General features: G+C 39.9%; 4 protein-coding genes across 4 annotated transcripts; 2 read left to right on the top strand and 2 right to left on the bottom strand.

Moving 5' to 3' along the window:
• Positions 1 to 20,768: 20,768 nt before the first annotated feature.
• LOC145062115 (EG45-like domain containing protein) lies at positions 20,769 to 21,687 on the bottom strand. Its single transcript, XM_079009749.1, has 3 exons — positions 21,377 to 21,687; positions 21,009 to 21,288; positions 20,769 to 20,923 (listed from the first exon to the last, which is right to left on the bottom strand). The coding sequence occupies exons 1-3, from the start codon at positions 21,483 to 21,485 to the stop codon at positions 20,917 to 20,919; spliced, it is 396 nt and encodes a 131-aa protein (XP_078865875.1). The 5' UTR covers positions 21,486 to 21,687; the 3' UTR covers positions 20,769 to 20,916.
• Positions 21,688 to 22,691: 1,004 nt separating this feature from the next.
• Positions 22,692 to 25,707, top strand: LOC145064113 (uncharacterized). The gene is made up of 4 exons (XM_079011626.1): positions 22,692 to 22,841; positions 24,290 to 24,366; positions 24,497 to 25,095; positions 25,229 to 25,707. Exons 1-4 carry the CDS (start codon positions 22,692 to 22,694, stop codon positions 25,705 to 25,707), a joined length of 1,305 nt encoding a protein of 434 aa, XP_078867752.1.
• Positions 25,708 to 26,007: 300 nt separating this feature from the next.
• Positions 26,008 to 27,021, top strand: LOC145064112 (uncharacterized). The gene is made up of 2 exons (XM_079011625.1): positions 26,008 to 26,526; positions 27,010 to 27,021. The coding sequence occupies exons 1-2, from the start codon at positions 26,008 to 26,010 to the stop codon at positions 27,019 to 27,021; spliced, it is 531 nt and encodes a 176-aa protein (XP_078867751.1).
• A 940-nt stretch (positions 27,022 to 27,961) lies between these two features.
• On the bottom strand, positions 27,962 to 28,400 carry LOC145064111 (EG45-like domain containing protein). The gene is made up of 2 exons (XM_079011624.1): positions 28,328 to 28,400; positions 27,962 to 28,242 (listed from the first exon to the last, which is right to left on the bottom strand). Exons 1-2 carry the CDS (start codon positions 28,398 to 28,400, stop codon positions 27,962 to 27,964), a joined length of 354 nt encoding a protein of 117 aa, XP_078867750.1.
• Between the last annotated feature and the right edge of the window lie 43,689 nt (positions 28,401 to 72,089).

The raw sequence follows: 72,089 nt of genomic DNA, 5'->3' as shown, positions 1-72,089 counted from the left end.
CAACACTAACACTGTAAGCACGAAGCTTAGTGAGTTCCCCAAAATACGACACATAAAACACATATTAGCCACTCGAGGCTATAACTCTATGGGTCCGTGCACCCAAACTCTGTGAACCCTCAGGTTCTAACTCTAGGAACCTTCCGGTTCCAACTCTGTAAACATGCACAGCATAAATCACATAGAAATAATGCAGTACAACACATAGCATACACATAACATACATACACTAACACATAGCTCTGATTACCTACTCAAGGTAAAGTATAGTGAGAAGAATCACCTCGCGTATCTCGGTATCTCACGAATCCTGGAAATCCCTCGTGCTCGATCCTTCGAGCTCTAATCCTCCTATAACATCACATGACTCTAATTAACACTTTTTATCTCTAAGGTTGACTATCCCTAAGAAGTCAACACAGGTGAACTCTGGTCAACGGTCAACGGTCAACTTTGACCGGACTCGGCGAGTGCACAAGGGCAACTCGGCGAGTCTAGACGTTTTCACCAACTCTCTAGGATTCCCTTTTTACACGTCGAGTGCTCCCCCTGACTCGACGAGTTCCACTTGGCAGAATCGCGGGGCCACCCCGACTCAACTCGCCGAGTTCCAAGAACAACTCGGCGAGTCCCAGTTCGACTCAGTCCACTGACCACCCTTCCTAACTCGCCCTGACTCACTGAGTCAACCCATGACTCGACTGGACCACTCACTGGCCGAGCTAAGGGCAATCTTCAAGCTACTCGCCGAGTCTGCTCATCGGACTCGGCGAGTCCATGCCATGCAATCACTCAAACTCGCTTCTAAGGTCAGATCTGTTCCATCAACTCATAGATCTGGCCTTCCTAGACTGATTCACCACGTAAAGCCCCTATCTTGGTGTACATACAACCTCTATATGGCCATATATGAAGAATTATCAACAAATACCACAACTCAAGGTCATAACCTCCATTGTTCTTCATAAAGCTTGATGAATGAGGCTCTCTGGACCTCTATGGATCCAGATCCAAAGCCTCATCACTAGCAAGGGACTATTTGGCCATCAAATCAACCCATGAAAGGCCACAAGAAACCCTAAATCCGATTTTACTCCACAAAACAGAAGATGAGCCGAAATCATACCTCTAGATCGATGATCTAAGCTTCAAATCCACAGTATAGCAACCTCCTTTGCTTCCTCTTGGCTAGAACCTCCCTCTCCTTTGCTAAACAACACACAAAGGTCAAGAAATGCTTCCTTTCTCTCTCAAAACGTTCAAGCACTCTAGGGTTTCTCTCTATGGACTGCTAAGTACAAATGACGGCAATAAGGCCCTTTAAATAGGTCCCAAACCCAAGAAATTAGGGTTTCATTAAACAGCGCGGACTCGCCGAGTCCATATCCTGGACTCGCCGAGTCCAGGCGAATCCCGCGTCCAAAATCTCGATCCTACTCGGCGAGTCTGAGCTCCAACTCGCCGAGTCCCCTCTCAAAAAACCAAAATCATAAACATAAAAGATACCTGGAAATCTGGGCTGTTACATATTCTTTTATATCCATGATTGAGGGGCAGATATCTCGGAAAAAGGAAAATCATTTATGACCTTTTAATTCAAAAGATTTGATGAATCAAGTCTTTATCTTGTTTCTGAAAAAGCTACACATATATTATCTTTAGAATATTTCCTGGTTTGACTAGTTCTTTTTGTTTTATTCTTATATTATTTATTATTTTGTCTTTTACATCATTCAATGAAGTGATGGTGCACTTCATAGTTCTAGACTCCAACTCAACTCTATGATACATAAGTTAAACCACTTCTTGTTGATGAGCTAACACCATTCATGATTCATGTTGATTCCACCTCAGCGTGACTGAACAATCCATTCTCTCCTTATTTTTTTCTCAATAAAACTTGACGACTCACTGTCATATACCACATACTGATAAAAGTTTTAAACTTTATGTTGATGGTTAGCCTATGTACCGTAGACTATCACACGCACCAACCCCTTCTTGCCCTTACATTGTTCTTTAAAGCTTTATGATTCAACATAATGTACCATATGCTGATGTGAGCTTGAAAAATTTGTGCTGATTGTTAAGCTAAAACACCACAACTTATCACAACATCAATCCATTCTCTCCATAAATTCTTCTTTAGAATTTTATGATTAAGCATACAAAGCCATATGCTGATGAGAATTCAAAAAATCTGTTCGATGGGTATATCATTCTCTGTGATATATTACACGCACCTACCCATTCACTCCCAATAAGTCTTCTATTAAGATGTTAATGGTTCACTCTATTAGCCATACAATTATAAAACTTCGACACTCTTTGCCGATGAGTACATTTCATTCCCAAATGTATTACATGCATCATTCCACTCTTTCCTTTTTTCTAAAAAAATGATTAATGAGTCAATGTATGAAACCACACGTTGATGAAATATTGCAATACTATGTCATTAAATGGTAGTTCAAACCTATACTATCAGGAGACATCACAAACACACTAGATTATGAGCTGTAACTCTGATGCGCTGATTTCTTCCGTTGAAGGCTTTGTCGATGATGCTATGTCATACTGATATAACTTCCTTATCTCAATGACAACTTTTGGATGACTATCAAAACTTGAATCATTATCTTGAAGCATGGGATTTTGTATGGTGGTCATTTCTCTACTAATGATTACGCAAGGGTAAAAATATCTTCTTATAAAGTAGGATAATTCTCTCTCTCCTAGGTTACTTTGCAATTCATTCAAGCAACTGATCTTCTCTTAAAAAAGAATATCTCAACCATCATCTTCCTTAAGTTTTCATCATGTAAAAGGTTGTGTACGAGTTTGCTCCTAACTCCAATGTTGGCAAAGGCCCCCATGCCCCTCATTCTCCAATTATCATTTAAACAAACTATGTGGCATTCTCTAATGTCATACCAAAATAGTTTGTGAACTCAGGAATTGAAGACTTCGTCAATAATGTCAAAAGTTTTACTCTTAAATACGCCTTATGTGACTTCCCAGGGCCATTCTACCCTAATCAATTATGTGAGTTCTACTATTCATGCTTTGTTAGTTCTAGTGCTCAAACCATTACCATAACCATTAGAGATGGTCAATCTAGGGTTACTATTGATGTGGAACCTTTTCGAACTGCTCTTCGTCTTCCTAGATCAAAAAACTATTCTGAAATTCCTTCGAAAGAAAAATGCAAGTCCATTAGTGAAAAATTAGGGTATAACTTTTTTCTGCGGAGAACCTCTCGTTATCCATTCAAATACACTCTTCGTTAGTGTTTTGGTGTAGGGTGGAAGTACCTATTAGGGGTAATTGGTAAATGCCTTGGACACAAAACTGGGAGCTTGGATTAATTGAATCTTTTTGAGCAAAGAATGGTGTATTCTATTGTGTGCAACAAAAGTTTTGCTCAACTCATTCTTGATCAGCTGATTGATTGTATCACTGGGAATAAGCTAGTGTATGTTCCCTATCCCCGTTGGCTTGGACTGATTTTGGCTCATGATGAAGGTTATATTGATAATCATGGGATCATCATTCCAATTCATACCCTCTCCTTAAAGATCATCAACACTGCTCCTTCTGATGATGATTTGCATATTACCTAGAGGATGGAAAAATGGATTGCAAATACCTACATTGTTGAATCCCATGACTTTGAAGAAGAGGAAGATGAGGATGACGATGAAGGAGACGCTGATGATGAAGAAGAAGTTGATGATGAAAAAGGCACGGAAGATGAAGATGATTCTCTTTTACTTCTTCATCCACTCCCTCTGGAGATGATATTGTATAGAGTTGATCAAAATTAGCTCAAATGGAAACTACTCATCCACTGATTCAAGGTGTGATTTCTCCAAGATCAGCGTCTCCTTTTCCTCGAGCTGCAAACTATTCCTCCTATGCCAACACCTATTCAGACTGTTTCTTTTTATCAAGGGGAATCATGCTCCAACTTTCAAACTAATGTTATCTCTCAACTTTATCTACTAGTGTAGATAACTCAATTACTGGGAGAAAGACTCGCTAGAGTAGAAAAGGATGTGGCTGATATGAAGCGTATCATGACCTTGGGTGATGATGATGATGATACTGCTATTTATGACACTCCAACAAATTCTCTAGGTGATAATCCTCCTCTACCTCCGCCCCATCATCAAATCCAACTCCACCTCCTCCTCCACCATCTCATCCCCATCCTTGCATTCATTCACCACCTCCTGGCTCTCCTCCCCAAACTGATGCTACCAAAAAAGGGAGAATAGTTAAGAAAGAAATGATCAGCAAATGGTGGTGATTGCATCAACTCCATCCCAACCAGAAATGGTTGAATTAGGAAGGGTTGATAATCAAAAGTCAGTCGTCATATCTGAGCAAGAGAAAAACATCCCAGACGCTGATGCAACAAAAGATGATCAACCTATCCCAGACGTTGGTGATCAATCTGAGACCGATGACTATGAAGGGTTTCTCGAATTGGGGTTAATGGCACAAACTGATGTTCCTTTGAGCGTTGTGTACCCTGATTAATATTTTGATGGGAGATTCCTCAAGGAACCCACAACTATATAGATTCTGATGACGAACAACTCAATCCTAGAAAGAGGAACACTTCCTTCTCAGAGGGAGCCAATGATGCTGAAGCTGGAAGCTCCTCTGCCGCTGGTGATCCTTCATCCCCTCATCCTTACAAGAAAAGCAAACTCACTATGTGATCAATGATTTAGCTTTAAATGGGATATAACTGTTGGGAAAGTTATAAAAATTATGATGGAGCATAATGCCACTGTTTGAGCTAGAAAAGAAGAACGTCGGTCAATTAAACTTGCTCAGACTCTTGCTTCCACTGATGAAAGTGATGATGTTCAAAGCACAAATGTTCAAAAGAATAATATTTATTTGTTCAACAATAATGTGCACAAACAACAAATGGTTTTTAAGCTGAATGACTGGATCAACAGAAAGAAGTTCGGAGTTGTTCTGGCTCATAGATCAAAACTTGATCCCATCATTAGGGTAAGGTGAAATAAACCAAAGAATGAGTTATTGAAGCTTCACTTTGTCAGGAAGAAGACTGAGTATGAATACATTGAGGTTGTGCTTGATTGTGAGCAAGTCAAATTTGGTTACAACAAGTGGATACAAATTTAGGAAATTATTAACAAACATAAAGGTATTCATGCTCATGAGGTGAAATTAGCAATTCAGTAGCTGCTTAACAAAGTCAAGAAGCTGAATGTTGCGCCATTAGCTAGTCCATCTACACCATCTACTTCAGGAAGAATAGACGCCCCCTAAAAGTCGAAGTATACTTAGTTTCATCTTCTGTATGGCACTCGCTACATCAACAATGAACTGCCAGTGGGTGTTGAACCAGTTCAACACATGTTCATTCAAGAACCAGAACATGGTATTTTCTCCCTTGATAGTCAAAATCATATGTGTTTTCAACGCACTGATGATCTTCCCTCTCCACCCACTGAGCATTTATTTCATCTTCACATGGAGGGACTACGTTATATAGAACTTGAAATAGGATACAATGTGCTGATTTCTCTTAAGATTAGCAAAAGAATGGAGGTTCTTCAAATTGATGAATTCAGGTAGGTAAAGCCGGAAATCTTGAAAGAAGCTGATAAATTCTATAGTCATTCTTTTGATGACTACTATGAAAAAGATTTGTTTTGAGATCACCATATAGGGTAAGATTGTACGGTCACACCTTATGATCTGATAAGTCAAACACTCTACACGCTGACCACCAGCGTCAACGCCAACATCAACACCAAAGCTAGTGCCTGAAGACGTTATCAGCGTCAGCGACTAGATAGTGATCCTAAGTAATCTTTGTATATTAGGTAAATGTGCAGATATGTATAGAATAAATAGCATATTCGATATCTTGGTGATAAGTATCAGTACTTAGTATAGATTAGATACAATCCCTTGATTGAAGGAATATACCGGTATAATTTAATATATATTGAACATTAGGGTGAAACCTTAATGTTAATGTCTTGGTGACCATTTTTGTGACAATCATTTTCCTGGTAAAAACAACCCCTTTCTTGGTGAAAGACATCTTTGTGATTAACTTGTGCTCTTTAATTTTTTTTCTCTTTAGTTTGGTTTAGTTAGATTTTTGTTTGTTAAATATACTTGAAGTGTATCTGATCGATACAAACCTTCGATCCTTTTATTTTGGGTTTTTTTTAACATGGAGAGAGAAGACGAAGAAAATTATATTTGGGCATTACATGAATTTAAGGAGGTTATCCGACAAGGTAATCGAACGTTTGTGATTATGTCGGAATGGAAATGGGCGTTAATGAGTGGATTATTTTTTCCTACGATAGTAGATCATTTATGCGTTTGCATATTGAAAAGAATGTATTGGTAATTTGAAAGAAGTATTTTGAGTGTGTCGATGAGTTTGATATTTTTATGTCTGGTTAGAATAATGTTGTATATTTGGGAAAAAATCAATCTTTAATGGAAATTAGGGTGGATTTGGTGTAATGTATAATGAGAAGAAAGATACATTTGAGTATATAAATAACACGCGGTTTCCTTGAAAAGAAAAGTGTGTTAGTACATGGATCGATGAGTACTTGCATTTTGGTACTCGATCATTATCAAGAGTGGAAGGTGCTCATGCCAACCTTAAACAATATTTTCAAGTTTCCACAAGAAAAGGGAAATTTTTTTTTGCTTGTAGTTACACATTAATTTAATGAGATTCAAATGAAACTCTCAAGTGGGAAACTTCAAGTTCCTCATGATTTCAATATGCCATTTTTCAAAAACCTTCATTATGATGTATATCACTTTGCTTTGAAGGAGATATAAAGGCAACATGATGTTGAAAAAGATGGTAATATTTACATTTGTTATTACCTTTATTATTGTTTATTAACATTTATTAATTATTTATTTACATGAGAATTCGGATTATTTGTGGGGGGAGTATAAGTCAAAGGCTGGATTGGCTTAGGAATTGACCTTCGCAAATTCAGACCTCTACGCTTAGAGAACGTATCCTTTTTTTATGTTTTTAGCTATTATAACTCCTTCCACCAGTCACTTTCGGACAATTATGGGTCTTCCATGTGCTCACAAGATAAAATCATTGCCAAGGACTACTTTTTCATTGGATTTAATTCATCCTCATTTTGAGGATTTACACACTATTTCTAAATTTACAAAATGATTTGCATGATAAAGGCGTAGACATACTCGATGAGTTGCTTATTGAATTACCCTTAATGTATCAAAGGTGACCCTTAAACGAGAACCACCATGCCTTTTGGTGACTACAAAACTTATGAACCGATCTGATGCCCTTTTTAGCCTGTGATTTAACTACCAAAATTAAATAAAACCCCCAAAATCAAAAAAGGAAAAGGAATAACTTCTAAGACACAAGATCCATCAAGATTCGAGCTAGTGAAATCATCACAAACATGCATGGATGGTGAAAACAACTTAATTGATATATATATATATATATATATATATATATATATATATATATATATATATATATATATATATATATATATATATATATATATATATATATATATATATATAGGAATGAGTTCTATGGAAAACAAATAACTAGGGCAACATCTACCAGAACCAATAATCAAAGGACACGTGTCCATTTCTTTCTTCACAAGTAATGTATTGTGGAAGTTACTGTGGAAGTGATGTGTCGTCATGTTTTCATTGGTTCAAATATGTGTTGCCCTAATCATGCATTTTCCATATAGCTCTTCCCTATATATATATATATATATATATATATATATATATATATATATATATATATATATATATATATCCATCATATATGTTTAATTTGGATGATCATTTTTAAGTCTGCCATAGTTCTTTTTATTTTCTATTTGGACGGTTGTTTAGTTTTATATTTTGGATGGTTGTTTGATAACATGTGTTGGTAAAATGTTTGGTGTTGTAAATAATTTTTTAATTTTAAAATTTATTATCAAGTGAAATGTATAAGCACTTGTACAGAAAACGGATGTTGATGTGGTTAAAATGATTATTTCATGTGAGTATCGAACCGCACCAAATAATATCACATCAAAAATACCCTTATTTAATGTTGAGATCATAAAAATGGACCAAAATAGCCAAAACCACACCAAAAAATAATACAATAACAATACTAATCACAGCAAAACGGGATGAAAATTGCACCAACAAACAAAAAGGGAAACTGTGCAAAAAATAGATTTTGTACTAGTGGATCATATTGTTGCCCAACACAATCTAATTTATAAACTTATGATCAATGGTCTTCATTGCATGTGAAATTGGGGAGATTGCATGAGCCCTTCCATTTTGATGGTGGGGGGTCAATTCCATTGTCTTTGAAGCTATTAGATCCTGGCTAGGCTGTAACATCCCAAATTCACGATAAAATTATAATTTTCAATTACGTAAAACCATTTTTCAATAAAAAAACCAAGTGATAAGAAACTAACTATCGAATACAAATATCACAAAATCAGTGTATTATAAATTCTCCAAAACATGTTACCAAATGATGTGTATGATCATGCCTTCTCCTTGCCCTGATCATCCGAAGTACCTGAAAAATAACACTTAAACTATAAGCCAAAGTGTAGTGAGTTTCCCCAAAATACCACCACACACAACAAATAAAAGTATGCATGTTGGGTCCAGAATCATCAGAATGTATTACCCCTAAGCACACAACATGAGTCTGGCTTGACTTTCAGGCCCACAACTCATGTATGGATTGCTCCTGATCTCACAACATAAGTCTGGCTTGCCTTCTTGGCCCACAACTTATGTCTGGCTTGCTTTTGGGTTTGTTGGGTTCCTCATAGAGTAGTAATGCCTCAACCCAACCGAACTATGTTAACATATGCAACAAATAAGATCACATAACTGTAAACAGATAATCATGCAGATCTAACATATCACTACAACATAGCAACATCATATACTAGGATACATAAACTAATGAGCTGGCATTGGATTCTTAAATCCATAAGTACAGTGAGGAAAAACTCACCTCACAGTCTAAAAAGATAGTTGAACGAATCACTATTCCAAATAATGCCTCTATTGATTACTTGTACATAAAATAGGGACTCAGGCTTCAATCTAGTACACAAAATACCCCAATTAACCTAAAGTCAAACTTGATCAAAGTCAACTATCAACGGTCAACGTCAAAGTCAACTCCAGATGCTCGCCACATTGTGGTCTTCCTTGGCCACGTCGTGGTCACAAATTGCCAAACAGATGGCTTTAGCCTAGTCGCCACGTCGTGGCAACCTAGACCATGCTGTGGGCATTGGGCTCCCGACAACTTAACAGATTAAGTTGATTTATTTGATACTAAGGGCTCTAAAGTCAAGATCTGGTCTATTCTAAGGTTGAAGTGGATAAAGTTTCCAAATTTACAGAACAACATAAAAACCCTTACTTTCCAGACATGCATGTCCAATGTATATCTTGGACTTTATTAGATCAAAATGAGGATTTTTGGCCAAAACTCCCATGCATGACACTAAAATTAGATATTACTCCAAATCCAAAACATCCAAGGCCCTAAATGGTCTGGAGATACATAAAGTAGCAAACTTTATGAGATCTCACTAGTCAACAATCAAAGACATGAAGATTTAGGGACAAAATTCAACATCTAACCACTTATCATGATAAAAATAGAATCTTGGACACTTACAAGGATTCAGAAGGTTGCTACAACAAAGGATGACGGCTTGCTTGTAGAGTATCAGCTCACTTCTTCTTTCTTTCTTCAATGGCTTCAAAAAGCACCAAAACAAGGTTTAAACAAAGGAGGAGGGGCTTAGGGTTGTCAAAATCTCAAAGAGGCTAATGGAGGCTGAGGGTGAGCAAACCCTAGCCTCCTGATTCCATTAAATAGGGAGCAAAATTCAGAAATAAGGTTTTGTCAATTGCCAGTTGCAAAGTCTTGGCCATATACTGCCACGTCGTGGCGGCCTTAAATGAAACCAAAATTTTTCTTGAAGCATCATGTTGTGGCACCTTTCCCAGCCCATCGAAACCTTAAAATGCTTAAAATATTGGAAACTGAATCACCTTGGGACCCAGAGGTTACAATTCTCCCCCACTTGATTCAGACTTCGTCCTCGATGTCTGACGTTGTGAATAACTCAGGGTAGTTCTCTCGCATCTCTGCCTTAGGTTTCCAAGTCCATTCAAAACCCTTCTATTGCATCCACTGAACCTTGACCAGTGGGACCACCTTTTTATGCAAGGTCTTAGAATTCCTATCTAGAATATCCACTGGTCTCTCAATATAGTTGAGGCGATCATCAACCTGAATATCGTCCAATGGAACCACTGTTGAATCATCAATTACACACTTCTGTAGCATCGAAACATGAAAGGTGTTATGAGTTTGTATGAGCACCTCCAGCAGATCCAACCGATAGACTACCTTGCCTACCCAGGCTAAAACTCCAAACGCCCAATATATCGGGGTCCTAACTTTCCCCTCTTCATGAATTGTGTTACACCGTTCCAGGGTAATACCTTTCGTAAAACCATGTCACCGACCTGAAACTCCAACTTGGATTGATGCCTATCAGCGTAGCTCCTTTGCTGACTTTGACCTGTCTACACCCTCTTCTGGATATGCTGAATATGCTCTTTTGTCTGAAGGACTACCTCGGTCTTTCCTATGACCCTTTGACCGACCTGTCCCTAACAGACTAGGGTACGAAACTTCCTCTCATAAAGAAGCTCAAATGGCAGCACACCGATACTAGAGTGATAGTTGATGTTATAAGAAAGCATAGGCAGAGGATAGTGAGTGTCCCAACTCCGACCAAAATCGATAACACAAGCTCTCAACATATCCTCGAGCATCTGAATGGTTGGCTTACTCTAGCACTCCATCTATGGATAATACCAATGCTAAAGTGAAATCTCGTACTAATTTCCTCATGGAACCTCTACCAATATCGAGAAGTGAACCGAACATCTTGGTTAGATACAATGGAAATCGGAACACCATACCAAGAGACAATGTCATGCACATATACAACGGCTAATATATAGGCCGAGGAGCTCTACCGAATAGATAGAAAGTGGGCACTCTTGGTTAAACGATCCACTATAACCCATATCACAACAAATTCCTTAGTCGCCTGAGGTAGCTCGGTGATGACTTCCATGGTGATATGTTCCCATTTCCACATGGGAACCTCCAAAGGTTGAAGCTTGTTGTGCGGCCTCTGATGCATGACGTTGACGATCCGACGGGTCAAGCACCTCTCAACATACCAAGCTATTTCCCTCTTCATGCACGATCATCAATATCTGAGTCTCAAATCATGATACATCATGGTGGCTCTAGGGTGTATCAAAAATATGGACCTATGCGCGTCATCCAATATAGTTTTGCTTGACCTTACCAAAGTGTGGTACCCAAACCCGACCGTACCAGGTCAACAATCCATCACTATTAGTAGTAAACCTGTAAATCTCACCCTTGATTCTCTCTTTCTTCTAGTTTTCCTTCTTAATGCCTTCGGCCCGAGCCTCCCTAATCAAATCCATAAGTAGTGAATTAATATAAATCCTCATACATACGCTTGCAATAGAAGAACAAGCCAACTTGCGGCTCAAAGCATCAGCTACTACATTCGCTTTCCCTAGGTGATAAAGAATCTCATAGTTATAATCCTTCATCATGTCAATCCATTTACGCTGCCTCATATTCAGGTTCGGATGATCCATGAGATACCTTAAACTCTTGTGATCCATGTAGATGGTACACCTGACCCCATAAAGATAATGTCGTAAAATATTAAGGTCAAACACCACCGCCCCCAACTCCAAATCATACGTTGGATATCGAACCTCATGTGGCGTCAGCTTCCTAGAAGCATACAGAATAACCCTCCCTCGCTGCATAAGTACCGCCCCTAAGCCAGTGATAGAAGCATCACAATACAAGAAAACGTCCTCTACACCTTCCTAGAGGGTTAGCACCAAGGCCTCACATAATTTACGTCTTAGTGTCTAGAATGTATCCTGCTACTCATACCCCCAATAAAAATCTACACCCTTCAATCATCATACTAGTGAATGGTACAACAGTCTTGGAGAAATCCTTAATGAAACTCCGAGAAAACCCTGGTAAACCCAAGAAAACCCTGCTCTCTGAAGGAGACTTTGGGACTTCCCACTGCATGAATGCCTCAATCTTTGCTGGGTTGACCAAAATCCCATTATGGTTAACGAGGTGTCCCAATAACTGGACCTCCCGTAACCAATACTCACACTTCAAGAACTTGGCATAAAGCCTCTCCCATCTCAAGCTCCTAGAGGCTCTCGAAGGTGCTCCTGATGTTGCTCCATGGTTTTGGAATAGAACAGGATATCATCAATGAAAAAAATGACTGAACGATCAATCATCGACTTGCAAACCCGATTCATCAATTCCATTAATGTTATCGGTGGATTGGTGAGCCCAAACGGATCACCACGAACTCGTAATGGTCATAATGAGTTCCGAACACTTTCTTCTTTACGTCCTCCTCTGTAACTCTCATCTGATGATACTCTGACCTCAAATCTATCTTGGAGAATGAAGATACACCCTGAAACTAATCGAAGAGGTCATTAGTCTATAGAAGTGGGTAATGGTTCTTCACCGTCAATTTGTTTAACTCCCGACAATCAATACACATGCAGTGAGATACTTCCTTCTTCTTCACAAACAAGATTGACGTTCCCAAAGGCGAACTGCTCGGTCGGATAAATTTCTTGCCCAACAACTCCTGAAGCTAAGAGGACAACTCCTGCATTTTTAGTGGTGCTAAACAATACGGTGTGTTAGCAATTGGCGCTGCACCAAGGATCAGATCGATCCTAAACTCCACTTGCCTCACGGGAGGCACGCCGGGTAACTCCTCTGGGAATACATCTAGGAATTCTCTAACTATAGACACATCTGAAATCGAAACCCCCTTCTCTACCCAAATGTCAACCACATACACGAGATAACCCATACACCCATGTTGCAGATATTGCCGAGCCCTGGAAGTAGAACAAAAGGATGATCCAACCCTTGTACCCTTTCCATAAATAATCATTTCTCCTTACTCGGGGTTTGAACTACCACCCGCCGACCCTCACAGTCAATCCACACATCAAAATTGATCAACTCGTCCATCCTTACTATCAGACACACATCCCCTATATTGATAGGGATCAAATCGATCGGGTAAGATACCCCAAAAAACACCAAGGCACATTCTCGAAAAACGCTCGATGCAGAAACCCCATGCACGTTGGCGATGAAAACTCGCAACGGGCACTCCAACTCTCTAAGAGACTTATCAAAACTCCTTTTAACGGACCAATACACAAACGATAAACTCGCACCTGAGTCAAAAAGCACAAGAGCAGGCAAGGAGTTCACTTGAGTCAACGAGCACTCCAACTCTCTAAGAGACATATCAAAACTCCTACTGAAGGACCAATACAAATAAATATCTCGACATAATAATAAATGCAAACATACCAATAACGACGTCCGACGCCGCCCTGGCCTCCTCCGCTATGAGCTGGAAAGCACGACTTCAAGCCTACGCCTTGCCGCGATCAACCAAAGTACCTGGAACATAACGCTTAAAACTATAAGCCAAAGCTTAGTGAGATCCCTAAAATACTACCACACACAATAAGTAACAATATGCATGTTGGGTCAACAATCATCGGACTGGATTACCCCTGAACCCACAACATGAGTCTGGCTTGCCTTTCAGGCCCACAACTCATGTCTAGATTGCTCCCGAGCCTACAACATAAGTTTGGCTTGCCTTCTTGGCCCATAGCTTATGGCTGCCTTGCTCTTAGGTTTATTATCTTCCGCACAGAGCAATAATTCCTCAATCCAACTGCACTATGTCGAAATATGCACCATATAAGCTCACATATCCGTAAACAAATAATCATGCAAATGTAACAGATGACTAAGACATAACAACATCCTATACTAGGATACATAAACTAACGGGCCGACATTGGTGCCATCGAACCACAAGTACAATGAGGAAAAACTCACCTCATAGTCTGAAAAGATAGCTGAACGAATCAATGCTCTAAATACTATGTCTACTGATCACCTATACATATAACAGGGACCCATGCTTCAATTTACAACTCAAAATACCCCAAACGACCTAAAGGCAAACTTGGTCAAAGTCAACGGTCAACGTCAAAGTCGACTCTAGATGGTCACCACACCGCGGCCTTCCATGGCCATGTCGTGGTCACAAATTTGCAAAACGGACGGCTTTAGCTCAGTCACCATGTCGTGGCAGCCTAGGCCATGCTGTGGGCACTGGGCTCCCAACAACTTAACGAATTAAGTCGATTTCTTTGATCCTAAGGGCATCTCCAACCCACCCTTAAACTCCATTTTCCTCAATTCTCCTCCAACCCCACCCCATTTCCATCTCCATTTGTGGAGATGAATAATATTAACCCAAATATGGGGGAACACTACTCATATCTCCAAAAATGGAGTTGAAGTTTTGATTGCCAATTTTAGCCCCTCTCATTTTTATTTTATACATTCTTAGTTTAGTTTTATCTACTAATTATAATTTAAATGCGATATTTAATATTTGTAATATCATGTTATATACTAATTTATATTAATTAATTGTAAATATAGAGTTTAATATTTATTTATCAAATTCATAGAAAAAAAAGTAAATATATACTAAAGACTTGAAGCATGGTAACATAATTTATAAAATATAGTAATCAAATATGATCATGATATTGATATATTTATTATAAATATAATCTTATTTATTTAATAATTATTTATAGTAAAGTAATAATTAATTTAAATTTCTTATATATAAAAATTTCATTTTTGATAATATAATTTGTAATATTTTTGTAAAGAAAAAAAATATATATATTTGTTAAAATATAATTAGTAGAGGGGTGTATTTGATAATATATATAAATTATAAAAATGGAATATTCTAGGAATATATTTTTTGGGGTAGAAATGGAGTATGGTTGTTGATGAAACACTTTTTACCCCATTTTTTACTCTAATTATGGGGGGAAAATGGAGATGGGTTGGAGATCGTTTCTAATATTACCTAACAACATGAAAACCCTTACATTCCAGACATGCATGTCCAATGCATGTTTTGGACATTATTAGGTCAAAATGAGGGTTTTTGGCCAAAACTCCCACGCATATTACTAAAAGTCGATATTACTCTAGATCCAAAGCATCAAAGGCCCAATATGTTGTAACAGCCCAAAAATACGACCAAAAAAAATTGTTTTAATAATAATGAAAATCATATACCGAACAACATATCACAAAAGCATACGTCCAATATCTCAAATCATAATAAAATATTGTGAATCACTGTATCAAATTAACTAATAAACAAAACAAACTCCCAGGACAAAGACTGAAGATGTGGTGTGTGCGATGCCATCATCCCGAGCTCTTCCCTTTACTTACGAAAGTACCTGAAACCAAAACTAAAATTGGAAGCACAAAGCTTAGTGAGCTCCCCCAAACTACCACATACCATACAATAACATGTAAACACATACTGGGCCTTGCCCACTGCATCGGAACGAAGTCTGGAAATTGCATCGGACCGACGTCCGGAGCTAACCAGGGCCTTGCCCTCTGCATCGGACCGAAGTCCGGAAACTGCATCGGACCGAAGTCCGGAACTGACTGGGACCTTGTCCCCTGCATCGGACCGAAGTCTGGAACTAACTGCATCGGACCGAAGTCCGGAACTAACTGCATCTGACTGAAATCCAGAACTGACTGGGACCTTGTCCCCTGCATCGGACCGAAGTCCAGAAACTGACTGAGCATAACGTAGCATAGCATAAACATATCAACTGGCATGAACACATAAACTGTATACTACATCAGGCCGTAGCCCGGAACACATAACACATAAATCTTGTCTGAGCCACGAAGGCATCAAACATACTAACTACTTCATCGGACCGAAGTCCAAAAACTACTGCTAACTAAACGGGCCGGCATTGTGGCCTTAGACCCGTTCCTACTGGGAGAAAACTCACCTCGTAATGCTAACTGCTGAACACCTGAAGAGCGAACCCCTGACTGCTGCTCCGGCTGCTTCCTGGCTATCATGGACATATAAAAACACTTAATTAGAATAGGAATTCCTCTATGGGTAAAATTACCATTTTACCCCTACTATGATGTGGGTCACAAAAATGGCCCAAACCCTTAATTCCTTCTAAGTCCTCCAATGGCCCACTAACGGTCCACTAATGGCCCAATTTTCCACATTGGGCCCAATTATCTTTATTGGGCCTTACACTAGGCCCATACCCATAATTTTCCTATAAACACCGACTTCATATGGCCCCTACGGCCCAAAAGGCTCTAAGTCCAAAGCACAGCCCACACCGAGGCCCAAATGCTCGAAGCCCAAACTGACCAGGTACGCGGGGGGTACCTCTAGGTACGCTGAGCGTACTGGCTGCTGGCTGGTATGTCGTGCGTAGCTCCTCGTACGCCCAGCGTATAGCCTTGATAAGCCAACTTTCCATTAAGATCTTATTCCTCCGATCCAGAAGCTATAAATTCATATCCACGACTTATTCTCTGTCCTAAGCCATAAAGTTGCTTACTTGATGGCTTGGATGACTCACAAAGGTTCAAATCTCAAAGAGTAATGTCCTAACTCCATAGAAATGGCTAGATCTCTTGCATGGCTACATGCAAACCTCCAAGATCAAAACTTTATTGCTAAAGAGGTGCTTTGAGCCTAGAGGATGGAGATCCCAAGCTCAAAAACGGATCTCTATGATAAAGGTCCAACCTTTGGGCCCAAAATGTACCAAAACTTCTATAACTCTAGATCTAGCATATGAAGAAGAAAGTTCAGTGCTTTATACCTCTTTTGGATGTCAAATGAAAAGATAATCCCAGATCCTTGAGGTACACTGCGCATGGGAGGCTATAATGGGGTTTAAATACGTCTCAACCCTTAAAATTAGGGTTTGCCAGCTGGTCGCGTACGCTGAGCGTACCATAAGGTACGTTGCGCATACACTCCTCCTCCCCGCGTTTCATTTAAGCATTACACCCAGCGTACCAGGGGGGGTTACACCCCGCGTATGGCTTATGGGCTGCTTACACTTCAGCCCAAAAATGAGAGTCCAAACCAATCCATGATGTAGATTCCTAAACAAAGCCTAAATAAAATTCGAGAAATTAATTAAATTAATACCTCCAAAGTTGATCGTTACATATGTCTTGGAGATTCATAAAGTTGCGAACTTTATGAGATCTCATTACTCAAGAATCAAGGACATGAAGATTTAGGGACAAAATAAGGTGTAACCACCCATTATGATAAAAATCGAATCTCGTACACTTACAAGGGCCCATAAGGTTGTTATAACAAAGGATGATGGCTTGCTTGCAGATTCTAAGCTGACTTCTTCTTCTTCTTTTCTTCAATGGCTTCAAAAAGCACCAAAATAAAGTTGAAACAAACGAGGAGGGGATTAGGGTTTTCAAAATCTCGTCAAGGCTGATGGAGGCTAAGGGTGAACAAACCCTAGCCTGCACATTCCTTTAAATAAGGAGCAAACCCCGGAAATAGGATTTTGTCATTTGCCAGATACCACGTCGTGTCCATATACTGCCACACCATGGTGGCCTTAAATGAACCTGTGATTTTTCTTGAAGTGCCACGGTGTTGCGCCTTTCCCACGTCGTGACAACCTTAAAATATTGGATATTGAATTACCTCGGGATACGAATGTTACACAAGCGCCGACGTCCAACATTTTGACGATGATGTCGCTTTCAACATATGTTATTTTAACATTTTGAGGGAATCTCATGAAGTCATAGGAAACCACCAAAAACCACCACCATCTCTAGAACAAACACCCACCAAAAACCATCCTTAAATCACCATCACTACTACCACATGTTTGATGTCGTGATCCCAACAATCACCAAGGAAGACCACTTTTTATGACATTAAGCAACATCGGGAATCTTTACATCAAGCACCTTCATAACTGAACTCACAAAGCAATAAACCATCACCAATTGGCATCATTGCCATCTGTCCTACCTTAACTGGAAACCACCATTACATCCACAGAGAACACCCTACAACCTTCGTTACCATCGTTTTTTACCCCACTTACCATATTCACTTCATGGAAACAACTTATACATCTTCATGAGTCTGTTTCACCTTCGGTTAACCATCTACCCACCTCGGACCACCCTAATACCCCGTAACCATATTCACCACTACCTACATAAAAAAACCGACCACAGAGCCATATCTACCACTATCCACGTAGAACACCATCCACAAAGCCCTACCTTTGCCAAGAACCATGCACGCACCACCATCTCCTACTTATTTCCGATCCACCACCCTTATTCCACCAAACATAAATCAATTAGAAAAAGAAGGAAGGAAGAATAAAAGAAATTGGTTTATCTATGTTTTGTGTTGTTTGCAGGGGGTGGGGGGGACACACAAGCAATAAAGGGAAAAACGCTTTATTGATGTGGTTTACTAGAGCCAAAATTTAGGAGTGAAATGAAAATTTTGAACGAAATTTTTAGAGAAAAAAATAAATAAATGGTACGGTTCCCACATGCTTTATTGATGCGGTTAATTTATATTTTTATAAACGTGTTTAATAGTGAAGTTTTGAACTAACACAACAGATAATGTGTTTTGATGCATTTACTACGGATATAGAAAAATTGCACCAACAAATGCTTTGAATGGTTTGGCTATTTGGTTTATTAATGTGAAAATGTTTAAATGGTGCTGATTTAAGCTTCCGCCAGACCAAAAAAAAGTCATAGTACTATTAAATACTTTTTTTTACTAATGAAGGTTGTTTTTTATTTTTAAATTTATGTGTAAAAAATAAAATTGGGATAGAAAAAATATATTTTTCTAGTCAATAGGGATAAAATAATAAGTTTAGTAAAATTTATGAAACAGTAAAATTGACATTATATATATATATATATATATATATATATATATATATATATATATATATATATATATATATATATATATATATATATATATATATATATATATAATAAAAGAACGAATATGAAAAAGATATCTCGTTAGTTTAGTTAAACGAACGAATACGAACAACGCTCTCGTTCATTCATTTATGTTCGCTGACGTTTGCTTATGTTCGTTTATATTCGTTCGTGTATGTTCGTTTACGTTCATTATTTTATTTTACTATAAATAGATTTTTTAAATAAACATGTTTGTATGTATTTGTTCTGTTTAAGTTCACATCTATTTGTTTGTATATGTTTATTTAAGTTCATTTGTATTCGTTTGTTTAAATTATTTAATGTTAATTTTTGTTCATTTAATTGTTTGTGTTCGTTTGTTTATCATTTAAAGTTAAACGAACGAACACGAAGGAACCTTGGTTGACAACCCTATAAAGTTTTGTAAAATAAAGAAAAGGGTAAAATTGTTAGCTTATAAAAAGATTGGTGCGCAAAATAAAAAAATAAAAAAAAAAAATAAAATAAAAAAAAAAAAAAAATTAAATAAGCAAAATCCCAACATCCCATTAGTCAATTTGCCAAAAAAAAAAAATAATAATAGAATAAATTTTAAATAAGCAAAATCCCAAACATCCCATTAGTGGATTAGCCATTGATACTGGAACTCTAGCTTTTGCGAGGTGGCTGTGTGCACTCGAAATCTGTTATGGGTTTTGCTGCGAGTGATTTTCGACTCAAAGCTTGTTTTAAGAAGAATTGCTCGGTGGTCCTCGCATTTCTTAATTATAATTTCCTATAAGGATGAAGGAAAAGCTGAGTGTCACATTAATTATAAGTGTGCAATATGTTGAGGTTGCTAGCCAATTGGTTTCCCTTGATCCAGTTTCCGTCGTTTGCGTTTATGAGCATACCAATTGAGATTTTTTTCAACACCCTTATGAAAATTTAGGGAGGCAGAGGATCCCTTATATCAAGTTCACTTTTCTCTCAATACTCTCCCCAAATCGACTGATTCATTATTATAAGGGAAAATGACTTAAAAACCCAATTGAGTTTCCAAACCGTTCAAAAAACTCAAATTTTGTTTTGTCTGTTCAAAAAAACCTAACAAACTTAACATTTTGTCTAAAAATCTCAACTAAGTTACACTTTCCTGAAAGTCAAATAAGAGAAACATATGACTTGACTTATTACCGTATCGAAAAAATTACTTGTTAGACCAACGAAGTTTCCAAAGCGTTTAAAAAACTCCATTCATGTTTTGACTGTTCAAAAAAAACCCAACGAACTTAAGCAAAACAAAATTGGGATTTTCTGAACGGTTTGGAATTTTGTTGGATTTTTTAGATAAAATGTTAAGTTCGTTGGGTTTTTTTGAACAAACAAAACTTGATTGGAGTTTTTTGAATGGTTTTGAAACTTTGTTGTGCTTTTGAATCATTTTCCCTTATTATAATGAGAAGGCCGAGCCTACAAAACGTGCATCCAAGTTCGCTTTTCATTTCCAGGTGCACGTATTAGAAGCAATTAATTGAGATTTTGATGGATTACTATCACATAACCTGAAAGAACGGATGGATACAAGTGGAAGCAAATGTTTGAAATATAAATAGGGGTATGATAAAATAACGTTATCGACCATTTTATTTAACAAAACAGATAATTATCAAGACCTTACTATGTTTCACTCTCACTTATTCATACGCTTTAGTACTAAAACTCGTTAAAAGATCTTGTATTCGTTATATATGTTCATGTCTCTACATTCATATCCTGAAAACAACAAAAATGGCAATTAGAACGACGTCATACCAAAATGGTAAACCTGATAAAGTGAGAAGGGTTAACGCATAATTACTGCTCATATTCAATGTTAACTCTCCCAAGAGCAAGACGAGCAATCTTTCCAAAAGATTCTTCAGATAGTTGAAGTTCATTCACTGCACATCCGCTGCAAGTACCTACAACCGTAACATCAACACTATTTCCTGTGCATGCATCCCGAATGGCTTTGTTGGTTCCACTAAGGCAACGCACTCGGAACCTCCTTCCACAGCTGGCTATTCCATTGGCAAACAAGCCACTATGTGCTTTTGCAATCATGGTGCCTTGATCTTGCATACCGAAGCAGAGTGATGCTGCAAAATCACAAAAGAACAATAATGATGCTCGAAGATCGAATTTAGTTTGCATTATTGTGGAATTTGAAGAACAAATAATACTTACGAACATAAGGTGGGCTATATACGATGGCCATGGCATTGAGGGCATGAGCAACTGAGGTGAGACATACGACCATGCTAATTAGGATTAAAGCTTTGGTCCCTAAACCCATCTTTGATAAGTAATATATATGTTTTCTTTTTATCGCTACTCAAGTACTGAAAACCCTTCAGTGAGATTGTTTACTTGTTTTGGTGTGGAGAAGGGCATAAAGCTTTTCTTTTATAGATGGAAAGACCTAGCTCTTAGGTTGATATGATTTGATCATGTCATGTGTTCAACAAAGTACAAATAAAATTTTCAAGTCAGACAAAAAGAGCTTCTAAGAATAGGTTGCTGTGTTATACTGTTCTACATTAGTGCTACTTTTAGGATGGGTTCTCTGACAATATCTTTGGACTTTCGTGAAAATTGCTACTTTTAGAAGGAATGGTGTTCTTATCGTTTTAATGTTCACATTCGATTAATATTTCAAGATTCACCCATGTCTAGTGTGGTCCTAGATAAATTGACGCCTTCTCTTTAGGTTTGGGGAAGTGACGTCGAGACCACCGAATTCCACCTCCGCCAAACACCTGTTTACTCCTTTGCAGTTTGACCACCGAGCTCCACCTCAGCTCCACACACCCTCGTATGCCGTGCAGCCTTGCGCCTCGGTTGGGCCTAAATGTTTAGCTAGGTTTGGTGGTTTCAAGTCATGGTGATGCGTAGAGCATATCCACTATACGACTCCATGAAAAGGTTAACAGAGTCGACTAGTCGAGAACCAGTCCATATTTTGTTTATACCATAGTGACATATGATGTCGCATGAACCACGTCTTGCCCAAGAACCGCTTCAAACGTTTAGAGGTGGTCCCACAATCTCCACTTTGTTGATTTCAATTTTTATATTCGTTTTATCTTATTTTGATTTTGAATATTATCAGTTTTTTTTTATATATATTTTCATTTATACCCGGCTTAATTTTAATAAATTTGTTAAATATATATATAATTAACAAAATATCGTCCGTATATACGTTCAAAAGTAGACCGGTGCACAAACTTTTAAAAGATTTATGGATATACCAAGGAAATGTTTTTATAATCTAATCTAATAAATAAGTAGCATCTCTCCACATGGCATTCACATAGCCCCCCAAAGCCATTTTTCCCACTCTTTTCTTATAATGTTAATTTCCTATACTACCCTTCAGAAACCAAATTTTTGGGCTTCTTTCTGACTTCTTCCTGCAAAATTCAAATGAATTGAAATTAAATTATCATTATTTTGTTTCTAAAGATAAGCGTATGTTTCTAATTCTTTCAAATATATCATGATATCAACTCCTAAAAAACGCAATTTAGCTAATCAATTAATCTTAAATACATTCTCACGGTTATTTTCATTCATATCGAATCCAAAATACAGAGAAAAAGAAAACGTTGCAGGAAATCTTCAAGTCGGCTGTTGTTATTGCTTTAAGGTATGATATTAATTTTTTTTTTGATAGTTATTCAATGTGTGCATGTTGAAATCGTCTAATATATATTTCTATCTCAATGTATTTCTCACTGTTATCAAGTCTTCAAGTCGCTATCCGTTGTTCTTTTATGTAGTCTATTAAAAAAAATTTATAATTATTGAATGTGTTCATCTTCATGTCGCATTCTATCTGTGACTATCGAAATCTATTACTCACTGTTAGTGTATGTATGTATTTTAAATATCGATGTAATAAATTGTTTATAGTACAATCACTAGTTAAACGCTAATACTCATGATGTTTGGTTATGATCTTATAATTATTGAATGTGTTCATCTTCATGTCGCGATTGTCTGTTTCTTTTTTCCCCGATTTGTAATTAGCCATAGCATGTCATTAATAATGAAATTAAAATCAGATGTTTTAAACTTTATATATTGATTGCGAATGTATTAAAAAATCAAATCATTTTTAGAATGAAATTGCGAATGCATGTTTCTTTTTTCTCTGATTTGTAATCAGCTATAGCATGTCATTAATAATGAAATTAAAATCAAAATTCTGTTATGATTTGTTATTTTAATATAGTGATTTATTCATCAGATTAATATATCGGTTTGTCATTCAAACTGTATGCAATAAATTTTGTATAATATGCAAAAAAAAAAAAAGTTGATTTGTATCTTTATTGTATGACTATATCGTTTCATTTTTTATATGCATGTAACAGTTAATATTCTTTCGATTATTCCAATGTGTATGCATGTGTGTGACTGCTTAGCTATTTAATTTCTTCTCTAATATCCAATCAGTTAATACTTTGTTTAATCTTCCCTGATATCTAATAAAACTTCTTAATGTCATTCAATGTGTATGCAATAAATTTTGTATAAATGCAAAAAATAGCTGATTTGTATCTCTCTTTTATGATTATATCATTTCATTTTTTTTCTGACCAGCCATAGCATGTCATTAATAATGAAATCAAAATCAATATTCTGTTATGATTTCTTATTTTAATATAGTGATGTATTCATCAGATTAATATATTGGGTTGTATGACTAAATCGTTTCATTTTTTATATGCATGTAACAGTTAATACTATTTTGATTATTTCAATGTGTATGCATGTGTGTGACTGCTTATACAAAATTATTTTCTTGACTGCTTAACTGATTAACTACTTAATTGTATGTGTAGCACCTTAATAATTACAAAAATGACCCTTTTGCCCATGGTCATAAATATATATATCCACACACACACTCATATAGACCAATTAAATATAAATGTTTCAATAAAATTATATGTTTATTGTATGTGTGTTTTTGGATTCTGTTTGGTACTATTGTTTTTCATGGTCTTCACTAAAACACTAATATGCTTTCAATTTAAATGAAAATAGTAAAATGGATATTAATTTTCACATTCTATCAATTGTTTGCAGGAAATGAATATCGGCAATAAACTATACATAAAAGACATTGAAGATATTGCTGATGATTCACATCTCAAACTACGAGTGTTAAAGATTTGGAATTTTATAAAAAATAACCAGGTTTTAGCAATTGAAATGATCGTCATGGACGAGGAGGTTGGTTAATATTTTTTTAAACCAACTAAATATTACATTTGTTTCAATGAATAATTGCAGGTATCCTTCTGTGGTTAGACTACCTTTTCATCTTCCTAATCAACAACAGATTGTATATGGCGAAGACGATGATATCGACGATGTTCTGGACAAACCTTCTGTTGCTGCTTCAAAGTTCACAGCTTGGATGGAACGTAATGCAATTAATAGTGAAGCACGAGAACTTACATATGTTGAATTTCCTACAAAGTTTGTTTGGGTATTAAATGATAGGTTTTGGAAGAGAAGGAAAGTAGGAAAAGCCATTGGTCGAATTCATTCAGTTTCACCTAATCTTGGTGAAGCTTATTTTTTAAGGATTCTTTTAAATAAAGTTAAAGGTCCGACATCATTTGATGAAATTCGCACGGTAAATGGTGAAACATATTCTTCTTTTAGAGATACTTGTTATGCACTCGGGTTATTAGATGATGACAAAGAATACATCGATGCAATTAAAGAAGCAAGTCATTATGGATCTGGTTTTTATCTACGCTTCTTATTTGTCACATTGTTGATGTGTAATAGTATGTCTAAACCAGAGGTTGTTTGGGAAAATACAGGGGAATATTTGTCTGATGTAATTCTATATAACCAACGACAAAGGTTGAAGTCTCCAGGTATTTAATTTATTTTCTTCATTTAGATTTAAAATATTTTATTTTTCTTATCAACACCCATTAAAAAATTATTATAAATATTATTAAATATTGTATTTTATATTTTATAATTAATTTAAAATTTATGGTGCAGACTTATCACTCGGTGAAGATGAAGTTAAGAACTTAACTTTGTTTGAAATAGAACAAATTTTACTTCGAAACAACTCCACTCTCAAAAATTTCACAAAGATGCCTTACCCAGATGTTGAATCAGTTTCTTCTTCGAACAATCGACTTATCATTGAGGAGCTAGATTACGACATTCCCATTATGAAGAATGAGTTTGATCATATGTTTCTTGCATTAACAAATGAGCAACATAATATTTTCGTTAACATCATGAGTGTTGTTAAAGAAAATAAAGGAGGTGTTTTCTTCGTTTATGGTTATGGTGGAACGGGTAAAACTTTTCTATGGAAGACAATATCTGCAGCAATTAGATTAGACGGTAATATTGTTTTAAATGTGGCTTCAAGCGGTATCGCTTCGTTATTGTTGCCCGGTGGTAGAACAACACACTCTCGATTTATACTTCCATTTGAACTTACAGAGGATTCTTTTGTAAAATAAATCCAGATGGTGACTTGGCTAACTTATTAAGAAAAACCTCTTTGATAATTTGGGATGAAGCACCTATGATCCATAAGCATGCATTTGAAGCTTTAGATCGAACTTTGAAAGATCTATTAAGGTGTGGAAATTCTAGCCTCTCAAATATTCCTTTTGGAGGGAAAGTTATAGTTTTTTGAGGAGATTTCAGACAGATTCTACTTGTTGTTCCGGGTGGCAGCAGACAGAATATTGTTAATGCTTCTTTGAGTTCTTCATATTTATGGCAACACTGCAAAGTGTATAGATTAACAAAAAAACATGAGGCTAACTGTTGGAAGGGATCAACCTGATATAGAAAAAATAAGAGATTTTGCAAATTGGTTATTGGATATAGGAGAAGGCAAACTCGGTGTTCCGAACGACGGTGAATCGATTATCGATATTCCGAATGATATTCTCATTAATGATCCAGATGATCCTATAGGTTTATTAATTGAGTTTGTATATCCTTCAATTTTGGAGAAGTATAGCAGTACAAATTATTTCCAAGAAAGAGCTATACTTGCTCCAAAGAATGAAGTTGTTCAGGAAATAAATGATCGTTTGCTTAAGAAGTTTCCGGGAGATGAGGTTGAATATTTAAGTTCAGATAGCATATGTCAGTCCGAATTTGTCCATGATCAATTTGATGCAAATTTATACTCGCCTAATGTATTAAATGGTCTTAAAGTATCCGGTCTACCAAATCATAAGTTAGTTTTAAAAATTGGTGTTCTAGTAATGTTACTGAGAAATATTGATCAGAAAAACGGCTTATGTAATGGCACTAGACTACAGGTTATATCATTGGCCAAACGTGTTATCGAGGCACGTATAATGTCTGGAACTAATATTGGAAACCAGACTTTTATTCCAAGAATGTCTTTAACTCCATCAGAAAAAAAAAATTCCTTTCAAATTCACAAGAAGACAGTTTTACTTTGGCGGTATGTTTTGCAATGACTATTAATAAGAGTTAAGGACAATCGTTAGCCAAGGTTGGTTTGTTTCTCAAAGATCCGGTTTTTTCACATGGGCAATTGTATGTTGCATTATCTAGAATACAAAGCAGAGAGGGGATTGAAATTATTAATTTTAGATAAAGATGGTAGACTCACCAATAAAACTTTCAATGTTGTTTATAAGGAAGTTTTTCGTAATTTATAACCAACTTCTTTGTAGCATCTTTTACTCATTTTTAGCAAAGCACATTTCATCCATCATAATAATTTATTTATTTATAATTATGCATTGTATTTTTTTTTACGTTAATTTCATTAGATACATATATAGTTTGTTTTGTATCAAATCAATTCCGATGTTGTTTTGGGTTTTTTTGGTAGTTATTTAAAATTATGTTGTATTATATAAAGCAATATCTTTTATAAAATATGTGGATTTAAATTTGTGATTAAATTCTCAAAGTTTAAAAATTTACTAAAAATAGAGAACATATCCTAACAAAAACAGTAGCATTGAACGGCTTTCAATGTTATAGTTAGTAAGCCTAAAAAATAAACACATGACACAGTAAATCAATGTAAAGTTTTCAGAAAAACAGATGAAAACAACAACAATTTCTATTAATATAACGTGTAATCACCATGAACATTAACAAGCAGTAAAAAGCAAGGTTTTATTAATCTTCATTTGTAGTTAAATAGTTACAATTTATTGTGTAATTAAATACTTACAAATAAAAAAGTTATTTCAAAATACTATATAAGTTTTCTAAGTTAATGATATATTATTTATTACATAATTAAATTTTAAATTCTATTTAACTTTAACACCCGTGGGTCCTACGGGTTTTTAGATAGTGTTTTTATGTAGATGCTCTTGCATGTTTATTTTTCTTATACTTGACTTTACACTTCTCCCGTTGTCTACAGGAGTACAAGGCCATTTTATTTTATATATATATATATATATATATATATATATATATATATATATATATATATATATATATATATATATATATATATATATATATATATTTGAAGCTAGAAAGCAAACACCCATTTTATTCAACAAACTTGATACAAAGCAAAGTGGCCATAGGCTATCATGTTTACCCTTGAGTCTCAAACATTACATATATACTAATAGATAATCATATAGAGATCATGCATCCACATTTTATAAGATTATATCCTGAAAATTTTAAAAATATATAAAAATTAGTCAAAAGTTACTAACAAGAATTAACGGAAAAAGAAGGGGTTTAAAATTACTCATGATATTCGATCTTAATTTTCCCGGCATTAGGATCGGCAATCCTTGCAAATGCCTCTTGGGAAAGGTCAAGTTGATTGCTTGCACATCCGGGACAAAGATCAACAATAGTCAAATCCACCGTACTTCCTTTACATGGATGTGGTACACCTGCATTAGTTCCACCAGTGCAGCGTACACGATACCTCCTACCACATGCACTTTTGCCAGCAAACAAACCCGCGTTTGCTGCTACAATCATGACACCTCGGTCATGATAACCATAGCATGATGATGCTACGAAAGATGACAAAACATTTAAAAATCGCTACATAATAAAGATAAACAATTTAGTTTATATGTGATATGTCAATGAACTTACGAACATAGGATGGGGTGTAGAATGTGGCTAGGCCATTAGTGGCATGTGCAAGTGAGGTGAGAAATGCAACCATGGCGATCAGGATCAGAGCTCTAGTCATCAAACCCATATTTTGCACCTCTCCTTTTTATGTCCTAATTTGGTTTGTAATGTTTTTGGATTTGGTGAAGAGAAACATATAGGAGCATTCCATTTATAGCTCAAAAACCTACCTTAGATGCTAATAAGACGTGCAACAACTTTCTTGTACGTATTCAATAAAATAAAAATTCTTGTAAACTCATCCATCCGTGCAGAAAGCGGTTTAACTATTGAATCTCCCATATGTTGTAACTTTCTTGTAACTCAATAATGTTTTTGACGACTTTGAAGTTTGAAGTAATTAGAAAATTGTAAATGCTTTAATTGAACGCGCCAATCTTTTCTTTAATTTCTTGAAACTCATGTATGTATGTTCTCGAAGGACAATGTTTTAATTTTTTACATTCTTTGTGAACTGTAATTTATCTAAACAATAAATCACACCTCCATTAAAAAAAAAAAAAAAACTATCTTTTAAAAGCAATAGGTATTTTTAAGTAGAAAATTATGTTAGCATGAGGATTATTATTGTAGTTTTTGTATCCTAATACCAAAATTACCGAAAACGCTAAGAAAGAAAAGACAATGAATGTAGTTTTCTTGAGAAAATCATTTAATTTTCAAATGCATAAATGAGTAACGGACAATTCGAAGGCTCAAATCAAAAGGAAGAGGATAAATTGAGATCTTTCGTGGATGAATTGGATGCGGAACTTAAACTCTTGTCGCACTTTAGTTGGGCCTATTATTTTAATTTTGTAGTTAGCTAAGTAAAGTCCAAGTCTTTCAAAAACAACACGAAGTTAAATATTACATATTACTAGCTAGGGATCAAAAGAGGTTTTTAGCCAATCAACCTAAAACTATCTTAATAGAAAAGTTAAATAAAATGATGTCTTAGATCAATAGAAAAGTTAAATAAAAAGATATCTTTAATTACCATTCAATCAATAGATTAAATTCTATTATTACGAGATCATATTATAATTCAACGGTTGTTTAACTCTTTAATAGGAAAGCACACATTTTAATTATTAAATATATCATAAATTAGATTTTGTAAATATATTTTATTAAATTTTATAAAGTCAATGTATTATAGAAAAATCTTACTTATGGTTGGATGGAGAGTAAAACGATGTGTTAGTGTATCTTAGATATGTTAGTGTATCATATATTAGTGTGATACAGTCTCTTATGTCTCTATACATGTTGGAGTCTCTCATCTCTCTTCATATGAAGGCTTTTGGAGAGTTAATATGATAATCCACATATATCTTACATGGTATCAAAGTCGACGTCCGGTTGGACATATCCTTACCTGACCTCACATTACAAGAATATAGCCATATGCCGGCGCCATCTATACCGACGACGTGAGTCGTCGCTAAAAATTAGGCTATTTGATGACTACTATAGGGTCGACCTTGCTTTTTTTACTTCACACTCTCTACACCGACGACTTCTCGTCGAAATAGGTAAGATGCGAAAGGAAAATATTTTTCCCGTTATTCTAAAAATGTAAACTCACAGGAAAAATGTTTTTCTGTTTTTCTAAAAATGTAACCAACATGCCATCGACATAGGGTGCGTAATTTTTTAAGATAATCTTACAAGAAATGAAAAAAGATGTCAGGTTTGTTTACCGCTATAGCGACGACAACATTCGATATAGAGAAACATCAATCCGTGGGAGGTTTATAGCGACAACTTTTCATTGGGAAAAATGTTATCTAATTTTTATTTTCTGATTTATCTCATAAATGAAAATGACGACCTTTTGGTTTACCTTATACCGATCACACGTCAGTATATGGTTCTATCCTTAACATGAGGATGCGACCTCCCACTAATAATGTCACTTCCAAAAAACCAACCTCGATACTCTCTCTCGATTGACGATTCATCCACAACGATCACCCCCAGGTCATTTTTTTCTGATTTAACTCTTTTTCTCGTTGTATTTTGAGATTTTTCCAATTGATTTTTTTAGTTTTTTCATTGACAACCAGCCACCACAACTATGGACGACGCCAGAGACACATTATTCCCTTTCATTTAGTCGATTGTTGTTTGTTTTCTCGTTTCTCCTAAAAAAATTTGATTTTGGTTTTGTTTCCGGATAAAGTAGTCATTGGAGGGCGATCGGCTGGCGACACCAGATTCCAGCAACCACCTACTTCCAACAATCATAGTATGATGAACATGTAAGATCTTTTTTTTTCCATATTTCTCAAATTGTTTTTCTAATTTGAAGTTTTTTCTGGTGACCACTGACCACCACCGGAGGATTACCGTCTACAACACCAACATCCCGACCACAGCAAGAAGAACATGTAAGGTTTCTTGCATTTGTTTTATTGATAAAGTGATTATTTTGATAATTTGCTTAATTGATAAGTGTTTAAAGTGTTTCTATTTCCAGGATAAATGCTTAATATGCTTTGTAATTAAATGGTTAATGTGTTTCTATTTTCATGAATAGTGCTTAATATATTATTTAAGTGAATGATTAATGTGTTTCTGTTTTCATGATAAGTGCTTAGTGATTAATTGATAAAGTGCTTAACTGATAAGTGATTAATGTGTTTTTATTTTCATGATAGTATGTTTTGAAAGTGCTTAATATTGTTAATGACTTAACGAATAGTTACTATTGATTTCTTGTAACATCCCGGAATATCAAAAGTAGAGTTGAAGGGCTAAAAGAGTAAATGGGAAAGGGCAACTCGGCGAGTCCACGAGTGGACTCGGCGTGTAGGGTCGCGACTCTAGACGCGTGTTAAGTGACTAACTCGGCGAGTAGCATGGGTGGACTCGGCGAGTTGGTGCTGAGTGGAGAAAACCCTAATTTTGAGGGTTGAGCCCTATATAAAAAACATCATATCTTCTCCCCAGCCTCCTTATCATTCCTTGAGTTCCAGAAGCCCTAAAATTCGTGAGGAGACCCCATTGTTGAGTGGATTAGAGCTTGGAGAAGGATATTTGGTGCTTTAAGCTTGAAGATTGGAGGCTTGTATCAGGAAGCTTGGGGGGATCAGGAATCTACAGCTGGTTGGGCTCATTCTGAGGGTAAGGAACCATTTCCTTAAGCTATTTTCTTCATGGGTTCATGTGTGGTGGTTGATATGACATCTAAATTGAGATAGAAGCTTGGATCTGAGGATGCTACTTCAGATCTAAGCTTGGGATGGTCTTGTATGTCATAAAGTTCCTGTTGATGAGTGATTGAAGGAGCTATCTTGTCCCAAACCCAAACCCTAGAGTGGAAATGCCTAGATCTCCTTGGATTCACGTAAAGTTTGCCACTTTACGTGATGGATGGCCTTAGGAAGGGTAGATCTATGGTTTGGATCATCTGCATGGCTTGGAAAGCCTCTGTATGGATTCAGACCCGGTGGTACTCGGCGAGTCACATGGGTGGACTCGGCGAGTTGCTTGAAGATAGGTTGGAACTCGATGAGTTGGAAGAACAACTCGGCGAGTTGGATGAAGATGGCCTGGAACTCGGCGAGTTGGAAGAAAAACTCGGTGAGTAAGTTGAAGATAGCCTTAGACTCGGCGAGTCTGTTCTTGGACTCGGCGAGTCTTGTCAAAGAGTTCCAATCTTTTCTGGTTGAGCCGAGAATCGGTGAGTCAAGGGATGACTCGGTGAGTTGTGTGTGAGTGGACTCGAAGTTATTGGACTCGACAAGTCTCGGGGTGACTCGGCGAGTTGAGTCGCGGATTGGGGAATTCTGAGCATGGGGACTCGGCGAGTCATCGGGTTGACTCGGCGAGTAGAGTCAGTCATGGGTTGACTTTGACTTTGACCTTGACGAAGGGTGGACCAGTGATTTCCAGGGGCATTTTGGTAATTGTTGGATATTTTTTTGAGTTCAGTGCCTTGGTGGTTGTTCAGTGATGGAGACTGTATTAGTGATCGGAGCAGCTTGGGTTATCTGTTGAGGTGAGTTATCCTCACTATATCAACAGGGTCTAAGGCACCAAGGCTGGCCCTTATCGGATTCGGATCCGGGTATTTGTTGTTATGTTATTGCATTGATATGTTTGCATCCTGGTAGCTACGATGGTATATGTTAGAGACCTGGGTAAGGTCGGTTCCCTGATAGGTAGGGTGATGCTATGTTAGTGACCGGTTAGGTCGGTATCCTGGTTAGGATAATGATATGTTATGTGATCTGTTTGATTAGCTTGTTGACTATGAATGCTTATATGATTGTATGTTTATGTGCACATGGTTGTTTGGACTGGAGTTGGGTTGTGGCGGGTCCTGCTTTGTGTTGTAGGCCAAGATACCCAGGGCGGACCGGTTATCCCGAAGGCCCAGCGAGCGGTCCGGATAGGCTGTAGGCCCCAAGAGGGCAGACCAGACGTGCCGAGGCTCGGAGAGTGGACTAGGACGACTGAAGGCCCGGTGCGGGCGGACCAGTCATACTATAGACTTAGAGAGTGGACCAGGTGGATTGAAGGCCCGGTGCGGGCGGACCAATCACACTGCAGACTCGATGTGTGTGGCTAGATTCGAAGAGTGGACCAGGTGGATTGAAGGCCCGGTGCGGGCGGACCAATCACACTGCAGACTCGATGTATATGGCTAGACTCGGAGGGTTGACCAGGTGGACTGTTGGCCGGTGCGGCGGACCAGTCCCACAGTAGACCCGAAGTGCATGGCTGTTCTGTGATCGGATATGTTGGCATGTTATGCGTGTATGGTATATGTGGTTGGTATTTTGGGGATATCTCACTAAGCTTTCGGGCTTATAGTTGTGGTTTTATGTTTTTCGGGTTCTTCAGGAGACCGTGGTAAGGCAAAGGCGTGATCGTACCGCTCCTCATGTTTTCGTCGTGATGTGATTCTGGGAATACTTTAAATAAATTGTATTTAAAACCTTTTTGTGATAACTGTAATGGAATCAGGTTGTTTTTGAAAAATTTTAAATTGGTTGAAATTTTTCGGTCGTTACAAGTTGGTATCAGAGCCTTGGTTTGAGTGAATTGGAGGAACACTCGTGTGACTCCAGTCTCAAATCGAGGAGAGTTTTCAAAATAGAATTTAAAATGGTTTTCAAAATGAGTAAAGGAGGACGCGGAGGTACGATCAGCCGGAGCCAGTAAGTAACCCCAAAATACCATATATGATATTTGTTTTTGAGCTTGATAGAACAGCATGCTAGTGCTAGGCTAGGGATTTTTAGGATTTCTTGATAATGCTGCCTGATTTGTGATGCCTGTAGCCTAGGGTTTCCTTGTGGGAGATTTCCAGTGTTCCTCTAGTAGTGAGGGTTGAGCGTTTGTTATGCATGTTTTCACTAGGGTGTTGTGGTAGTACTTCATACAAATATGGGTAGGTGTGGAAGGTAGTATGAGCCCGTACTACTGAAAGCACATGACCCATACGCGTATCAGGGAAACCATGACCTATAGGGTTGGATTGAGAGTTGGTTCCCGGGTTAGTGGGAAGAATTTGAGATTTTGTGGTGTTTTTCAGTATGGAGATTCCAAGGCATGCTGGAAGTGGATCCGGGTCAGGATCGGGAGCAGGAGAGGGAGTTCCGGATGGATTGATACCACCCGAGGTTATTTGTCAGATGAGCACATGCGATTTGGATGCGAGGATTCGTGAGATCCTACGTGATGAGATTGCTGCATTGTTCCGGGCTGAGTTGCCGGAACTGTTCGGGTCGATCAAGACCGCCATGGTTGAGTATTTTGATGAGCGCTATGCAGCTCTCACAGAGACGGCTACCGCGGCGGCTACAAGGGCTGTAGCAGCGGCAGTGGGAGGAGCTGGTCGGGGTTTTCAGTATCAGGACTTCGATAATACGAAGCCTCCCACCTTTGATGGAGTTCAGGACCCGATTGTTGCTATGAGATGGTTATCGGACGTTGAGGGGTGTTTCTTCACGTGTTCATGCCCTGCTGATCAGAGGGTGAGGTGTGTTCTGAACCTGTTGAGGCTCGGGGCGAAGGATTGGTGAAGATTGACCGCGGGGTCATATTCGAATGCGCAGAGGGCTGCGGTTTCATGGGATCAGTTCAGAGAGATGTTCAACACTTGTTATGTTCCGCGAGTTGAGAGGGAGAGATTGGCTCAAGAGTTCCTTGAGCTGAAGCAGGATTCGGAGTCGGTGACTAAGATCACCAGGATGTTCACAGAGAGGGCGATGTTCTGCCCTGAGTTTGCTTTGGAGCAGGCTCAGATGTCTCCATATCTGAGCATGCTCAAGAGGGCTATCAGGCAGTTTGTGTCTACGCAGAGGTGCGAGACTTTGTTGGAGTTGCAGGAGGCCGCCAGGTGGCGCGAGTTAGAGATTGAGTTGCAGTTGTGTGAGCTGAGGCAGGCTCCGGTGCAGTTGCACCCGGCGCCGAAACGGTCCAAGACCGTTGACTCTAGGATGGGAGATCTGAGTAGCCCCACTTGTGGAAAGTGTGGGAGGAGTCACACCGGAGTTTGCAGGTCTGGTGGTGCATGTCGCAAGTACGGAAAGGAGGGGCACTATGCGAGGGATTGTCGATAGTCAGCGCCGGTTAGGGATTTGAGGATTTGTTATCATTGTCATCAGGTTGGACATTTGAGGGTCAACTGTCCTCAGATTGCTGCAGGACCGGTGTAGGCTCCATCACCGGCCACTTTGAGGATCACGGGTGGAGTGGAGCCCCCAAGGGCTCAGGGTCATGCTTTTCAGCTTACAACAGAGGAGGTCAGAGCAGTGCCGGATGCAGTCGCGGGTATGTTTCTTTCTTGATGTCTTGATTTTCTTGTGATTATTATGGAGTATTGTTTCTCTGCTAGTCTCATTGTGTGGTTTTCGGTGTGGTATTCGTTGTTCTTTGAGGGTCATGGTATGGCTATGGGTTTGGTATTGGGAATTTCGTTGGTTATCATTCATGAGGGTGATTAGTGGGAATTGGCTTTTGCTCTGAATGTCGGGAAGCATCTGCTTCCTAAGGAGTGGTTAGCTGCAGATTGAGTTTCTTTCGAGCAGGATGATCAGTGTGGAAATGTGATTTTTGTGAAGGTTGTTAGAGCTAGTGGGAATCAGCCCGCGTGTAAGTGTTGGTTTTGTGCAGGGTTGTTTTGGGAGGTCGGTGATGGCGACCGGTGGTTGATAGTCAGTGCCCTAAGTGGGGGAGAATTGGAAAATTCTCCGGAAGATCGATGAGTAGGAGAAGTTGTCTAACTACTTGGGATTCAGCAGTGTTCTGTCAGCTCAGAGTATAGGCTGGTATGTGTAAGTGGCAGTCGTGCGGGGCGGGATACAGACCTAGGGCATTTAATCGTGGAGGGCCTGGGATCAGGACGGGATCGATTATGTGTGATGGAGATAGAGTTCGGAACCCCTGGAGGGCTAGAACAGTATGCATGGGAGGATTTCCCGGAGAAATAGCTCGGAATGATGAATGCTAGTTGAGCGGTCCGGATAAACTGAGGGCCGGTAGGCGTACCAATCAGGCCGAAGGCTCAGAGAACGGTCCAGCCAGACTGAAGGCACTGGAGGGCGGTCCAGATTGGCTGAAGGTTCTGAGAGTGGTCCACGTTGGCTGAAGGCCTGGTGAGGCAGTCCAGTCATGCTAAAGACTCTGCAGGTATTGTTAGATCGGTTCGAGGATATGGATTGTGTATATTGCGGTGTGATAGCATTAGAAGGTCTGGCCCCGGGTATTGATCTTGATTAATGGAGATAGTGCATGGGCTCGAGAGTCCCTGCGATCAGAGTTAGAGCATGTGTGTTGGATGGATAGCGGTTACGCTATGAAGGAGTGGTGTAGCATTGGGCGAGCGTCGTGGCACTTGTGGTAGTGTCAAGGCAGCCAAGTGGTTTTCCTTGGTAGGGAAAGGGCAGAATGTAGCTCCGAGAGGGAGTGTAAGTCCATGGAAGGGAAAGCAGCAATGCAGAGTTGTGATTGGAGTAATCCAAGTAGGGTCATTGAGCAGCGTGTTCGCGGCAGTGGAATGGAATCACATCCGGATTGGATGTCTGCTGAGGTCACGGAAGGAATTCCGAGGGTGTAGAGCCAAGTGGCTCGGAAGGGGTGCAGGGATGGAGTCTTGGATTCCCAGTTTGATTTTGATCAAGGAATGGAGTATGTAGTGGTAATTCACCCCGGGGGATGTTTGGAGGTGTCTCAGTGTGATGGGTTTTCCCAACCCGAGGGTGCTAGAGCTAGTTCAGCATGTGTATGTGATTGCAAGAGGAGAACTCATGGGAGTTGCTCTGAAGAATGTGTCTTTCTGTCAGCGGAATGGATAGAGTTGGACTCGGATCGGGAATCCGGTGGTACATGGTTATTTCCAGCTCATATGGGTCGAGTGATGGTTGTGAATTGGAGCAGTGTTGCATCATGGGTAGTACTCAATTGTTAAGTGTGGTTATCAGAGGGTAAAGCCGGTGGCCGGCTTGAGACGGTGGTCAGGACACCGCAAGAAAGGAGAAAGTGAGTTTCTGGTTTCGTTGGTTGTGCGTTAAGGAGCCTGGTCTGGTTAATGCCAGGTGGTGCATTACGGGAGTAGTTCTGGAGTTGAATTGCTGCAGCTTCGAGGACGAAGCCTAATGTAAGTGGGGGAGAATTGTAACATCCCGGAATATCAAGAGTAGAGTTGAAGGGCTAAAAGAGTAAATGGGAAAGGGCAACTCGGTGAGTCCACGAGTGGACTCGGCGAGTAGGGTCACGACTCTTGACACGTGTTAAGTGACCAACTCGGCGAGTAGCATGGGTGGACTCGGCGAGTTGGTGCTGAGTGGAGAAAACCCTAATTTCGAGGGTTGAGCCCTATATAAAGAACATCATATCTTTTCCCCAGCCTCCTTATCATTCCTTGAGTTCCAGAAGCCCTAAAATTCGTGAGGAGACCCCATTATTGAGTGAATTAGAGCTTGGAGAAGGATATTTGATGCTTTAAGCTTGAAGATTGGAGGCTTGTATCAGGAAGCTTGGGGAGATCAGGAATCTACAGCTGGTTGGGCTCATTCTGAGGGTAAGGAACCATTTCCTTAAGCTATTTTCTTCATGGGTTCATGTGTGGTTGTTGATATGACATCTAAATTGAGATAGAAGCTTGGATCTGAGGATGCTACTTCATATATAAGCTTCGGATGGTCTTGTATGTCATAAAGTCCCTGTTGATGAGTGATTGAAGGAGCTATCTTGTCCCAAACCCAAACCCTAGAGTGGAAATGCCTAGATCTCCTTGGATTCACGTAAAGTTTGCCACTTTACGTGATGGATGGCCTTAGGAAGGGTAGATCTATGGTTTGGATCATCTGCATGGCTTGGAAAGCCTCTGTATGGATTCAGACCCGGTGGTACTCGGCGAGTCACATGGGTGGACTCAGCGAGTTGCTTGAAGATAGGCTGAAACTCGACGAGTTGGAAGAACAAATCGGCGAGTTGGATGAAGATGGCCTGGAACTCAGCGAGTTGGAAGAACAACTCGGCGAGTAAGTTGAAGATAGCCTTAGACTCGGCGAGTCTTGTCGAAGAGTCCCAATCTTTTCTGGTTGAGCCGAGAATCGGTGAGTCAAGGGATGACTCGGTGAGTTGTGTGTGAGTGGACTCGGAGTTGTTGGACTCGGCGAGTCTCGGGGTGACTCGACGAGTTGAGTCGCGGATTAGGGAATTCTGAGCATGGGGACTCGGCGAGTCATTGGGTTAACTCGGCGAGTAGAGTCAGTCAGGGGTTGACTTTGACTTTGACCTTGACCAAGGGTTGACCAGTGATTTCCAGGGGCATTTTGGTAATTTTTGGATATTGTTTTGATTTCAGTGCGTTGGTGGTTGTCCAATGGTGGAGACCGTATCAGTGATCGAAGCAGCTTGGGTTATCTGTTCAGTCGGCAGTTTCGAGGTGAGTTATCCTCACTATATCAACAGGGTCTAAGGCACCAAGGCCGGCCCTTATCGGATTGAGATCCGGGTATTTGTTGTTATGTTATTGCTTTGATATGTTTGCATCCTGGTAGCTAGGATGGTATATGTTAGAGACCTGGGTAAGGTCGGTTCCCTGATAGGTAGGGTGATGCTATGCTAATGACCGGTTAGGTCAGTTTCCTGGTTAGGATGATGATATGTTATGTGATCTGTTTGATCGGCTTGTTGACTATGAATGCTTATATGATTGTATGTTTATGTGCACATGGTTGTTTGGACTAGAGTTGGGTTGAGGCGGGTCTTGCTTTGTGCTGTAGGCCAAGATACCCAGGGCGGACCGGTTGTCCCGAAAGCCCAGCGAGCGGTCCGGATAGGCTGTACGCCCCAAGAGGGTGGACCAGACGTGCCGAGGCTCGGAGAGTGGACCAGGCCGACTGAAGGCCCGGTGCGGGCGGACCAGTCATACTGTAGACTCAGAGAGTGGACCAGGTGGATTGAAGGCCCAGTGCGGGCGGACCAATCACACTGCAGACTCGATGTGTGTGTCTAGATTCGGAGAGTGGACCAGGTGGATTGAAGGCCCGGTGCCGACGGACCAATCACACTGCAGACTCGATGTATATGGCTAGACTCGGAGGGTGGACCAGGTGGACCAGGTGGACTGTTGGCCAGTGCGGCGGACCAGTCCCATAGTAGACCCGAAGTGCATGGCTATTCTGTGATCGGATATGTTGGCATGTTATGCGTGTATGGTATATGTGGTTGGTATTTTGGGGATATCTCACTAAGCTTTCGGGCTTACAGTTGTGGTTTTATGTTTTTCAGGTTCTTCAGGAGACCATGGCAAGGCCAATGCGTGATCGTACCGCTCCTCATGTTTTCGTCGTGATGTGATTCTGGGAATACTTTAAATAAATTGTATTAAAAACCTTTTTGTGATAACTATAATGGAATCAGGTTGTTTTTGAAAAATTTTAAATTGGTTGAAATTTTTCGGTCGTTACATTTTTATCGTAAACTGCAACATTGTAATAGAAAAAAACAACATAATATTTAAAGTAAAATGCTATAATATAATAGTAAATATAAGACATTAAATCTAATAAGTTAATTATTTAAAATACAATGTTGTTATGTATAATCTAATAAATTAATTTTTTAAAGTCCAATGCTATATTAAAAAAAAGTAGGTTTTCTAGTTTAAATCTCTTCTTTCTAATCATCAAAAGAGCCTAGAAATACCTTTACGAAATTGATTTAGAAATTAATTTTGGGTTGCCCCGTTTTCTAACTATTTCTAATACTTTATCTTATTTAGGAGGTGAATGCATATTGTATGATTGTTTGTTGGAATTTGACTATAGTAAAATAACCAACTAGCTAAATTGTGCATATAATTAGGTGATTCTGATATGAACAACTTAGAAAGATCCATCATGGAACTGCATTGCATGTTGAGGACCCTTTTGGAACTAAAATTGCTAAGCATAGAAACTCCAAGCTTCAAATGTTCCTATATTTGCAATCATAAATGAAGTGTCAAGAATAAGAAAGCCTATTGTCCATGGGCAAAGGGTAATTAAAGTTGGTATTATTGGAAATAGTTCCAAGGTCAATAATTGTTTTAGTAATATTTTTAATAATAATAGGGTCGTTTTGGGTTGGAATCATGACCTAAATAGAATAAGGAAATAATAAATAAATTAGAAACTATTCTGATAATTAATTAAATAGGTTGAATGTTAATTAACCCAAATGGTTAATTGGAAAATTCTAGAACCTCTTGGACATATAGGGGATGGTTTTTGTATACCTTGGATAAGGATATGGCAAGTTTCTTTCAGATAAAGATAAACCTTAGAAATTATATCATTATGAAATTATCTTTGCATAACTATAAATAGACTGTTATGGTAAACCCTAGAGTTAGTTATTCCTTTTATCAAAATCATCCGACCTCTGACTCTCTCTCTCTCTCTTTCTTTCTTTCTTTCTTTCTTTCTTTCTTTCTCTCTCTCTCTCTCCCTCCCTCCCCCCTCTCTCTCTCTCTCTTTCTCTTTCTCTTTCTTTCTTTTTCTGTTTCTCTCTCTCTCTCTCTCTCTCTCTATCATTGGACGGAAATCACATCCTCTCTCATAAGGTGTGTGATTTTCGAATAAATCCTAGCTTGATTTATAACCTTTCGATATTTGGTGTTGTGGGTCTTATTCCAATAGAGGGGTGCTCTTGTGGATCATTTATCTTAGCAACAAACTGGCATGCACAAGACCAAAGGGAATTGATTCAGAGGTTAGTTGTCTTCAATTTTTTTTCAAAGTATGTTGCTATAACTAGTATAAAATAGATTCTATGATGTATATACATTTATGTATATCTCTTGATAATTCTCCTACCTTTTTTTTGCGTAACATCCGTATTCCAAGTATTATTCTTTAAAGTTCTCTTGTGTTTAAGATTTGGATATTGAGATTTTGACTCCTTGCGACACAATGCTTTGATTGACATCTCACCACGACATGATGACTAAATGAGACAATGGTGTGGCACCGTAATCTCCCTAAAACCCTACGTTTCAAGCTTTGGGCCCTATATAAAGAATGTGTGATAGGTTTTCGACCACTCTCAACCTCCATAACCCTAGAAGAGTTTCTCTAAACCCTAGCCTCCTCATTTGATCTTTTGAGTTTCTTTTGGTGAATGCAGGTCCTGTAGAGAAAGGATCATCAAGAAAGCATACCTCCATCACTTTATGCATATTTTAGATTTCTATAATTCTCCAAACGTTCAAATTATGGATCTTATCCTTTAAATCTAGGTTTTGAGTTAGTTTATTCTTGTTAGTAGGTTTTGAGAATTTGGTGGTAATAAATTTTGAACCTTTATTAATCATCGAGGTCTCATAATAGTATATGTTTCAGATCTAGACCCTTGAATAGTTTAGATTCCATGCATGGGGCTTTGACCCTATTTCCTACATGTTGACCTAGTTTGGAGTACAACATGCATTGAATCTACATGTCCATAAAGTTAGGATTTTTAGGGACCATTAGGGTGTTGGGTTTTATGTAGTCTAACATCCCTATGGTGCGCATACAACCCTAATCCTTTAGATATAAGTTTTCTCTAGTTATACATACAATAAAATTATCTGAAGCATGAAGCCTACAACTAGCATACAATTTGATATTTGCAACATAAAATCAAGTTAGATGAACACCTCTATATTGTAGCTTTTAGAATTTGGCATTTCAGGAGTTTAGTGCCTCAAATGTTGGACCTCTAATAGAATCACAACACACCATGAACTAATGGAGGACTTTGAGAGAGAGGTTAGGCACACTAAAAATTGGATATAATCCTCATGGAATACGCTAGTAACGATTTTAGGGTTTAGGGAATACATATATAGTGTAGAATTCCAAGAGTAATATGTAAACCCAAATTCTTACACTTAGGCTTATGATCCAATAACTCATATGGACTAACTCTTCATGGACTCTCACATTTAGTCCATCATGGATCAATAGCCCAAACCATATGTATCATTGATTTATATAATCATTCCCCGTTAATATAATTAGTCTCTTTTGATAACTAAATTAATTCCAAACTAATTCTTGATCAATACTAATTAAATAATATGTTTTCTCAATTAATATATTATACTTATAATATATTAATAAATCACAAATAACCTCTTTCTCAAATATCCATCCTATCAAATTGCCCTAGTGAATGCAACCCAAAAGGACCATGCTACTCTCGGATCAAGTACATACCAATTATAGTTATGGGCTTAGAAACCTAATCTAACATAGGGTTCCATTAAGCCATCTGGATAGTTTGAGTAGTGGACTTAACATATTAGGAACTTAGTAACGAATTGGATCTGCCATCATCACCATGACGTGGTTAAGTGTTGACCACCACACGGTAGACAGATCCATCGTGTTTTTCTATTGAGCCAGACCATGGTGTGGCCAAGGTCATTCCACGATGTGGTGGTTTGTAGGGTTGACTTTTATAGTTGACCATTAACCATTGACTCTTTGACTAGGTTGACTTTTGGTAAACTCGTCAATTTTAGGTAGTAGAATAAGGTTTGACCTTTTGATTAAAATTTAGGTGGTGTTTAGTACCAGCCTTACGTCTACGAGCTATGATGTTAGTATACTTCGATAGAGAGGTGAGTCTTCTCATTATACTATGTAGGATGTTAGATTGTCTTTGTGACTCCTGCATTTATGATATGTATGTTGGACGAGGCCCGTTAGGTGGGACCTTTTATGTATGTTGGGTGAGGTCCATTAGGTGAGACCCGTTATATTATTGGGCGAGGCCCGTTATGTATGTTGGGCGAGACCCGCTATGTATGTTGGACGATGCATGTACTGGTATGTGGTATCTTGGGGAACTCCCTAAGCTTCGTACATATAATTTTAAGTCTAAATGTTTTAGGTACTTCTTGCAGAAAGGGGAAAAGATAGGATTAACTGCACCGTGTCCAATGGAGATTACACAATATCGTTTTTATGATACTCTAATTTTTTGTTTTAAAAACTACATTTGATACTATGTTGATCTTATATGACATGGTTTTTGGTTGGATTGTTTTGCTTAGGTTTATTTTAAAATGAAAATTTTACTCTATAATTTGGGGACATTACAAGTCGATATAGTTTGAGGGATTCGGGCTAGCATGTGGTGCATCTGAACTTAAACTGAGGATTAATTAAATCTTTTAACAATAAAATGTTTTCAAAAAGGTTTTATAAAGAAAGAAGTGTGGCACATATAATCAATCGTAGCTCAAGTAAGTTTTCCCAGAATACCCATACATAAATGTTAAGTTAAGAATGTTATTATAAGAATTGCATGCTAGAATTTACGCTAGGTATTTGCTTAGGTTGTATGCTAGAGTGCCTACTTAGTGTTTACTGTGCCAACCAGGAAAATTAGGTCAACGTCCGTCGATCAAAATCACCACGAACACACAAGGTAATAGACCTAATGTAATATATTCCATTCATTTTAATACAATTGAAGTTCTATACTTGGAAGTGCATGCAGAATACGACTCAAGTCTTCGATGGATATAGATTGTTGAAAAACAAACACTATTTAATATACATAAGTAATGATTTGATATATAAGATTGAAAGAAATTTATGTATTAAGTATTATTATGAATACATGATACACTAATCAAATAGTACATGAAAATACTAGTCCATGGATATAAAGAATACAAAAAACAGAGTAGTATGTGAAAGTTATGACCATTTAAAGAAAGTCCACGGTCAAAAAATTGTCTGGGGCTGTAACGGCCAAAAAAACACTTCAAATGCTTTGTTGGGTACTTTAAAATGTGAAATTTCAACCCCTAATAAATTTCCCATAAACGCTAATTAATCTAGTATTTGATTCTAAAGCTAAATCATTTTTCCCGAGAAAGTCGTACACTGTTCTGGATAAGAACAAAACATCACAACTCAGGCTTTCCCGCTAACGAATCTTCAGATGGTTATTTAGTTTAGTTGCAGGACTCGTTTGACAAACATGTTAACATTTTATCAGTCAGCAAATGCTCTAGTATTTGATTCCTTTTTTGGAATTACAAACTCACGAAGTTTTGCCAATTGCACAAAAAAAAAAGTTGAATCGCAACTATCGGGAATACCTCGACATCGCACTTCAAAAACTTTTTTAACATTATGGATTGTAATTTCATAGACATCAAGCTAGTGTTTTTGGAAAAAAAAACACAAGATGGCGTTTTTTTGGGCTTCGACACATGGTTCAAGAACACGCCGATTGGCACATTCCTAGCCGCACACATCAGCTCAAACTTTCTATAAATAGAGCAATGGGTTGCCATTCTCCAGCCATCACCACCTCTTTCTTACTCCAAAACTCTCTCTCCCTCTTGCCGCTGGGAAACACCACCGACCGCCACCGACGCCACCTCCTCCGGCCACCGGCGACCCCTTCTTTGCCTTCGAACACCTCCAGCCGACGGACCAAGTCCGAAGCAGCCTTGACCACCCTACGATCTAGTTTTGCCACCGGTGTCCGACCGAGAAACCACCGAAAATCACCATTAACCATCACTATTGGCTCTGCTCCGACAAGGTTTTTCTGGCGATCATTTTCCAATATTTTTTAGATTTAATCTGACTTGATTTCGAGCCTGATCATACCTCTCCTAAACAAATGTAACAGCCCGGAATTTCAGGTATTGTTATAATTATGTTTTTGGGTGTTTTAAGAGGGGACTCGGCGAGTTAGAGCCTAGACTCGCCGAGTAGGATCGCGGATCTGGTCGCGGGTTCGCGACTGGACTCGACGAGTCCGGATATGGACTCAGCGAGTCTGTGCTGTTTAGCGAAAACCCTAACCGTTCAGGTTTGGGACGTATATGAGGGACCTTATGGCCGTCATTGTTCACCCTAGCCTTCTGAGAGAAACCCTATTTCGATTGAGAGCATCTGGAGCAAGGGTGAAGACCATTGTTGATTTTGGAAGTGTTGTTTTGCAAGGAAGAAGAGGCTTGGTTAAGGGAACAACAAGAGAAGCCACGTTCTGAGGATTTGGGGACACAGAGAGCACGTTATTCAGGTAATATTTTGAGTGCATTCTCTTATGTTGATGTGTATATGGATTTAGGGTTTATGGAACCCTTTTGTGGCTAGATTGAATGTTACCTTAGTCCCCCAAACGATTGGAACCCTGTATTGGGACCTTTGGAGGTCCAGAATGTCCCATGCCTGAGCATTTCGGGAATCAATGGAGGTTTTGGATTGGAATCCTTATGCCTTAGGTCAAAATGTAAATTATGAGTCATGGGGTGTATTATGAGCACCGAAATGAGGACATTACATGATGAATCAGTCTAGGAAGGCCAGACCTATGAATGGTCGGAGCAGTTCTGACCTTAGAAAGCAGTTTGAGCGGTTGCATGGCATGGACTCGCCGAGTCCGATGAACAGACTCGGCGAGTAGCTTGAAGATTAACTGGGACTCGTCGAGTTGTTCTTCAGACTCGACGAGTTGAGTCGGGGTGGCCCCGCGATTCTTCCAGGAGGAACTCGTCGAGTCAAGGAGGATACTCGACGAGTAGAAAGGGAATCTTAGAGAATTGGTGAGGACGTCTAGACTCGCCGAGTCGCCCTAGCACTCGCCGAGTCCGGTCAAGTTGACCATTGACCGTTGACCGTTGACCAGAGTTGACCTATGTCTGACTTCTTAGGGATAGTCAAACTTAGAAGATAAAAGTGTTAACAAGAGATATATGATGTTATAGGGAGATTGTAGCTCGGCGGATCGAGCACGAGTGATTTCGGGATTTGCCAGCTTTCGATATTCACGAGGTGAGTCTTCTCACTATACTGTACCCGGAAGGGTTTGACTGTGTGACCGGAAGGTCAGATATGATATGTGATATATGTGCTATATGTGGTAAGTTATTTGTTATACGTGCTATGTATGTTATGGGCCGGAAGGCGATTATATTATGGGCCGGAAGGCATTATGTTATGGGCCGGAAGGCGATTATGTTATGGGCCGGAAGGCGTTGTGTTATGGACCGGAAGGTCGGCGTGGGTAGGACCGGAAGGTTTACCCAGCAGGAACGGAAGTCCCCTGAGACACATGGACCGGAAGGTCAGGGCCTGGAAAGGCGTATGTGCGTAATTTGTATATTGGGGAACTCACTAAGCATTTATGCTTACAGTTGTTATGTATGTGTTTCAGGTACTATCGAGGACCGTGGGAAGGCGCCGGCGTGATCTGTACACACTGATAGATGTTTTGTGATCTTGAGATTCAGATGATTTGTATTTTGACATGACACTTGAAATGTTTATGCCTTGTTTTGAATGAAAATAACTTATTTTGAAATGAAAAATTTGTTTGAAAATTTACGGTGTTACAAATTGGTATCAGAGCCTTGGTTTGAGGGATTCCGGTGCACCTTCGGGCGTAACTGAACTCAAACCGAGGATTTGAGGAAAACTTTTAAAAATAAAGGCATAAACTTTTATAAATGATTTTGTGGTAAACAAGAAAGAAGCAGTGTGTACGATCAGTCAGCGCCCGAACGGTAAAGATCCCCAAAATACCTTACAATGTTATGTTATGAGATAAGTTATGATATGAATTGTTATGCATGCTAGAAGACTAGGTATTCATGATAGGACTAGAGTGGCCTGATTTGTGATGCCTTAGTCTAGGGAGGTTTGCCGATATGAGATGCTTTGATAGCGTACAGGTAGATAGTGTATATCAGAGGTAGAGTACTCACTATCCGGGGTTTGGGGAGGAAGATTTGGGATGAATGCTGATGCGGTGTGGTCGGTAGTATTGGGCCCGTACTACCGAAGACACCGGGTCAGTGGGAGACCCAAGTAAGAATCCCTGGATATCGGAGACTGAGTAGGGTTGCGTTATTGAGTGCAATTATACTCGATGGAGTCTCTGATAGTTTTATGTTGTATTTCAGAGACAGCGTGGTTAGACCATGCCACAGAGCGAGTACGAGCGGTGTGAGTGACGAGGAGATTCGTCAGATGATTCACGAGGAGGTGGCTGCAGCGATCCGGGCTGAGATCCCGGAGATGTTTGGGTCTATTAAGACCACCTTGATGGAGACTTTTGAGGAGCGGTACGCCGCATTGACTGAGGTTGCAGCCGCTGCAGCTACCGCAGCTGTGGCCGCTGCCAGGCCACAAGGTGGTGACTCGTTGCTGTTTCGGGAGTTCAGCAACACGAAGCCACCTGAGTTTGATGGGACGCAGGATCCGATTGCTGCGATGAGGTGGATCGCTGATATTGAGGGGTGCTTCTACACTTGTTCATGTCCGGAGCATCTGAGGGTACGGTTCGCTTTGAACCAGCTCCGTCTGGGAGCGAAGGATTGGTGGAAGTTCGTGACGGCGAACTTCACTTTGGCAGAGATTTCAGTAGTGACATGGGAGGGGTTTACCTCTATGTTCAGAGACGAGTACGTTCCCCCGGTGGAGAGGGAACGATTGGTTCAGGAGTTCTTGACCCTCAAGCAGGGTACTGATTCGGTTGCGGTGATCACGCGGAAGTTTCATGAGAGGGCGATGTTCTGCCCCGAGCTGGTGTCCACAGAGTAGGCTCGGATGAGCCGGTACTTGGGTGTTTTGAGGAGGGATATCCGGGAGTTTGTGTCAAACTCCACCTATCATACCTTTGCTGAGCTCCAGGCGAATGCCAGGAAGCGCGAGATTGAGTTGGAGACCCAGGCCAGGGAGGAGGCCGAGTCTCAGCGGGTGGACCGGCGGCCGGCTCAGTCTCAGCCGGCAGCCAAGCGGACTAAGTCCGCTGATTCGAGGACGGGAGGTCCGAAGGGCCGCACTTGCGGAAAGTGAGGCAAGGGTCATGATGGGGCATGTCGATCTGGTGCTTGCTACAAGTGTGGCAAGGAGGGGCACATTGCTAGGGAGTGCCCCAAGGGGTTTACGGTTTGCTTTCATTGCAACCAGACAGGCCATCGGAAGGCCGAGTGCCCTCAGCTTCTTCAGGGATCTGCACCTACTGCCAGAGCTACTGCGACTCGACCGATGAAGGCCGAGGCCCCGAGGGCTCGTGGGAGAGCCTTTCAGCTGATTGCGGAGGGGGTCCGCGCTGCGCCCGATGTTGTGGCAGGTATGCTGTATTTCATGTATTTATTTTGATGTCGAGATGTTATGCTTATGTTATGATATGCGTAGGTACTTTCCTTGTGAACTCTGTGCCTGCTTTAGTGTTATTTGACTCGGGTGCGAGTAGGTCCTTTGTATCTTTAGCTTTTAGTCAGCATATCAGCGTTAGTCGTGAGTTGTTGAGTCGGCCTCTGAGAGTTTCTATAGCTGACGAAAGAGTGATTTGTGCCACGGAGGTTCTCCGGGGATGCGTGCTAGAGATTTTCGGGGTTGAGTTTCCGATTGACCTGATTCCTATTGCGATGGGTGATGTCTGTGTCATCGTGGGCATGGACTGGTTGAGCCGATTCGGCGCCGTCATCGACTGTGAGCGTCAGTTGGTGACTATACGAGACCCTAGTGGGGGAGTTCTTTCGGTGTACGGCGAGGGTACCCGTTCGGGATCAGCTTTTTGTTCGGCCGCTAGGGCGAGGCAGTGTCTACAGCAGGGCTGTAAGGGTTTTGTGGTGTATGTGATGGATACGCGGGAGGTTTCTGAGAGACCGAGATCAGTTGAGGAGGTCCCAGTGGTGCGTGAGTTTCTAGATGTTTTCCCCGAGGAACTACCGGGAGTACCTCCTATGAGGCAAGTAGAGTTTGGTATCGATCTGGTTCCGGGGGCCGCGCCCATTGCTAAGGTGCCTTATCGTCTTGCACCTCCCGAGATGCAAGAGTTGTCCTCGCAGCTTCAGGAGTTGCTGGGGAAGGGATTCATTCGGCCGAGCAGCTCGCCGTGGGGAGCACCTATTCTGTTCGTCAAGAAGAAGGATGGTTCACACCGGATGTGCATTGATTACCGGGAGTTGAACAAGTTGACGGTCAAGAACCGTTACCCATTACCGAGGATCGATGATTTATTCAATCAGTTGCAGGGAGCATCTTGGTTTTCCAAGGTCGATCTGAGGTCGGGGTACCATCAGGTGAGAGTGCGGGATGAGGACGTCCAGAAGACAGCGTTTAGGACGCGATACAGGCATTATGAGTTTGTGGTGATGCCTTTCGGGCTCACCAATGCCCCGGCTGTGTTCATGGATCTCATGAACAGGGTATGCAGGCCGATGTTGGATCGGTCAGTGATTGTATTTATCGACGATATTCTAGTGTATTCAAGATCTAGAGAGCAGCATGAGGAGCATTTGAGGGAGGTCCTTGAGGTATTGAGATCGGAGAAGCTTTATGCAAAGTTCTCCAAATGTGACTTCTGGTTGCGGGAGGTCCAATTCCTAGGACATGTTGTTAATCAGGAAGGGATATTGGTCGATCCGGCCAAGGTTGAGGCGGTGATGAGTTGGGAGGTGCCGAAGTCACCCTCTGAGATCAGGAGCTTCCTTGGGTTGGCAGGGTATTATCGGAGATTTATTAAGGATTTCTCCAAGATCGCAGTGCCGCTCACCAGATTGACCCGGAAGGGTGTTGCATTCTCATGGGGACCCGAGCAGCAGACCTCCTTTGAGACACTTCGCCAAAGGTTGTGCGAAGCCCCGGTATTAGCTCTCCCGGAAGGGGTGGAGGATTTTGTAGTATATTGCGATGCATCGATTTCGGGGCTGGGTGCAGTGTTGATGCAGAGGGGTCATGTGATAGCTTATGCGTCGAGGCAGCTGAAGCCTCATGAGGCAAGATATCCCACGCATGATTTAGAGTTGGGGGCAGTAGTGTTCGCTCTCAAGATTTGGCGTCACTACTTGTATGGGGTTCGATGTACGATATACACGGACCATAAGAGCTTGAAGTATTTGATGGATCAGCCCAACCTAAATATGCGTCAAAGGAGGTGGTTGGATGTGGTCAAGGATTATGATTGTGAGATCCTGTACCACCCAGGCAAGGCTAATGTGGTAGCCGATGCATTGAGCCGCAGGGCGGAGAGCACTCCACTGCGAGATGTATGTTTGAGATTGACTGTGATAGCTCCAGTATTGGATGCTATTCGTGGGGCACAGGCCGAGGCTGTGCGACCAGAGATGCAGAAGAAAGAGCGGGTCGTTGGTTTGGTTTCAGAGTTCGTTGCGGATGGATGAGGGCTTATGACGTTTCAGGGTCGGATCTGGGTACCGTTCGTGGGTGGTACACGTATTACTTTGATGGAAGAGGCTCATCGATCGAAATTCTCGATCCATCCCGGGGCTACGAAGATGTATTTGGATTTGAGGAAAGAGTATTGGTGGCCCTGTATGAAGAGGGACGTCGCATGGTTCGTTGAGAGGTGCTTGACCTGCCGTAGGGTTAAGGCCGAGCACCAGAGACCGCATGGCAAGTTGCAGCCATTGGAGGTTCCCGAGTGGAAGTGGGAACAGATCACTATGGATTTCATCACCAAATTGCCGAGGACTGCCAGAGGAGTCGATGCCATTTGGGTGATTGTGGATAGGTTGACGAAGAGTGCACACTTCCTTGCCATCAGTGAGAGTTCTTCAGCGGAGAAGTTGGCGGAGATATATGTGAGAGAAGTGGTATCTCGGCATGGGGTGCCGATCTCGATTGTTTCAGACCGTGATGTGCGCTTCACTTCCAGATTCTGGAAGAAATTCCATGAGGAGCTGGGTACTAAATTGCATTTTAGTACCGCATACCATCCCCAGACAGACGGTCAGAGCGAACGAACGATTCAGACGCTGGAGGACATGCTTCGAGCGTGTGTGTTAGATTTCGGGGGTAGTTGGGATGCGTATTTACCCTTGGCAGAGTTTTCCTACAACAACAGCCATCATTCGAGCATTGGTATGCCACCCTTTGAGCTGTTGTATGGTAGGAGGTGTCGGACTCCCATTTGCTGGGGAGAGGTGGGGCAGAGAGTGATGGGCAGTACAGAGATCGTGCTTCAGACGACAGAGCAGATTCAGCAGGTTAGATAGAGGTTATTGACCGCCCAGAGCCGACAGAAGAGTTATGCAGACAGACGCCGATCCGAGCTTGAGTTTCAAGTCGGCGACTTCGTTCTCCTGAAGGTCTCTCCTTGGAAAGGAGTGATTCGATTCAGGAAGAGGGGCAAGTTGGGACCCCGGTATATTGGGCCATTTCGTGTGATTGCGAGGATAGGCCGGGTAGCCTATCGTTTGGAGTTGCCAGCAGAGTTGGGGCAGATCCACAACACTTTTCATGTGTCGCAATTGAGGAAGTGTATAGCCGACGAGTTGGCAGTGGTTCCATTAGAGGATATTCAGGTGGATGCGAGCCTGAATTATGCCGAGAGACCAGTGGCCATCAGGGATCGGAAGATCAAGGTTTTGAGGAACAAGGAGGTACCTCTGGTGTTGGTTCAGTGGCAACACCGGAAGGGATTGGAAATGACTTGGGATTGGAAATGAGTTGGGGCAGCATCCGGAGCTATTTTCAGAGTGAGACTTCGAGGGCGAAGTCTAGTCCTAGTGGGGGAGAGTTGTAACAGCCCGGAATTTCAGGTATTGTTATAATTATGTTTTTGGGTGTTTTAAGAGGGGACTCGGCGAGTTGGAGCCTAGACTCGCCGAGTAGGATCGCGGATCTGGTCGCGGGTTCGCGACTGGACTCGACGAGTCTGGATATGGACTCGACGAGTCTGCGCTGTTTAGCGAAAACCCTAACCGTTCAGGTTTGGGACGTATATGAGGGACCTTATGGCCGTCATTGTTCACCCTAGCCTTTTGAGAGAAACCCTATTTCGATTGAGAGCATCTGGAGCAAGGGTGAAGACCATTGTTGATTTTGGAAGTGTTGTTTTGCAAGGAAGAAGAGGCTTGGTTAAGGGAACAACAAGAGAAGCCACGTTCTGAGGATTTGGGGACATAGAAAGCACGTTATTCAGGTAATATTTCGAGTGCATTCTCTTATGTTGATGTGTATATGGATTTAGGGTTTATGGAACCCTTTTGTGGCTAGATTGAATGTTACCTTAGTCCCCCAAACGATTGGAACCCTGTATTGGGACCTTTGGAGGTCCAAAATGTCCCATGCCTGAGCATTTCGGGAATCAATGGAGGTTTTGGATTGGAATCCTTATGCCTTAGGTCAAAATGTAAATTATGAGTCATGGGGTGTATTATAAGCACCGAAATGAGGACATTACATGATGAATCAGTCTAGGAAGGCCAGACCTATGAATGGTCGGAGCAGTTCTGACCTTAGAAAGCAGTTTGAGCGGTTGCATGGCATGGACTCGCCGAGTCCGATGAACAGACTCGGCGAGTAGCTTGAAGATTAACTGGGACTCGTCGAGTTATTCTTCAGACTCGGCGAGTTGAGTCGGGGTGGCCCCGCGATTCTTCCAGGAGGAACTCGTCGAGTCAAGGAGGATACTCGACGAGTAGAAAGGGAATCTTAGAGAATTGGTGAGGACGTCTAGACTCGCCAAGTCGCCCTAGCACTCGCCGAGTCCGGTCAAGTTGACCATTGACCATTGACCATTGACCAGAGTTGACCTATGTCTGACTTCTTAGGGATAGTCAAACTTAGAAGATAAAAGTGTTAACAAGAGATATATGATGTTATAGGGAGATTGTAGCTCGGCGGATCGAGCACAAGTGATTTCGGGATTTGCCAACTTTCGATATTCACGAGGTGAGTCTTCTCACTATACTGTACCCGGAAGGATTTGACTGTGTGACCGGAAGGTCAGATATGATATGTGATATATGTGCTATATGTGGTAAGTTATTTGTTATACGTGCTATGTATGTTATGGGCCGGAAGGCGATTATATTATGGGCCGGAAGGCATTATGTTATGGGCCGGAAGGCGATTATGTTATGGGCCGGAAGGCGTTGTGTTATGGACCGGAAGGTCGGCGTGGGTAGGACCGGAAGGTTTACCCAGCAGGGACAGAAGTCCCCTGAGACATATGGACCGGAAGGTCAGGGCCTGGAAAGGCGTATGTGTGTAAGTTGTATATTGGGGAACTCACTAAGTATTTATGCTTACAGTTGTTATGTATGTGTTTCAGGTACTATCGAGGACCGTGGGAAGGCGCCGGCGTGATCTGTACACACTGATGTTTTGTGATCTTGGGATTCAGATGATTTGTATTTTGACATGACACTTGAAATGTTTATGCCTTGTTTTGAATGAAAATAACTTATTTTGAAATGAAAAATTTGTTTGAAAATTTACGGTGTTACAACAAAACTCTGTCCGGTTGATTTCCGACAAGTTATGACTTTTTCTGAACCATAAAGTACGCTTCGAGGGTGAGTATTCGCGGCCCCATTTTCAAACTTTTTAACGTTTTCAGGGGAGAATGCTTGCTATTAATTTTTATTTAATTTTATATAAATATGAAATTATCATCTACTGTTTATATAGATTTAAATCATTTTTTATATTTTTTTAATAAACTAGTGTTCGTTTATAACATGTGAATGCAATTGTTGTAACTTTGTTTACATAACTATTATGATAGTTATGCATTGGTTAAAAATTAGTTATCAAACATATACAGTGGTTTCAAACTTTTGATTATAAACAATTAAAATAGTTATGTTGTCAAACTTTTGGTTATAAACAATACAGTGATTATGCTGTGAAACTTTTGCCTGGTAACTTTAACACTTAAAGATAGGAAGCACACACCTTTAGATTTATTCACTCACTGATTTACATGAGAAATTTCATCATCTATGTGTAATGCTTATCAAGACCAGAAATTTCATCATCTATGTGTAATGCTTATCAAGACCCCTGATATATAACTGTTAATCCTAAACGAGCGAGGAAAGTTATGTATAACCTATATGGGTTGATACCCACACCTGTGGTTGCTAGTTGCAACAATCTATATGGGTTGACACCCATACATGTGGTTGCTAGTTGCAACCTTGACCGAAGATTCACATTGGGTGATAACTGTCCACATAACTACAATGTTGATGAAGCATCAGGGAGAACATTTTTACGACACATAAAAACATCGGGAGCGCCCATAACACGTCAAATAACTCAATTATGGGGACTCAATGTAATGTGGAGTACAGTTTAAAATCACTTATATAAGTTGAAATAGTACTTATATAAAGCAGTAAACACATACTTGTAGGTTTTACAAATGCATATTTATATATGTCAGGTAAGTACTTATATATGGTTGATACGACCTTATGTGGCTAGATAATTTAGGCAATTATCTTAATATATTTGAGTAAAAATGTGATAATTTCATATATATGATAATTAATATGGTGTGAAATGTTCAATGACAGTTAAAATAAAAGCTGGGATGAAAAAGGAGGAGAAAAGAGTTGAAAACGACGCAAAAACGATGTTGTTGGCAGCTTGACCTCTTGTTAGTATTTTGGCCATATTTCATGACTTGTAATTACAATTAACAAAATTCATTATGATCTAGAAACTGCACAAAGTTTCGGATGACCTTTGTGTTTATTCCAAATTCTGATTTGTGACAACCCAAGTTGTTCTGTTACATTTCCTCGTTACCGTTAACGGAATATTCCAGTTTATAAAAGTTCCGTTAATTAGAGGTCGCCAATTTAATAAACATTCCAATCGTTTATATTTAATATGCCATTAAGTCGTGATAAATGGGAATAAAAACATATAACACACATTTTCATTTATTTGGAAAATGTTAAGTTTTATTATTACGACCACTAAATCGGGTGCGACCAAAAGCCCCGTTTAACGGCAGTATTGGGTAGAATTCCACTAAGCTCCAACTCCCACCCATATATAAGGGGGAGTAAACTCCATTTGAGCTCTTTCCACCCTCTCTCTCTATACTCTCTCTCTAGACTCGTTTTCGCCCCGAATCCGCAACCAAACGCTTCCAAATTGTAAGTCCGCTTACCCTAGCCTATTCTAAACATATTGATTCATGTTTATAGCTTAGAAATTGAACCTAGAAGGTTTTGAAAAGGAGTTTACGGCCTAAGCTCCTCCTTAGGCCGTAAACACCTTAAAAGAGGCCAAAATGACCCCCAAAAGTCCCTATAGGCTTGGAAATATATTAAGGGAATTGCCTAGGAGTGTTTAAGCATTAAAACACATGGATTTAGGGGATAAAAGAGAGTTTACGGCCTAGGCAAATGCCAAGGCCGTAAACACCTCTTAAACATGTCTAAAAGCCCCAAAAACACTCCCAAACCACCCTTGGACTTAATTCATAAATTAGGGGCTTATCCTCTTGGGTTTAGACCATTTAAACATAAGGATTTAGGGTGTAAAATGGAGTTTACGGCCCAGGCATATGCCAAGGCCGTAAACACCTCACAAACTTGCAAAAGTGCCCCTAAGACACTCCTAAAACACCCTTAGGCTTCATACATAATTTAGGGACTTAGTATTTTGGGTTTGGATCAATTAAACACAAAAAATTGAAGGGTCAAAAGGAGTTTACGGCCCAGGCATGTACCAGGGCCGTAAACACCCTTAAAACATGTCAAAACATTAAGTTTTGTCCCCCAAATGGCCTTAGACTACTTCTATAAAATCCTAGGAGTGTAATAAGGGCTTGAAACTTCAATAAAACCATGGTATAGGAGTTCACGGCCGTGAACTCCCTTAGGGATGGTTCATGGGCCGTAAACTCCATAATGGTGCCCTTAGAAGCCTTAAACTCATCCATACCACTTAGAATTGGACCTAGAATAATTCCATGAACAAGATTGAAGCCTTAAAACACACTAGAACCCTTCACCATGAGTTTATGGCCATAAACTCATGGTGAATAGTCTCTGGGCCGTAAACATCATATAAAGGGTTTACTCTCGGAGAGTAAACTCCATTCCTAAGCCATACGCACCTTTAGACGCTACCTGGGACACCCAAACACTTATGTAAAGTGTTTTCCGCTCCTTTGAGCGTGTATACTTGTTTAATTAGTATTAAATATACTAATTGTATGTGAACATATGTTATTATATGTTAAATAGGTCATTGAGTGTGTTCGAGTCGTTACGTGACACTGAACGCCCAAACGGCACCCTCATCTGACCTACTTACACCAGGTGAGTTCATACCCCTGAATGAACCTTTTAAATGTTTTTACATGTTTTATAGGGGGGGGGAATACAAGTTAAACATGCAAGTTATCATATCAATCACATGTGATTGATAATCCGCATGCACAAGATTTTACCACGCTTTACACTGTTTTACCGAGTAGGACACTATAATGGTTTTCAACTGTTTCAAAACTCTTACTTATACTGTTTTATCTAAATTAATTCTAAACTGGTTTATGAAAGATTTGCAAAGGTTTTTAAACATATTTTACAAAAGAATACAAATTGTCTCTAAATCGCTTATACCTGTTATTGTCTCTAAATTGCTTATACCTGTTATTGTCTCTATATCGCTTATACCTGTTATTGTCTATAAATCGCTTATACCTGTTATTGTCTCTATATCGCTTATACCTGTTATTGTCTCTATATCGCTTATACCTGTTATTGTCTCTATATCGCTTATACCTGTTATTGTCTCTATATCGCTTATACCTGATATGCTTATACTTCATGACTCGATTTATCCACACTGTATGAATTCACACCATAATGATATGTTTCCACTTAATACACACCCAGTTGTAGTTAGATGTATGTATGTGCGTATATAGATACATATAAGTAATGATTGAAAGACTTAGGAAGGCTCATCCGCCCTATTTCCTTTTCTTCGTTGAGATGTGGTCTGGTAGGATCGGATGGCCGTCCGAAAGTCGTTTGATTTATTAGTTATATATTATGTATATGAGTATGGACATACATGAATGCTCTAGTTAGTTCAGTTAAGAGTGTCTACCTCTAGTTCAACACTTACATTAGAAACACACTACCCACTATTTGGAAGTCTCTACCCACTATTTGGGATGCATCTTCAGGACACGGCCTTCTCTGTCGTCTATTTGGTAACCAGAGTCTCCTATAGGAGAGCGGACATTGTGTGTATAGATCTATACGGGATTGACAACTCCGCACCCAGACTGCTAGCTACAGTCCCGGCCTACAAAGCCAACGGGTGACAAATGTCACATTTTATAGATGCTTGTAGGGCGTCTGGAATTCTAGTCAGTATGGTTACGAGTATCCCGGGTTAGCTTATAATTCATGGCCTTAAGGTAACGGTATTTCACTGACAATTTACACTGTATGCTGGTAATTCCTTTTTAGAGTCACACTGTTTTGACCTTACAAGACGTATCTTTCATTTGATACTGTCTGGGGTCTGTCTTCACTGTTCTAACCTTACAAGACGTATCTTTTATATGATACTGTCTGGGGTCTGTATTCACTGTTTTAGACCTTACCAACTGTACCTTTCATTTGGTACCTTCTGGGGTCTGAGTCTCTACTTGTTAGACTGAACCAGGCGTGTCGTTAGTTCGATACACTCCTGGAGTCTATGATTCCTCTGCCTTAGTCAGCAGTCCTCACTGTTGAGGCATATGTTATTTCCCTGTTGTCTCTTGCTTTCTTTAATAATCAAATTCAATATTTTGATAATGATAGCAATTAAGGGAAAACCACTTTTTACCACATAACACTGACCAGTCTTGGTAGACGGCTGCTTTTATTAAAGAAAATATAGGATTTTCTGGAAAGAACTCTAATGCACTGTAAACACTTAAACTATTACTTTATAAAGCTATTTGAATGAAATGTCACTAAATACTTATGAACTCACCAGCATTTGTAAAAATACTGATACTCGCTTTTCAAATAACTTGTATTCTCAGGTCAGCAATTAGACATGTACACCCCCAGAGCTGTTGATGAAGATGGCTTAGTACCTTGCTGTACTTTATATATATTTGCCTGTATTACTTAATACTTTATAATGTAAACCATGTAAAATTATTACTATTAATGCAATGTTTTGTTGTACTTTGATTACTATAATGCATGTGTTGTGATACTTGACATGACTTCATCCACCCCAGAACGTTTCCGCCGTTCCGGTTTTGGGGTGTGACAGATTGGTATCGTGCAGCTACCATCATCATGGTGCCTGCCGGGAACTCTATTGTGCTAGGTGCAACATGAAGGGACATACTGCTCGCATATGTAGAACTCCAATGGAGCGTATTGCATCAATCACCAATGTGACGACCAATCCAGTTTGTTGTCTATGTAGTGAGAGTGGACACTTCAAGAAGGATTACTCAACTAAAGGAAAGACAAGAACATAGGAGGAGCCTGACTCTACTGCTTAGAGAGAAGCGTCAAGGAACTCTTTAGATTTTGGTACGTCTCTCGATCTCAGATAACTAAACTAAATACATTAAAAAGGTTTAATTCAAAATGTAAATTCTTCCCAGTAAGGCGAAAGTCGCAGCACTGTTATAAAATTTAAAAATTCATCAGGTAAAACTATAATGGCTAAATATATACGTTACGGCCATGTATATTTAAGATGGACAGACCTAGAGTGAGCGAATGCCGCCTCATTTCCTGTTCCTCGTTTGCTTGTGGATTTAGGGCGGGGTCGCTCAGTCAACAGTCCTCCCCACCTTAAATATACATGACTAGTTTATGTGAGGCGATTACAGAAATGCCTTGTGAGAATTCCTTCATGAAAAGATACTCTATTCGGAAACACTTAGAACTCTCTATAGTTCCGCGTCGACTCTATCGGTCCAGGTATCCACGGTAGTGATACACAGGACGAAACCCGAGATGCCTAGAACTTGTGTGCCTGTTCGGCACATGACTCTATCGATCTTCATTATATATCATGTCGAAGTGTGCCAACTTCGACGACCCTATTGATCATGGTTCGACTTCGTGCAACCATGTGTACATTCTTAGTGTTGTGTAAAAAGAACTTTCTCCAGAGCCACGTCGGCAAAGAAAGGTTCTCCCGAACCTAAACCTAACACAAATAATGAAACCTAATGCGATCCATCAATCGTCTCTCTTATCTTAAACCTTCCGAAGTACCCAAGAGAGGGTACCGTACGCCGTTGACCGACCCCTCGTAGTCAGATGGAAACCGAAGCGAAAGACACTGTAGATACTCCAGAAGACAACAACCATCCGAAGCATACTTCATAGATTCCCCAGAAAGACCCCTCGCACCTCGCACGTAAGGTTCGTAAGCATAGAGATTAGAACTCATAAGGAATGACCACCATAACCAGGTATATGTGTAAAGGTGGTATACAATTGAGATCAAAAAGATTTAAGGTGTGTGTTTCCTCCCTACTCCCTGTTCCTCGTTGGGTTGTGGGTTTGGGGTGGAGTCGTACAGCTAAACATCCTGCCCACCTCAATTGTATACTGCTTGCATACACCAATTATTGGTGGTTAAGCCAAGCATGAGCTCTACCACGGACCTCTTCGCAAAACACTTTCACCCTATTCCATAACATAGGAGCCGGAGTCAAGAGGATCACCGCGGGTTAAGCTAGTAAAGTTCCGAGTGATGAGACCCTATACTCACTAGAATTGACCTAAACCGAGGAAACTCAGAACCTTCGGAAGAGTTGTTGCAGTAGATGCTCTTACTACTCAGGCACCTTGCCCACCCTGTTATAGACAGGTAGTGCCTATCACCCTCCACCCCCTCATATGGAGGAAATCGTCGTCGCCCTGTAGACGATAGACTTCATTCTCCGAAGTGAACACTAAAATACCGAGAATCCACAGGATAACCTCCGCAGCCAAGAATACTCGATCAAAGTGCGAAAGTGGTTGCGTTAAGCCTCATGTCCCGGATCCCGAAGAGATTATAGACTTGACACTAGCCTTGGTGTTAGTTGAGAGATTATGTAGGAGCATGCACTTTCCGCACTAGATCAAACCAAAGTCTTAGAGATTCATTGGACTATTAGGTGTTCCATGGATACTATCTCACGCAGAAATAGTAGAACCACCTCCAAGATAGTCCAAGACTCGTCTGGTGAAACCCTATCTCCCCGACCCTCAGGGTTTCCGTGAATCAAGATTCGTTAGTGCAGGTCCATTTTGCACAAGCTTGAGATAGAAACTCTACAGCAGACAAATAACCGTATATACGCAACCCACTCGACGATCTAGAAAGTCTCTATCAGCTAGTTGACAGGAAACGCGAAACCAAGGACCACCCGAGCTTCCTAAGGACCAACCTGAAGGACTACACATTCAGTACAAGCGAGAACGTTAGGAACTTCGGAATGGTGATTGCGCCAGTGATGATCTTGCCATGGATGTACACTATCTTCCAAGTGCTGAAAAGCTCTACCATTCCGAGAGCTTAGGACCATCTGAGAATCCTTATGGAGATTTGGTCCAACCCTTTTCAGGCCGCTACTACTTTCGGATATTCCATAAGCTTCACACCTCGATCGATCCACTTCTTAGACTTGATATGTGATCTCCCGACATCACTCTTTGTACCTCACTCATCTTGATAGGAACCATTGAGAACCCTGACTTCATAGATACACCAGTCGGAACCCATTAGCTACACTAGACGGAATCCGCCTCCCGTACGTCAAGGTCTATCGGAATGACAAACACAGACTAGAGTTCACTTGGGAATGCGAGGAAAACCATATAGGAAGTACTCTCTTGCCTCTACTTGGCCATTCATACCTACTTCCTTGCCTAGACCTGAATTTCGGGAAGAAATTCCCTCTAACGGGGGGATGATGTGACAACCCAAGTTGTTCCGTTACATTTCCCCCGTTACCGTTAACGGAATATTCCAATTTATAAAAGTTCAGTTAATTAGAGGTTGTCAATTTAATAAACATTCCAATTGTTTATATTTAATATGTCGTTAAGTCGTGATAAATGGGAATAAAAACACATAACACACATTTCCATTTATTTGGAAAATGTTAAGTTTTATTATTACGACCACTAAATCGGGTGCGACCAAAAGCCCCGTTTAACGGCAGTATTGGGTAGAATTCCACTGAGCTCCAACTCCCACCCATATATAAGGGGTAGAAAACTCCATTTGAGCTCTTTCCGTCCTCTCTCTCTATACTCTCTCTCTAGACTAGTTTTCGCCCCGAATCCGCAACCAAATGCTTCCAAATTTAAGTCCGCTTACCCTAGCTTATTCTAAACATATTGATTCATGTTTATAACTTAGAAATCGAACCTAGAAGCTGTTGAAAAGGAGTTTATGGCCTAAGCTCCTCCTTAGGCCGAAAACACCTTAAAAGAGGCCAAAATGACCCCCAAAAGTCCCTATAGGCTTGGAAATATATTAAGGGAATTGCCTAGGAGTGTTTAAGCATTAAAACACATGGATTTAGGGGATCAAAGAGAGTTTACGGCCCAGGAAAATGCCAAGGCCGTAAACACCTCTTAAACATGTCTAAAAGCCCCAAAAACACTCCCAAACCACCCTTGGACTTAATTCATAAATTAGGGGCTTATCCTCTTGGGTTTAGACCATTTAAACATAAGGATTTAGGGTGTAAAATGTGATGGGTTTTAGCCATAAGAACATTCCTATGTGGGCATGCAAAACCCTAATGCTTGAATCTAGGCTTTCTAATAAACATGCTTTGAATCCAAGACTTCTAATTACTAATTAGGTTAAATAACAACATTGAAACAAATCTAGAATCATACCTTTGAGTTCCTTGTTGATCTTGAGATCTTGGAGCTTCTAGAGTCACAAATGTCACTCCTCTAATGGCTTACAAACACCAAAGCAAAGAGGATGATTTGGGAGAGAGGAGAGGGGAGGAATTTCGACCAGAGGTTCCTTACTTTAGGTCAAGTATCGAATTCTATCAGCCATAGGGTCTATTTATACTTGTAGACTCCTTAAGGGTTACAACCTAAACCCTAATTGGATAATCTTCTCTTAAGGCTATCCAAATCCATTCCTAGATAAGCATATGGACGATTTTAGCTCTTCTAAAGCTCTTAGAATCCGTCCATACCATATCCTAATGGATTTACAGTCTAAAGCTTAACTATCAAACAATTGACAGTTAGACCCCTTTATTTAATTAATCTCTTTAAGTCACCAAATTAATTCTAATTAATTCTATGACTTATATTAATCAAATAACAAATATATTATTCATTATATTATTCTCATAATATATTAATAATATTTACTCTCTCTTAATAAATCATCCCATCAAGTTGCTATGGTGAAGGCAACCCAAAAGGACCATGCACAACCGGGCCAAGTACTTGCCCAATATAGTTACAGCCTTAGACACTATTCCAACAGTCTCCCACTTGGATAAGTCTAGTAACTATACAAGTACAATTCGGTTTGCAATCGTAGCTCTCAAAGACGCTGTCAACTCTGATCTAATCAATCTTGTCCTTTAGATAAGGGAACGTACAATCCTCTGTCAGATATCATGCTGATAATCCTATGGAATGGTTAGTCAAGCATTTAGGTTTCTCGATCTCTGATTTATTTGACATAGAACTTAATCAAACACATCAATTCAGTTCTGACCGGGCCCGACACATAAGTCAAATCCAATCATCGAGCGGCCGAGATATCGCTTTTACCTTCTTAGATAAAAGTTACAGATAAACTTCGACTTATATGCATTTACTTATTCTTTAACCAACTATACACAACAATACGTTTTATAACACCAAGTTACTGATGCGTTTTCGTATAATCAATGTACAATCAATTAACAAATAATAAACCATATATCTAGGTTTCAAGACTATATGATATTATCGTCTTGCGATCACCTTTTATATCTTATTCCATAAGGTGATTCCAGCAAGCGCGGGTTTATTCCAATGCTCAAAACTAGTTCATAAGCACTCATGAACGTTGCAGCAATCCTTTGCTATGTCTAACACCATTTAGACAATCTACACACCAATTCATGACAATCTTCTTTCATATCTACTTCCAACATATGAACGATTGTGGACAATTTGAACAATTCTATTATTCCTAATAATTTCAATTATTCTGGAAGTCAAAACATGCAAAGTGAAACAATAGCTAAACAATTAACATAAGATAGTAACATTACTTATAAATAAAACTCCTTTATTTAATCATCAAATGTCAATTACATTTATCTATTACACGTTTCTAATACTATCTAATCTATGCTAATATCATCCTTCAGCCCAATACTCCTAGCATGCTGCAAGTGCTTAACCCTACTCAGTCCCTTCGTAAGCGGATCTGCTGGGTTATCTTCTGATGATATCCTCTTAACTACGAGTTGTCCTTCTTCTACACGATGTCTAATGAAGTGATACTTTCTGTCGATATGTCTTGATCTACCATGATCCCTCGGTTCCTTGGTTAAGGCAACCGCTCCTTCATTATCACAGAAAATCTCCATGGGCTCCTTTATGGCAGGTACGACTCCAAGATCACCGATGAAGTTCTTTAGCCATATTGCCTCCTTTGACGCTTCGCTCACTGCAATGTACTCTGATTCGCACGTTGAATCAGCTACGGTTTCCTGCTTGGAACTTTTCCATGTCACTGCTCCTCCATTTAGGGTAAAGACCCAGCCCGACTGCGAACGGTAGTTGTCCCTGTCGGTTTGAAAACTGGCGTCACTATACCCTCGCACCTTCAAGTCATCACTTCCTCCGAGGACTAAGAACCATTCCTTCGTCCTCCGAAGGTACTTAAGGATATTCTTCACCGCGATCCAATGGGCTTTGCCAGGATTCCCTTGATATCTGCTAACCATGCTCAAAGCGAAGGCTACATCAGGGCGAGTACAAGTCATAGCGTACATGATTGAGCCAACTGCGGAAGCGTATGGTACTCGGCTCATTTCTGCTATCTCAGCTTCGGTACTCGGACTTTGAGTCTTACTCAATTTGGCATTACTTTGTATCGGTAGTTCTCCCTTCTTTGAGTTTTCCATACTAAAACGTTTTAGTACCTTCTCTAAGTAAGTATTCTGACTAAGTCCAATTAGTCTCTTACTTCTTTCTCTTACTATCCTTATTCCCAAAATGTAAGAAGCCTCTCCGAGATCCTTCATAGCGAAGCACTTCCCGAGCCAGGACTTTACCTCCTGCAGAGTCGGGATGTTGTTTCCTATGAGTAATATGTCATCGACATATAGAACGAGGAAGCTTACTATACTCCCACTGGCTTTGACATATACACAAGATTCGTCTTCGCTTCGTACAAATCCAAACTCTTTGACTTTCTCATCGAAACAAAGATTCCATCTGCGAGATGCTTGCTTAAGTCCATAAATGGACTTCTCAAGCTTACACACTCTATCCGGATGCTTCGGATCCACAAACCCCTCTGGCTGAGCCATGTAAACATCCTCAGCCAACTTTCCGTTAAGGAAAGCGGTCTTGACATCCATTTGCCAAATCTCATAATCATGAAATGCGGCAATTGCTAACATCACTCTAATAGATTTAATCTTCGCAACTGGTGAGAAGGTCTCATCATAGTCAACTCCGGGAGTTTGAGTAAAGCCCTTCGCGACCAATCGCGCTTTATATGTGTGTACGTTCCCATCCACGTTGGTCTTCTTCTTGAAGATCCATTTGCACCCAACGGTCTTACGTCCGGGCACGTAATCAACCAAATTCCAAACTTGGTTATCATACATGGATTGGATCTCGCTATCCATTGCCTCTTTCCACTTTACAGACTCCGGGCCTGCCATGGCTTCCTTATAGCTATTAGGTTCATCAAGATTTACTAGTGTACCATCACTAATATACGTGTCCCCTTCGGTAGTAATATGAAAGCCATAAAACTGGGGATGAACTCTAATTCTATCGGAACGTCTAAGAGGTAAGGATTCGTCAATTGGTTCAACCGGAGTTTCCTCCTCGGGTTGAGTGCCAGCGGTAGAGGTTCCTTCATCTATCGATTCTTGAATCTCTTCAAGTTCGATTTGCCTCCCACTGTCTCCTTGGCTTATGAGTTCTCGCTCTCGGAAAACTCCTCTCCTCGCAACGAAGACAACATTGTCCTTCGGTCTATAGAAGAGATATCCAAAGGATGTTTGCGGGTAGCCGATGAAAATACATCGCTCACTTCGAGGTTCAAGCTTGTCGTGAGTATCTCGTCTTACGAAAGCCTCGCAACCCCAAACCTTGATATGTGCCAACGAGGGAGCTTTCCCTGTCCACATCTCGTGAGGTGTTTTGGCAACCTTCTTAGTAGGGACTCGGTTAAGGATATGGGCGGCAGTCTCTAAGGCATACCCCCAAAAAGAGATTGGTAGTGAAGCACGACTCATCATAGAGCGAACCATATCCAATAAGGTTCGATTACGCCTTTCTGCCACACCATTCAACTGCGGTGTCCTAGGAGGCGTCAATTGCGAAACTATTCCACACTCCTTGAGATAATCGTGGAATTCAAGACTTAGGTACTCTCCTCCTCGATCGGATCGAAGCATCTTGATTTTCCTGCCCAATTGATTCTCCACTTCATTCTTGAACTCTTTGAACTTTTCAAAGGTGTCTGACTTTTGCTTGATTAAGTAGATATACCCATATCTACTATAGTCATCAGTAAAAGTCACATAGAAGCGGTTCCCATCCTTCGTGGTTGATCTAAACGGTCCACATACATCGGTATGTATTAGGTCCAACAGACCCTCGCCCCTTTCACAAGTGCTCGTGAAGGGCGACTTAGTCATCTTTCCAAGCAAACAAGACTCGCATGTGTCATCTTCCCTAAGGTCAAATGACTCCAACACTCCATCCTTTTGGAGTTGGGCTATGCGTTTCTTGTTGACATGTCCAAGACGACAATGCCACAAGGATGCTTTATCCATACTAGTGGAAGAATCAATATTCAAAACATCATTTCCTAAGTTATCAACAATCATAACGGTTTCATATATTCCATTACATGGTATAGCTTCAAAGTAAAAGACACCATTTAGATAAGCCAAAATAGAACCATTCTCATTATTAAAAGAAAATCTAAATCCTTGTCTATACAAACCATGAAGTGAAATGATGTTTCTTGCCATTTCTGGCGAATAGCAACAATTGTTCAAATCTAAAACTAAACTATTCCTAAGCACTAAGGAATACACTCCAATCTTGGTCACAGGCGACAATCTTCTGTTCCCCATGATTAGATTGATCCTTCCTTGCTCCACATCCCTACTTCTTCTTAGTCCCTGCACATTAGAACAAATGTGATAACCACAACCGGTATCAAGAACCCAAGAAATAGCATGATTAGAATCGTTAGATTTGATTGTATATATACCTGCGAAAGATGGCTTGATCTTTCCTTCTTTGATCGCTTGCAGGTAATCCGGGCAACTTCTCTTCCAATGTCCTATCTTGTGGCAGTGGTGGCACTCTGCCTCCTTCGGGTTAGAGCAGGGCTTGGCGGGATCAACTTTGGTCCCACTAGAAGAGGCACCATCTCGGGCTTTCACCTTGCGATAGTTCTTCGATGAAGCTTTCCTCTTCTTTCCCTTCCCTTGTCCAATAGCCAAGACAGGAGCAGCGGGCGGATTGGGAGTAGGTGCAACAGACTTGTCTTTGAAGTTGCTCTCAGCAACCCTCAAGAGACCTTGGAGCTTGCTTAGGGTGACCTCTTCTTTGTTCATGTGGTAGGTCATCCTAAATTGATTGTACATCGGAGGCAAAGAGTGAAGCACCATGTCGATCGCCAAATCCTCACCGAAGTCAACATTTAACTTGCGAAGGCGGTCGACATACCTTTGCATCTTTTGCAAGTGCACGGTAAGAGATTCTCCATGACCCATTTTCGCGGAAATCATGTTAGTGAAAATCTCGTACCTCTCTTGTCTCGCGTTTTGGTGGTACCTCTCCAATAAGTCTTGGTGCATCTCGTACGGGTACATGTCCTCGTAGGACTTTTGGAATTCGGAGTTCATGGTGGCGATCATGATGCAATGTACCTTCGTTGCATCTCGCTCATGAGTTTCAAAGGCGGTGATTTCGGCTGGAGTAGCGATTTCGGTGTTGATTTTCTCGAGCTTCTCATCAAGGACATACTCTTTGTCTTCATAGCGAGCAATGGTGCGAATGTATCTTATCCATTCGCTAAAGTTCGTTCCATCGAAGGTGACCTTTTGGCAAAGGCTCATCAATGTGAAAGAACTAGCAGCAGCGTTGTTTACGTTCGACATCTACAATTAGAAAAGGACAAAGATAGATTAGAATAAGAATCCCTAATTATCACCCAATAAGAAAATTAGGGCTAGGATCCAACAATAACATTTACATACTAGAAGAGGGATGCCGTAATCTAACATGCAAATAAATTGAAGGTAAGTGAATGACGATTCACTAATTCTCCATCACGAAACTTAAACTATTAGTCCTAAGTGTTTTTGAGAATTCCTAGGTTCGGATGAGATTCATTGAAACTATTCAATGGCATGTTTAAATCTCGATATGCCCCTCTTGTTTGTGACTGGGATGCCGAGGATCACAAAGCGGGTGTGAATTACCATGCAAATTCACATGGCGCCTTCATTGTAACAATCACCTATTCGATGTGCCGGTAAACCACACACGCTCCATCGAACTATGATAAACAAAGAATCACCCTTTGCCGCCTTCGCTTAGAACCAATTAGTGTGCCGGTAAACCACACGCGCTCCACTAACATCTTAGCAAGGTGCAAAGTGTAATTTCATGGGATTGCATCAATTCACTTTTCCTAAAGTAACTAGGATTGGGAAATTTTAAAAAATTGTGTAGTTACTTTATATTTCTTATTATACTTTTAATGAGATGATGAGGTTGCCCTATCCTACCCGTTCGGCTAACGACCCTCCACCAATCAAGCAAGCGGTAGGTGTGAGTGTACACCCATTAAGCGCCATTTTATAGGCCGCAACCTTATACCCACCTTATAGATCGGCTTCGTGAATGAGGCCTACTAACGGTAAGACTAGCATTTAGTTATACATATATATATTATTCTAGTAATATCATATTAGTATAGGGTTGTATTTTAAAACTTTTAAAATCTAGGGTTTGAAATTTAAGTTGTCTAAATTAAAACTTTTAATCACAAAGGTAAATTTCAAAACAAGAGGGTAGGTTTTAAACATTTAAAACATGGAGGATCAAATAACAAATAATTCCAATTAACAATTAATATCCTAATTATCTATATTTGATTTATTCAAGATTTCTTTTTAAGATAATTACCAAAATAATCAAAATAATTAATTAATTATCATATAAGGAAATTAAATATTTAATTAGTTGATAATTACCTTTAACTAGATCAAGATAATAGTTATATTTATCAAAAAAACGAATTAATATTGATCTAATTAGTTTATGGTAAGTTAAGATAAGATAAACACAAAGAAATCCCGAATCTGGTCATTCCTGACGCCTGGACTCGCCGAGTGCACAAAGGGACTCGCCGAGTCAGGCCTACTCGCCGAGTCCACTTTGAGACTCGCCGAGTCCATGACTCAGAAACCAAAAAAATCGAATTTTTGCAGGTTTGTTTCAGTTAATCAAGCAACAATTTACAGAAAACCAAGCTAGGCTCTGATACCACTGATGGGTTTTAGCCATAAGAACTTTCCTATGTGCGCATGCAAAACCCTAATGCTTGAATCTAGGCTTTCTAATAAACATGCTTTGAATCCAAGACTTCTAATTACTAATTAGGTTAAATAACAACATTGAAACAGATCTAGAATCATACCTTTGAGTTCCTTGTTGATCTTGAGATCTTGGAGCTTCTAGAGTCACAAATGTCACTCCTCTAATGGCTTACAAACACCAAAGCAAAGAGGATGATTTGGAAGAGAGGAGAGGGGAGGAATTTCGACCAGAGGTTCCTTACTTTAGGTCAAGTATCGAATTCTATCAGCCATAGGGTCTATTTATACTTGTAGACTCCTTAAGGGTTACAACCTAAACCCTAATTGGATAATCTTCTCTTAAGGCTATCCAAATCCATTCCTAGATAAGCATATGGACGATTTTAGCTCTTCTAAAGCTCTTAGAATCCGTCCATACCATATCCTAATGGATTTACAGTCTAAAGCTTAACTATCAAACAATTGACAGTTTATACCCCTTTATTTAATTAATCTCTTTAAGTCACCAAATTAATTCTAATTAATTCTATGACTTATATTAATCAAATAACAAATATATTATTCATTATATTATTCTCATAATATATTAATAATATTTACTCTCTCTTAATAAATCATCCCATCAAGTTGCTATGGTGAAGGCAACCCAAAAGGACCATGCACAACCGGGCCAAGTACTTGCCCAATATAGTTACAGCCTTAGACACTATTCCAACAAAATGGAGTTTACGGCCCAGGCTTATGCCAAGGACGTAAACGCCTCACAAACTTGCAAAAGTGCCCCTAAGACACTCCTAAAACACCCTTAGGCTTCATACATAATTTAGGGACTTAGTATTTGGGGTTTGGATCAATTAAACACAACAAATTGAAGGGTCAAAAGGAGTTTACGGCCCAGGCATGTACCAGGGCCGTAAACTCCCTTAAAACATGTCAAAACATTAAGTTTTGTCCCCCGAATAGCCTTAGACTACTTCTATAAAATGCTAGGAGTGTAATAAGGGCTTGAAACTTCAATAAAACCATGGTATAGGAGTTCACGACCGTGAACTCCCTTAGGGATGGTTCATGGGCCGTAAACTCCATAATGGTACCCTTAGAAGCCTTAAACTCATCCATACCACTTAGAATTGGACCTAGAATAATTCCATGAACAAGATTGAAGCCTTAAAACACACTAGAACCCTTCACCATGAGTTTACGTCCGTAAACTCATGGTGAATAGTCCCTGGGCCGTAAACATCGTATATAGGGTTTACTCTCGGAGAGTAAACTCCATTCCTAAGCCATACGCACCTTTAGACGCTACTGGGGACACCCAAACACTTATCTAAAGTGTTTTCCGCTCCTTTGAGTGCGTATACTTGTTTAATTAGTATTAAATATACTAATTGTATGTGAAAATATGTTATTATATGTTAAATAGGTCATTGAGTGTGTTCGAGTCGTTGCGTGACACCGAACGCCCAAACGGCACCCTCGTCTGACCTACTTACACCAGGTGAGTTCATACCCCTAAATGAACCTTTTAAATGTTTTTACATGTTTTATAGGGGGGAATACAAGTTAAACATGCCAGTTATCATATCAATCACATGTGATTGATAACCCGCATGCACAAGATTATACCACGCTTTACACTGTTTTACCGAGTAGGACACTATAATGGTTTTCAACTGTTTCAAAACTCTTACTTACACTGTTTTATCTAAATTCATTCTAAACTGGTTTATGAAAGATTTCCAAAGGTTTTTAAGCATATTTTACAAAACAATACAAATTGTGATTTTCCCCGAGTATAAAGATTTTTCATCAAAGTACCCTTTCACGATTTATACTTTTACTTGCTAGAAACCGCTGCTTCGCTTTCATGTATTTTAAACTCCTACTCGATAACGCTTTCACTTCGTGATGCGTTTATACACGTTATTGTCTCTATATCGCTTATACCTGTTATTGTCTCTAAATCGCTTATACCTGTTATTGTCTCTATATCGCTTATACCTGATACGCTTATACCTGATACGCTTATACTTCACGAATCGATTTATCCACACTGTATGAATTCACACCATAATGATACGTTTCCACTTAATACACACCCAGTCGTAGTTAGATGTATGTCTTTGCGTATATAGATACATATAAGTAATGATTGAAAGACTTAGGAAGGCTCGTCCGCCATATTTCCTTTTCTTCGTTGAGATGTGGTCTGGTGGGATCGGATGGCCGTCCGAAAGTCGTTTGATTTATTAGTTATATATTATATATATGAGTATGGACATACAGGAATGCTCTAGTCAGTTCAGTTAAGAGTCTCTACCTCTAATTCAGCACTTACATTAGAAACACACTACCCACTATTTGGAAGTCTCTACCCACTATTTGGGATGCATCTTTAGGACACGGCTTTCTCCGTCGTCTAGTTGGTAACCAGAGTCTCCTGTAGGGAGAGCAGACATTGTGTGTATAGATCTATACGGGATTAACAACCCCGCACCCAGACTGCTAGCTACAGTCCCGGCCTACCAAGCCAACGGATGACAAATGTCACATTTTATAGACGCTTGTAGGGCGTCTGGAACTCTAGTCAGTATGGTTACGAGTATCCCGGGTTACCTTGTAATTCATGGCCTTAAGGTAACGGTATTTCACCGACAATTTATACTGTATGCTGGTAATTCCTTTTCAGAGTCACACTGTTTTGACCTTACAAGACGTATCTTTCATTTGATAATGTCTGGGGTCTGTCTTCACTGTTCTGACCTTACAAGACGTATCTTTCATTTGATACTGTCTGGGGTCTGTATTCACTGTTTTAGGCCTTACCAACTGTACCTTTCATTTGGTACCTTCTGGGGTCTGAGTCTCTACTTGTTAGACTGAACCAGGCGTGTCGTTAGTTTGATACTCTCCCGAAGTCTATGATTCGTCTACCTTAGTCAGCAGTCCTCACTGCTGAGGCATATGTTATTTCCCTGTTGTCTCTTGCTTTCTTTAATAATCAAATTCAGTATTTTGATAATGATAGCAATTAATGGAAAACCACTTTTTACCACATAACATTGACCAGTCTTGGTAGAAGGCTGCTTTTATTAAAGAAAATATAGGATTTTCTGGACAGAACTCTAATGCACTGTAAACACTTAAACTATTACTTTATAAAGCTATTTGAATGATATGTCACTAAATACTTATGAACTCACCAGCATTTGTAAAAATGTTGATACTCGCTTTTCAAATAACTTGTATTCTCAGGTCAGCAATTAGACAGGTACACCCCCGGAGCTGTTGATGAAGATGGCTTAGTACCTTGTTGTACTTTATATATATTTACCTGTATTACTTAATACTTTGTAATGTAAACCATGTAAAATTATTACTATTAATGCAATGTTTTGTTGTACTTTGATTACTATAATGCATGTGTTGTGATACTTGACATGACGTCATCCACCCCAGAACGCTCCCGCCGTTCCGGTTTTGGGGTGTGACATGATTCCTAGTTCCCACACCATGACAAAGCTATTCCCACGACATGGGGACATCAGAAAATTTTGTGAACACGAAGAAACCATTTCTCACAACATGGCAAGCCTTTCTCCACGCCGTGGCATTGGTATAACCTATAAATAGAGCAAAAAACTAAGCCTAATGACATATC

Source organism: Lactuca serriola, chromosome 7, assembly GCF_051521515.1.
Source record: "Lactuca serriola cultivar US96UC23 chromosome 7, Lser_US96UC23_V15, whole genome shotgun sequence".
Classification (NCBI taxonomy): domain Eukaryota; kingdom Viridiplantae; phylum Streptophyta; class Magnoliopsida; order Asterales; family Asteraceae; genus Lactuca; species Lactuca serriola.
This window is presented reverse-complemented; position numbering and strand designations above follow the sequence as displayed.

Coding starts and splice junctions, on each gene's coding strand:
- LOC145062115 (XM_079009749.1), bottom strand. CDS start 21,485: ATGGGTTTAGGGACCAAAGCTTTAATCCTAATTAGCATGGTCGTATGT. Junction 21,289..21,376: donor ATATAGCCCACCTTATGTTC/GTAAGTATTATT, acceptor GTGATTTTGCAG/CATCACTCTGCTTCGGTATG.
- LOC145064113 (XM_079011626.1), top strand. CDS start 22,692: ATGATATCAACTCCTAAAAAACGCAATTTAGCTAATCAATTAATCTTA. Junction 24,367..24,496: donor TCACATCTCAAACTACGAGT/GTTAAAGATTTG, acceptor GAATAATTGCAG/GTATCCTTCTGTGGTTAGAC. Junction 25,096..25,228: donor ACAAAGGTTGAAGTCTCCAG/GTATTTAATTTA, acceptor TTTATGGTGCAG/ACTTATCACTCGGTGAAGAT.
- LOC145064112 (XM_079011625.1), top strand. CDS start 26,008: ATGAGGCTAACTGTTGGAAGGGATCAACCTGATATAGAAAAAATAAGA.
- LOC145064111 (XM_079011624.1), bottom strand. CDS start 28,400: ATGGTTGCATTTCTCACCTCACTTGCACATGCCACTAATGGCCTAGCC. Junction 28,243..28,327: donor CTACACCCCATCCTATGTTC/GTAAGTTCATTG, acceptor CATCTTTCGTAG/CATCATCATGCTATGGTTAT.